This window comes from Myotis lucifugus, unplaced genomic scaffold (assembly GCF_000147115.1).
Source record: "Myotis lucifugus unplaced genomic scaffold, Myoluc2.0 scaffold_683, whole genome shotgun sequence".
Lineage (NCBI taxonomy): Eukaryota > Metazoa > Chordata > Mammalia > Chiroptera > Vespertilionidae > Myotis > Myotis lucifugus.
The window spans coordinates 87,645-143,335 of record NW_005871731.1 but is presented as its reverse complement, the minus strand read 5'-3'; the positions used below and the strand labels follow the sequence as shown (position 1 = coordinate 143,335).

General features: G+C 47.4%; 2 protein-coding genes across 2 annotated transcripts; both read right to left on the bottom strand.

The window, feature by feature from the left end:
• Positions 1 to 25,019: 25,019 nt before the first annotated feature.
• On the bottom strand, positions 25,020 to 29,520 carry LOC102424371 (60 kDa heat shock protein, mitochondrial-like). Its single transcript, XM_014447590.2, is given in 2 exon segments — positions 25,020 to 26,007; positions 28,264 to 29,520. Coding segments are annotated over 2 exon segments (1,716 nt in total). The 5' UTR covers positions 29,380 to 29,520; the 3' UTR covers positions 25,020 to 25,407.
• Positions 29,521 to 40,051: 10,531 nt separating this feature from the next.
• On the bottom strand, positions 40,052 to 44,460 carry LOC102424992 (zinc finger protein 501-like). Its single transcript, XM_023746467.1, has 2 exons — positions 44,410 to 44,460; positions 40,052 to 42,806 (listed from the first exon to the last, which is right to left on the bottom strand). The coding sequence occupies exons 1-2, from the start codon at positions 44,441 to 44,443 to the stop codon at positions 41,551 to 41,553; spliced, it is 1,290 nt and encodes a 429-aa protein (XP_023602235.1). The 5' UTR covers positions 44,444 to 44,460; the 3' UTR covers positions 40,052 to 41,550.
• Positions 44,461 to 55,691: the final 11,231 nt, after the last annotated feature.

Here is a 55,691-nt window from a genome sequence, read left to right as displayed (position 1 = left end):
ATTCTCCTTGCGGCTTGATATCCAGCAGGAGGCGTGCAGGGGAGCCAATCAGTGATTCTTTGTCATCATTGACATTTCTATCCCTCTCCCTCTCCCTTACCCTCTGAAATCAATAAAAATATATTAAAAACATGTATATACATATATTCATAGCCCATGGACACAGACAATAATGTGGTAAGCTCCTACAAGCAATGGGGGCAGGATAGAGGGAGGCAAAGGGGAAGCGGGCAGAGAGAACATGGGGACATCTGTAATTGATTCAAAAATTAAAAACAATAGTGCACCCGGCAGGTGTGGCTCAATCAATGGGTTTGGACCCATGAAGCAAGAGATCACTGGTTCGAGTCCTGGTAGGGCACATGCCCAGTTGGGGGCTTGATTCCAGTAGGGGGTATGCAGGAGGCAGCTGATCAATGATTCTCATCTTTGATGTTTCTCCCTCTTCCTCTCCAAGAAACAATTAAAAATATTTTTTTTAAAAAGGAATAGTGTTAAGATTGAATTGACTCACCCTAGCTAGTTTGGCTCAGTGGATAGAGCACCAGCCTGTGGACCGAAGGGTCCTGAGTTTGATTCTGGTCAAGGGCATGTGTGTGGGTATCAGGTTAGATCCCAGGCCCTGGTTAGCACAACTGTGGGAGTCAACCAGTTAATGTGTCTCTCTCACATGGATTTTTTTAAAGTATATTTTTATTGATTTCAGAGAGGAAGGGTGAGGGAGATACAAACATCCTTGATGAGAGAAAATCATTAAATTGGATCCCTCCCTCACACCCCCTACTGGGAATGGATCCCACAACCAGGGCATGTGCCCTCCACAGGAATTGAACCCGGGACCCTTCAATCTACAGGCCAATGCTCTACCCACTGAGCCAAACCAGTTAAGGCTCATGGATGTTTTACAAAGAGAAAAAGAAAAACAAGATTGAATTGACTCAACAACACCAAAGTGAGTGTGGGCCATCAGGTTTTCTCCCAAACCATGTAAGCAAAACCATGCCTTGGTCTGTCTTTATAGAGGGTGTCCCAGGCATAACTGTGGGAAAAGGAAACAGCCTGGAGGGGTTGGCCTCAGGTTGCCCTGTAGTGTTTGATTTTTGACTTCATGAAGAAAAGATTGCACAGCATGAGTTCAGAAGATTTTGAGAGTATGTTTATTGAAGCTGGGGATAGTGAAAACAGGTAGGTATCAGGATGGAATGAGCAAAAGCAAAGCAGGGCTCCTATGGCTCTAGGAACATTGTGGGAAATAAGGGAGCCAAAGCGGGGCTGCGGTTAGCTCACTGGACATTCAGAGAAAAGGTGGCCTTGAGTGCAGTTTCAGGGGCTCAGGGATGAGCTGCTGCTGCTCATTGCTGCTCTGGTTGCAGGTCAGGTGGGGACCCTTAAAAGTTTAGGTGACCCAGCTGGCGTGGCTCAGTGGTTGAGCACTGACCTATGAACCAGGAGGTCATGGTTCAATTCCCTTTCAGGACACATGCCTAGGTTGCATGGTCAATTCCCAGTGGGGTAGGGGGAAATAGAAGATGCAGTTAATCAGTGATTCTCTCTCATCATCAATGTTTCTATCTCTTCCTCTCCTTTCCCCTCTGAAGTCAATAAAAATATATTTTTAAAAATAAAGTATTTTTGAAATATACAGCTTTACTTTGTTCATTTTTTTATAGATTGCACACTAATGTTCTATCAAATTGTTTGTTTTTTAGGCAGTTGACTGGTGGAGTTCAGGTGTTCTAATGTATGAACTATTCACAGTCGATGGGGAGAAGAATTCCTGATCTGAGCTCTCTAGTTGAGTCTTCCCAAAATAAAATGAATGTGTTGTTACCTAAAAGGAATGAATCACATTTCTGTAATTAGGCTGATGGGGAAAAAAATTTAGAAATGTGGATAGACAATAATAGAATTAAGTGGTTAATTTTTTAAAAAATATATTTTATTGTTTTTTTACAGAGAGGAAGGAAGAGGGATAGAGAGCCAGAAACATCGATGAGAGAGAAACATCAATCGGCTGCCTCCTGCACACTCCCTACCGGGGATGTGCCCGCAACCAAGGTACATGTGCCCTTGAGTGGAATCGAACCCGGGACCCTTGAGTTCGCAGGCCAATGCTCTATCCACTGAGCCAAACTGGCCAAGGCTAAGTGGTTACTTTTCATTTATAATCATATAGGAACTGTGTGTTGAACAAAAGCTCACCTAAACAGACATTTATTTCCAGGACCCACATCAGTGGAGCGACTGTGGAACTGAGAGGAATAGACTCAGCTCTCAAACCCAGTACAGACTCTTAGCCCCATCCCTTCCATCCAAGTCCCATACCTGTCAACAGGTGCACTCCTCCCACCAGACCAGACTGTACCATCAGACACTGACAAAACGTGTACAAGATTGGGGCAGTTTGCGGTTTATGTTGTGTTCTCCTCTGATTTTCCACTATGGGGTTGGTGGTTCTGCCAATACAGTGACCTGCTGATGACAGTCACTTGCTTAGCTCAGCGGCTTGAGTGGGCACCACTTAAAGCCCTCAAAACAGACAGGGCCTGCCCAGCCAGTGCTGATGCCAGGTTGTGGGCTCCATCCCCAGGTGTTGCCTGTGGGAGGCAGCGAATCCATGATTCTCTCTCATTGATGTTTCTATCTCTCCCTCTTCCTTCTACTCTGAGAAAAATAAAATTTTATGTGTGTGTGTGTGTGTGTGTGTGTGTGTGTGTGTATTTATTTAGAAAAATAGATAGGCGTGACTGCTGTGTTGCTTTTCTCTGAGGAGGGATGTAGGTGGATGTCTGTTGCAAAAAGGGTCTCTGCTGGTGTTTAGGGTGTCAGTTGAGCTGAGATTTGGGAGTCCATACGGGCTTTCTGAGGCAAGTTAAACCTGATGAGGGGCCACAGAGCTGCCTGGCATAATATCACTTGCTTTACAGCCCTGTGCTATGGGTCACTTTGCTCACACACCACTCAGAGTCCTCAGGTGTCTTCATCACATTCTAGGTCACTGGGTCAGCATGTCTTTTAGTGGCTGTAGATCTCCCGGCTGGGCCATGTGTTGGAGTCATTTCTGTGAAGCTGTGTTTTTAGAAGTGAGCAGTGCACGGGGGTCCTTCATCTTAAGGGAATGAGGGTAGATGCATAGGAACAGAGCCTGCCCAGAGGGTGCCCTGGGGCGCATCCTCACCCCTCCCCTCTTCCTGAACTAGGACCATGAACACCTCCCAGAAGTGCCTGGAGGAACTGCTAGGGGAGAACATGGCCCTTGAGGTTTCACAGGTCCAGAGGATGAACCAGCCCCACAATCTGAGCTGGGAGCTGGAGCAGCTGCCAGATTGTAGGCAGCAGCCCCTGGTGCCTGGGAGCCAGCCTGGCTGCAGCTTCTCCCTCAACAAGGGAGCTGAGCCCTTCGCTCTGTATCTCCTGGGTCAGCCCATCCTCACCCAAGTCAATAGGGTTTTATTAAGGGGCCATTTGGGACTGTTCCATTGCCATTCTCCCCAAGGAGAACATGAATGGTCTGGCAGCCTTGAAGTCAAGACGTGAACTACAAAGTTAGTGTTGCCAGTTTTCTCAGCTCCCATGTAGATAGTCCCAGGAGCTTCCAGATGACAGCACGCTGGCACTCAGAGGATGTCTTAGATCCGTCCACAGGGGATTGAAAGCTCTGCATGGCAGGAGCCTTCCCCAGTGGTCACTGACCTCCATTATAACAGTAGCCTGGGCATGATTTCCTCCATTCCTGTCATAATCGGCCAGATGGGTGGAGTCTGCTCTCTGTCTCCCTGGGCAGGGGTTGCTAACTATCTGCTTCTCGGGCCTCTCCTTCTCCCTCTCATGTTTGGGACCCTACTAGCACCCAGTCAAGGTGTGCAGTTGGCCAGGGGAATGTGGGTGGAGTGGCAGGTGGTGTAGCAGGGAGCCTGGGCACCCAGCAAACAGGAAGCCAGGTCCTGTGCTCAGCACCAGCAGGCGTGCACCTGAGAGTGCAGGGAGGTGTTCTTAGAGCTCTGCAGAGCACAGGAGGGCCTTGGGCTGGTTTGGGGAGGGGCTGCATTTCCAATTCTGATCAGCATTCCTAAGCATCATGGAGAGGCTGCTGAAAGCAGTTGGATATTTCTTCTCTTCAAGGGATCCCATCAGCTTCAAACCTAGTCAGTTCATTGAACTGTGAATCTGGGTGAGAAGTTAGTTCTTTCTGTGGTTGGGTGTCCTGGCACTCCTGGGACTAGGGATGGGTAAAACGGGAATCCCTGCTATGGGAGTTCAGCGTCATGGGCAGGACACTGCCCCCTGGTGGAGTACATGAGTGGTGCGGTGGCAGGGACCCTCTCAGACCAAATGTTTGTCAGAGACCAGGGTGGCTGGTGGGGTTGGAAAGCCCCCCCTGATGCGGACACTCCATGTAGTTTGTGAGCCCTTGCAGGCCAGTGCACGGGACTTCTTGGTGTTCCCACGCCTGGTGCTTAGCTGGCAGCCCAGGAACAAAGTGTGCAGGAACTTTTGGGTGGATGGTGTGGTGGGTTCTTGATTTATAAAGACTCGGCTTTGAGTCCTAGTTCCTCCACCTGCTGTCCAGGCGGCCTCGTTTAAAACTCAGTTTTCTTGCCCTAACCGGTTTGGCTCAGTGGATGGAGCGTCGGCCTGCGGACTGAGGGGTCCCAGGTTCGATTGCAGCCAAGGGAATGTACCTTGGTTGCCGGCACATCCCCAGTGGGGAGTGTGCAGGAGGCAGCTGATGGATGTTTCTCTCTCATTGATGCTTCTAACTCTCTATTCCTCTCCCTTCCTCTCTGTAAAATATCAATAAAATATATTTAAAAAATATTAAAACTCAGTTTTCTTATTTGCAAAATGGGGGCAATGAAGCTGCCTCGCAGGATTGCTGTGTGTGTCTCATGAGAGGAGACAATGAAGCTCTACGCTGCCCTGGCCCACAGGGCGCCAGCATAGGATGGCTGTCCTCGCGCCTTGGTCTATTAAAAACATTCGCCCTAACCAGTTTGGCTCAGTGGATAGGGCATCAGCCTGCGGACTGAAGGGTCCCAGGTTTGATTCCGGTCAAGGGCATGTACCTTGGTTGCGGGCACATCCCCAGTGGGGGGTGTGCAGGAGGCAGCTGATGGATGTTTCTCTTCTCATCGATGTTTCTAACTCTCTATTCCTCTCCCTTCCTCTCTGTAAAAAATCAATAAAAAAATATATTTTAAAAAAGTATCTCAGTTAGTGATGTTTAAAAAAAAAAACAAAACAAAAACAAACATTCATTGCTCTGGCTCTGGGGTTCTCATATGCATAGTACCCAGGAGAGAACCATTGGCTGTTTTCCCCATAAATGGTTGTATCATCATGAGAGCCTGTGGGACGCTGGCCTTTAGGGTAAAGATGCTGGTCATCGGGTCCGCTGCTGCCCTTGAAGGTCCCTCACCATTATTTCCCAGGAGTGCAGTGCCCTGGTGTGAGGTATTGAGAGTCAGGAGGTGGGCGGTGGTGAGTGCAGGTCAGTGGGAACATATCAAATGCTGGAAACTCAGTTTTCTTATTTGCAAAATGGGGGCAATGAAGCTGCCTCGCAGGATTGCTGTGTGTGTCTCATGAGAGGAGACAATGAAGCTCTACGCTGCCCTGGCCCACAGGGCGCCAGCATAGGATGGCTGTCCTCTTGCCTTGGTCTATTAAAAACATTCGCCCTAACCAGTTTGGCTCAGTGGATAGAGCATCAGCCTGCGGACTGAGGGGTCCCAGGTTCGATTGCAGCCAAGGGAATGTACCTTGGTTGTGGGCACATTGAACTGTAAGCTGGAAAATGGTTAAAACGGTGAACTCTGTGTTGTATATATTTCACCCCAATTTTCTCCAAATATATATTTTTATTGATTTCAGAGAGGAAGAGGGAGGGACAGAGAGAGAAGCATCAGTGATGAGAATCATTGATTGGCTGCCTCCTGCATTCCCCCTACTAGGGATAAAGCCTGCAACCTGGGCATTGCACCATGACTTCCTGACTCATGGGTCAATGCTCAACCACTGAGCCTCACTGATCAGGTTCACCCCAATTTTTAAAAGTATTATTTTGAAAGCGAAGGCTACAAAGGTACCATTTGAATGAGCACAGGTTGTGACTTAGTGGAGTTGTAGGCGGTTAGTGTCCTTTGTAGCCTTGTCAGGATGCTTCTTTGGCATGATTTCATGTGTTAAGAGCATGCGTGTTTGTGTGTGGTAAGCCCTGTGCTGGAGTTGGGGCCACAACAGTTCATTTGATCTGCTGCTGAGCTCCCTGTTGCTTAGGGTTTTCAGTCTGTTCCAGCTTCTGGGTCTGTGCCACTGTCCTTGGTGGGTGATGAGAAGGTCCAGTGTGACGTGTTGTCATGAAAGGCTGCATCCCCTCCAGGTCCTTCCAGCCCCGAGGGGGTGAAAAGGAAGCAGGTGGGGTGCAGCCCTCGGAGCAGTGCAGTGTGAGGAGGCTCCCAGGGCTGAGGATGTGGCCCTCGAGGGACAGGTGAGGGAGCACCCTGACCCCTCATACATTCCTTTACCTACAGTCACGCCCCTGCTGGTAGCAGAAAGGGCCGGGAACTCCCATTCATTTCGGGTCTGTGCTCCCCTTTCTGTTCTGCATTCAAGCTGCTTAAAACCAAGGGAAGAAATCTGCCTTTTTCTGTGTTTACTTTATGTTTTTATCTTGATTAGACTTTTTCAAGGAATTTAGATGTCTCATTCTTTCTTCAATGCAATTGGGAAACTGCAAAATGAAATCTCCACCCGAAGGACCTTGCCTGGGGATTGCAGTACTGGGCACAGGCACCCCAGAGTCTCTCACACCTGCAGACATACTGGTCAATGATCATGCCTGCCACACCCCCAGCTGAGCCCCATGGACACCACCCTCCCCCACTCTGAGGGCTGGCACAGACCACGCCATCACTTTGCCATCTATGTGAGTCTCTGAAATCCTTGAATAGACAGTCAGGTTAGAATTAGTAAAAAGTGGTCCCACCGTTTTGCATTGGCACCTCCACAGAAACCTGCTTTCTTCTGAAGCTCTGGGTGGCTCCCCTAACAGACCCAGCTGAGCCAGCAGAGGGGCCACAATGGCCGAAGGAATCCTCAGGAGCTGACAAGCAACAGCACCCTGGGAAAAAGGGAGGGCACCCAGCTGCCCATCCCCAGCCCCTCAGAACTAGAGCTCACCGGGATGGCCTTCTCGGGTCCGGGGGCAGAGAGGGAAAGCAGAGGCCCTGGAATCTGAGTTCTGACTTCTCTTTGGATCCAGCCGGATCCTGGCTTTTGGAGGAAGAAAACCAGTTCCTCCAGGGCACAGTCCAGGAGCTGTGGAGCGCCTCCCTGGCCCTGCAGGGGAGCAGCTTCAAGTGAACCAGCAGCTTCGGAAGCAGGGAATGGTGGGTGGTGTCTGGAACATTCAGGCAAGCCGGTGACCAGGTGTCTGGTGGGGTGACAGTTGTGGGGTTTGCTTTATAATAACACTCTTTTCTTTTCAAATATATTTTGATTTTTTACAGAGAGGAAGGGAGAGGGATAGAGATTTAGAAACATCAATGAGAAAGAAACACCGATCAGCTGCCTCCTGCACACTCCCCACTGGGTATGTGCCCACAACCAAGGTACATGCCCTTGACCGGAATCGAACCTGGGACCCTGGAGTTCACAGGCTGACGCTCTATCCACTGAGCCAAACTGGTCAGGGCTGTGGGGTTTGCTTTAAAGCCAAGTTCACTTTGTGACCTGACTGTGGGCTGGGTCGTTTGGCTCTGGAGGTGGAAGAGTTAGGGATCCAACTGCAGCAGGAAAAGGCCAACAGCCAGCACTTGGAGACCCTCAATGAAGAGCTGAAGGGAGACTTCGAGCAGCTGCTCAACATGGTACACGGCCTCAGGGTGTACAGGGCCACGCAGGTAGGCTCTCCAGAGTGCATCACCCCCCGCCCCCCCCTCCCCCGCGCCCTGCCTGCGAGAGGTAGCGTCCAGGGTCACAGTTGTGTCCTGGGCATTGACCAGTGATTCCTGGGTGACCAGTTCCCTTGCTCAGCTGCAGCTCAGAACAACAGTTCTCAGCCGCTGCAGGGCCTGGGGGCATGTATTGCCTCTCAGAGACACTGGGTGTCTTGTTGATTGACGACTGAGGGGAGGAGAAGGGAGGGCTGCCTGCTGTGCTGGGTAGATGCTTGTTCCATAAATATCAGATTAAAGTGGTTGGTAGTGTTCTTCAGGATTCTGTGTCCTTACTGATTTCCTATGTACTTTCTTTTTAACCAGCTTTTATTTTACTTTAAAAAATTTTTTTCAAATACATTTGTATTGATTTCAGAGAGGAAGGGAGGGGAAGAGAGAAATAGAAACAGCGATGAGAGGCATTGATTGGATATGTCATGCATGCCCCACACTGGGGATTGAGCAGGCAACCTGGGCATGTGCCCTTGCCTGGAATCAAACCCGGGACCCTTCAGTTAACAGGCTAACGCTCTATCCAGTGAGCCAAACCAGCTAGGGCTACTTCCCCTTTTTCTTTTCAACAGGCTTTTAAAAGTAGTCAAAGAGTATAACCAAGTGATCCAGAGAACGGGCATCATTTGTCCATAAAGGTCCCGTGTGGAGAGGGCACAGGACACAGTGTAGCATGTGATGGTCCATTCATGCCGTGGGCCCGGCCCAGTGCAGTTCCTTAATTCCTAGTAGAACCGCACTCAACATGGCTGGGTGTTGCCTGCCCTGAGGGTGCCTGCTCTTTTGGGGCCTGTAAATGCCCTGCTCTTGGTCGCTCACTGCCTGTGGGGGTGCAGGGATGCGGAGTCTCTGGCTCCCCGGAGCCTGCACCCAGTGAGGCATTCTCACCTTTTCCCTCTGGTGCAGGAGGAACCTTCCATTCTAGGCCCTGAGAACCAGTAGTGGGTCGAGAAGCGAGAGCCTGAGGAGCTGGGGGAACTGGGGGAGCAGGAAATGTAGCTGACTGCAGTCCAGGAGGCACTTCTGCAGGACTCCACATGCCTGGGGGCGCCCCATAACCACGTCGGGACAGGAAAGGCCCTCATGGACCAGCACAGCCACCCGAGATGCTGCTGCATGGGTCCCTGGAGATGGAAAGCCAGACAGTCACGCTGAGGTGAGTGCTGGCCACTGGCAGAGTGACTGATGGGTTCCCCAGGGCTCCTGTCCCGACCCTTCACTGTGGCCCGTTGTGATTCCCTTGGACCCAATGCTTCAGTGACTGGAAGGGACCCTGGGGGGAGGTGAGGGACTTGGGTCTGGGGCTGGAGGAGACCCCTGCCCATCCCCGCCTCCCTCAGATCTGCAGAGAAGCTGCTCACAGAGGCTGTGCAGGCTCCTGTGAGTCTGGGCCTAGCAGGTGGGTTTCTCTCCTCAGGCAGCAGGATCAGCTCCAATAGGAGGTGGCACTGCAGGAGCTAAGAAAGCTCTTGACCACAAGCCAGAAGGCCCTGCTGCAGGACCCCGTGTGCCTTGGGGCACCCTATAACCACCTGACTGGGCAGGACGAGGCCTTCATGTACCAGCACAGCCACCCGAGACACTGCTGCGTGGGTCCCTGGAGATGGAGAACCAGGTGGTCAAGCTGAAGTGAGTGTCGGCCACTGGCGGGCTCCCCAGGGCTCCTGTCCCCCCTTCGCTGTGGCCCCTCATGTTTCCCTTGGATCCACTGCTTCCAGAGGGACGGGAAGGGACCCTGGGGACACATAAGGGGGGGAGGAGAGGGATTGGGCTCTGGGGCTGGAGGAGACCCCTGCCTATCCCCGCCTCCCTCAGCTCTGCAGACATAAGCAGCTCACTGAGGCTGTGCTGGCTCCTGAGAGTCTGTGTCTAGTGGGTGGGTTTCCTCCTCAGGCAACAGGACCAGCTCCAACAGGAGGCAGAGCTGCAGGAGCAAGAGGCCAAGGCCCTGGCAGCCCAGGAGAATGAGAGGCTGCCATAGGAGGTAGACAGGTAACTGCCTCCGCCCCTGCAGGGCAGCTTGTTAATGACATAGTTTACATTGTTTAAGTCCTCAGAATCTGTTGTATATGTTGCACTGATGGTGCGTTTCACCTCAGACTGGCTGTGCGTTCAGTGCTCAGTGGCCACACGTGGTAGTGGCTGCCTGATCGCAAAGTGCACTTGGCCATCCCCATGTCATTGGCTGTGTTGGTCCTTCCAACTGGTGTACATCACACCGAAATGGCCATCTTTGTGATGTGGTCTTTTTCTTCTTTTAGGAGCAGATTCCCAGCAGTGGAGTCACAGGGCATGTGGTGTGTGAGACATTGCTGATCTGGGTTTTAGGTGCTCACCCGTGTGAGGCAGACCTTGGAGGAAGAAAAATATAAGTTCAGGAGCCATATCAAGATGTTGGCCAAGCAGAACTGGAGACTTCTAGAAGAGAGTGTGGAGAACAAGGCTCGGTGCATATAAGTTGCGGGAGCTGACTGATGCCTGTCCACACAGGGCTCCTGGCTTCCAGCTCCACGCCCAAGCCTCGACATTCTGGGCAGAGAACCCCCTGGTGCACTCGTGTCCCAAGGGAAAGGGACAGACCATCGCCTATCGCATCCTTCTCTTGTTTCATGGAATGGTTCTAGCTTTCTGCAAGGAGGGGTGTTTGGCTTTTGTTGGCTTTTCAAAGACACTGCCCATTGCCAGACAATTCTTAATCTGCTTTTGGAATTAAGTTCAATTTAAAAACATGTCAGAGATACCTGGGGAAGGAATTCAGATCCCAGGCTCAGCCCTTTCTGTGTCTGATTTTCCCTTAATGGGCTGGAGAGAGTTGTGGGTGCGCCGTGGTTGTCCTCCCTCTGCCGACAGGACACAGACCTGGCTGTGGTGTAGGCCCTGTGAGGCACGCAGAACCAGTGACCCGATGGCCAGGAACCAGGTGGTGTGATGGGATGTGAGCAGAGCTGTGTGCACACCAGATAAGTGTTGAGGAGCTCCATGAAGGCATAGAAGGCAGCATGGTGGTGGGAGTTAGAATTCTGCTGCTGACAAGGCTAGCCAGTGGGGCAGGTGGTGGGGGGACGTGAAGTTGGAGCATGGTGTGGTGTGCATGCAAGGAAGTGCAGGCAGTGGAAGGGAAGGATGGAGCAGGCGGCACTCACCTGTGGAAGGCATCCATGCCTCACTAATGATTTGAATTCACTGGGAGTGAGTGTTTAAGAGATGCTGGTCAACAAGTCTGAGGGAGCTGCCAGAAATGAGGCAGCAGGAAGAGGCTTGGTGCTGGAAACCTTGTGGTTTGGATGTCAAGTAATCAGAGATGCATCTGGTGGGTCCAGGGTGGTCTTCACCCCTCAGTGCTATGCTGCTGGACTGTCCTTTCTTGTGATTGGGAATGGCTGGCCATGAGAGACAGAGATTCATGGTCACATTGACCACACGGGCACAGGCCCAGCCCTCTGGGGTCACAGTGATGCTTCACTGTTCTGTATTCTTCTGCTCTGTCTACATTAGGGGGCATGGCGATTGTAGCGAGTTAGAAATAACGATGTTTCTCTCTCATCGTTATTTCTAACTCGCTATCCCTCTCCCTTCCTCTCTGCAAAAAATCAATGAAACATTTTTTTAAAAAAAAAGGAAGATAAACAATCAAGTCAAAAATGGGCAAAGGACCTAAATTGATACTTTTCAAGAGTGGACACACAGAAGACCAAGAGTTATATGAAAACAAGCTCAAAGTCACTAATCATCCGAGAGATGCAAATCAAAATGACAATGAGGTATCATTTCACACCTGTCAGAATGGCTATCATCAACAAATCAACAAAGGACAAGTGCTGACGAGGATATGGAGAAAAGGAACCCTAGTATACTGCTGGTGGGAATGCAGACTTGTGCAGCCACTGTGGAAAACTGTATGGAGTTTCCACAAAGATTAAAAATGGAAATTACTTGCACTTGAGCCAGTAATCCCACTTCTAGGAATATATCCCCCAAAAATCAGAAACATCAATGAGAAAGAATACAGTAGGTCCTCAACTTACGTTGGCGATCTGCGACATAACAAGATTTTCGCCATAAGTTGAAACCCACCTACATAAGCATCTATGTTACTCACATGGAGCACATACACAGCAGTAATGAAGTGAAACTGTAAAAAAAATTTTAAAAGATAACAATTCCTGACCTTTACTTGTGGCAAAAAATAATAAAAAACATAAAGCACATATTTACATACATCGAAATGATGGAACTTTTTGTTTTATAAATAAGTGGGAGATGGTGATGTAACCACAAAACGATGTACGTCAGACTCAATGTAACCTGAGGACTGCCTGTATATGCACCCCTATGTTCACAGCAGCACAATTTACCATAGCTAAGATTTGGAAACAGCCTAAGTGCCCATCAGCAGATGAGTGGATTAAAAAACTGTGGTACATCTACACAATGGAATACTATGCTGCTATAAAAAAAAGAAAGCACTCTTACCATTTGCAACAGCACAGATGGACCTAAACCAAATAAGCCAATCAGAGAAAGATAAATATTACATGTTCTCACTCATTTGTAGAATATAACGAACAACATAAACAGATGAACAAAAATAGGTCCAGAGACATGGAAGCATTGAACAGTCAACCTCAGACGTAAGGCAGGGGAGGGGTGGGGGGTGGGTGTGTAAGAGGTCAACCAAAGTACTTGCATAGATGCATATAAGCATAACCAATGGGCACAAACAGGAGGGGGTTGAGGCCTGTGCTGGATGGTGAGAGTGGGCGGGGGAGGTCAATAGGAAAAAGGAGACATATAATACTTTCAACAATAAAGAATTTTTAAAAACATACAAAAGAACCACAATCAGATCTCATATATCCAGAGTCTACCTCCACTGGTGCTAGACTTGATGTCCCTTCAGCAGTCACAGCCAACATCTCTCCACTTACCTGTCACTCAAGTCCCAGTCCTGATGGCCCTCTGCACCAAGCCCAGTGAGTCTAACAGGTGACCACTCAAGCCTCTAAGCAAATCCACAAGATTGACTGCAACCCCCCAGGTCATACCAAGGGTCACAGCAAAACCCTAGTGAGTGTTTAGAGAATATGTACCAACCCTCATCTCCTCTTGTTGGAATTACTATTCAGCCTCCAATTCATCTCACGTCCACTCATCTTTTAAAGGCCTTGGCCACTGGGAAACCATTCTCTCTCCCCAACACTCTACATGACAACTCTGTCTCTGTCATGCTGTGCTGTGACACCCACCTCCCACAAACAAGGGCCCCAGCAGGAAAGCCAGTCCTTAGGCCCACACTGTCCCATCTGAGCTACTACTACCATTATCATCCTGATCATGGTTCCCTATATATTGTTTTTTTATTTTTATTGATTTCAGAGAGGAAGGGAGAGAGATAGAAACATCTATGATGAGAATCATTTATTGGCTACTTCTTGCATGCCCCCTAATGGGGATCGAGCCCACAACTGGGACATGTGCCCTTCACCAGAATCGAACCTGGGACCCTTCAGTTCACAGGTCAACGCTCTATCCACTGAGCAAAACCAGCTAGGGCCCCTATATATCCTATCTAATAAAAGACAAAAAGGGTAATTAACCGTACCTCTGCTACGCTTCCCATGGGATAATCAGGGCGATATGCAAATTATCTTCTAACAAAGATGGCGGCCGGCAGCCATGCAGCTGAAGGGAGCAGGAGGCTTGATTGCTCCAGTGATGGAGGAAGCCAAGGTTCCCCGCCTGCAGTGGCCCGGCTCTGAGCTCCGGAAGCAACAATGTTTTAATTATAGAAGCTAAACAAACCCCAGATACCTGCTTTCAGCTGGTCGCAGCCTCAGAGCTGGGAACACCAGTGACGGCAACAATGTTTCAATTATAGAAGGTAAATAAATCCCAGAATAAAAAAAGAAAAAGAAAAATAGGAGAGGCTGGGAGCTTCAGTCGCAGGCCAGCCTGAAAACGGCCCTCAGCCCCTCACCCAGACTGGCCAGGCACCCCAGTGGGGACCCCCACCCTAAAGGGGGTGTGGCCAGCCTGAAAACAGCCATCAGCCCCTCATCCAGGCTGGCAAGCCATCCTAGTAGGGACTCCCACCCTGAAGGGGGTGTGACCAGCTGCAAACAGCCATTAGCCCCTCACCCAGGCTGGCCAGGCACCCAAGCGGGACCTCCACCCTGATCCAGGACACCCTTCAAGGCAAACTAGCCGGCCCCCACCCATGCACCAGGCCTCTATCCTATATAGCAAAAGGGTAATATGCAAACTGACCCTAACAGCAGAAAGACTGGGAATGACTGGTCACTATAACACACACTGACCACCAGGGGGCAGACGCTCAATGCAGGAGCTGCCCCCTGGTGGTCAGTGCACTCTCACATGGGGGAGCTCTGCTCAGCCACAAGCCAGGCTGATGGCTGCCAGTACAGCGGTGGTGGTGGGAGCCTCTCCTGCCTCCTCAGCAGTGCTAAGGATGTCTGACTGGAGCTTAGGTCTGCTCCCTGCTGGCAAGTGGACATCCCCTGAGGGCTGCCAGGCTGCCAGAGGGATGTATGATTGCCATCTTAGACCCAATCCCTGGGGAGCAGGCCTAAGCCAGCAAGTGGTCATCCCCCAAGGGGTCCCAGACTGTGAGAGGGCACAGGCTGGGCTGAGGAACCACCCCCCCCCCCCCAACGAGTGCACAAATTTTTGTGTACCGGGCCTCTAGTTTTCTAATAAATTTTTATTGATTTCAGAAAGGGAGAGGGAGATAGAAACAGCAATGAGAATCATTAATTGGCTGCCTCCTGCACGCCTCCTACTGGGGATTGAGTCCACAACCCAGTCATATGCCCTTGACTAGAATCAAACCTGGGATCTTTCAGTCCACAGGTCGAGCTCTATCCACTGAGCAAAACCAGCTAGGGCCCATGATTCCCTATACTGACGTCATCTACAGCCTTGGCTGATGTGTCTCATTTCTTTGAGCACCGACCTACGATGCACTGCGAGGTCGCAAGCACTGGTCCTGGTCAGCTCACAAGCCTGCAACCATTGTTTCTTGCTCATGGATGTTTCTCTGTCTCTCTCCCACTCCCTTTCTATGTCTAAAATCAATAAAAGTATATATTTTTAAAAGGATACCAGCCCGTTCCTGAACCAGCTCAGTCTTCACTTGGAGCCTTTGCACATTCCGGTCCCTGTGTCTCATTCCGGTCCCACATCTCATTCTACTCGTTGCCAAAACCAAGGTCCACGTCATAAAGCCCTAGCCATGGCCTTAGGATTCTGGGCTGAGGGTCCCCAGGTCCCAGGGCAGGAAGAGTGGCCGGACAGCCCCACAGACCCCACGACCTCAGAGGCCACAAGAGTGTGAGGCCCTGAAATCACCTCCACAGCCCAGTCCCCTTAGTGGCTCTGCACCTGCAGGAACCTGTGGGAACTAAAGAGCTGCTGAGGGCCTGGCACCCACCGCCAGGACCCAGGGACTCAGGCTGCTCAGGGCCCTGTCCCAGCCCCGGGCCGGGTGATGCCCACATCCCTCAGGGCACAATGTCCCTCTTTTTTTCACAACCACCCACGCCCTGTCGCCCTGAGAATGAAAGTAAAACTCCTCCCGGGAACCTGCCTCTCATCCTCTTTGTCTCCTTTAGACACAAACCAGGCCTGGGTGTCCCCACCTCCTGGCTCAGTCCCCCCCACAGCCTCACCCTGCGGAACCGCAGCCCGTCGCCCTCCTCCCCCAAACACCTCAGGTCCCCCACGAGGACTCACTGTTCTGGACGCTGCGACCTGGGCTGTAGGACCTGAGAGGCGCTGGCACCAGAGACTGGAGGGTTCAATGGGGTGAGGCTGAGTGAACTCTGTCAACAGAGAGGAGTCGGGGAGGCACAGACGCCCCAATCCCACTGGTTGTGATTCAACCAGCCTCAGACACACCCTGCACAACAGGGACTCTGCCTCCCGCACCTCCTCCTACTCCAGACCGCCTCGCGACTGGTGCCTGAACAAAAGTCAAAATGTCCGCCAGGAGGAGGATGCCGGGAGTCCCGGCCTAACAGGATGTGCAGGCACCAAAATGTACTTTTCCTCCACCTATGTGAGCACATTGCTTTCTGGGTAATGTAGTTTTCTCAATCCCCCAAAGGGAGGGCTAGCATCTCAGAGAATGACCTTGGTGAATAAAGGTTTTGTGTTAGCACAAGTAGCACTGGGGAAGGCCAAGATAGGAACAGAGGCTTAGTTAACTGGACCAGACTGACAGATCTCCAGGGAAGGAGAGTGGGGAGAGTTGGAAGAGACCCACCAAAGAACACATATACAGCGGGGAAAATGGGAGACATGTGTAATACTATCAACAATAGAAATAGATATATATACTTTTTTTCTCAAAAGAATGTAGCCAGTTGTTGTGGCTGAATGGTTGAGTGCCAAATTATGACCCAACAGGTCATAGTTCTATTCCTGGTGAGGGAACTTGCCTGGGTTGTGCCCTTGATTACCATTTGAGGGGGTTCAGGAGGAAGCTAATCAGTGGTTCTCTCTAATCATTGATGTTTCTGTCTCTCCCTCTCCCTTCCACTCTGAAAACTATAAAAGTATATAGTTAAATCAATTATAGTTAAATCAAAGTTTAAAAAATGTTTCAGACTTGCTACTTCTCAATTATTTTCCTATTTTATTATGAATGTTCTTGAGCATGTTTGGTCCTACTGTATCAGTATGTTGGAAATAAAATATAATTATTTGCTACTGAAGTATCTTATCATGCCATTACTTTGGCAGTTTGAAACTGATGATGATGAGAGTATTTCCATCAGGGAAATGGACAAATACTACAAACTGTGACTTCATTTAATGTACTATTTCAATGCTTAGATTTAGAAAAGAATAGAGAAGAATGTGGGCAATGCAGATTAACTTATAAGTATAACATACAAGTGGGAATTAAATTGCATTTAGGATTAAATTTGTGAAAAACAGTTTTGCTTCCTGCATTGAAAATATATAGTTTCACATTGCAAAGAAGTCAATTGAGTCACTGAGGAATGTGTGAAATGAAAACATGTGTCTTAGATGCTGCACTAATGTCCTATTGGTTAAAATGATTAAGTCATTTTAAAAATTGGCAAAAGATTCTGACCAGACATTTCAACAGAGGAGCTAAAGACAGTGTAAATAAATGCATGGAAAAAAATGTTCACCCTCAAAACTTCTTAAGGCAATGGAATTAAAACAAAGCAAGTTAAGACTGTACTCATTTCCAGGCCTACAATTTAAAAAGATTAAACATCAGATGTGCTGGTAGGGTTGTGAAAAAAACTAGAATTTTCACTACTGTGTGTAGGTGGGAAGGCAAAGGGAATGACTATTTTAGATCACAGTTTCACATATCTTAAAATGTAAAACATTCACCAAACACTGCAACAGTTTGGTAAGTAAAACATATGTCCATATAAAAAACTGAATGCATATATACACATTAGATTTATTTATAATACCGTTAGCCTGCAAATAACAAAATCCATACACAGAAAAATAAAGTTTAGTGCTGAATCTCAAAAGAATGTGTAGTGTGAAGGAAACCAGTATTTGTTAAAGAATATACACCATATAGTGCAGATAAGATTATGAAAATATGAACAATATTGTAAAGGAAGGAAAATCAATGACCGCTTTAAGAGCAGGGGAAGGTAGAAAGAGAGATTATACAAGGGCAGGAGGGAAATACAGGGTGTAGGAAAAGTAGGTTTAGAGCTGCTGGTATGGAAATTAGTATAATAACAAATAAATAATAAATCTGAGGAAACTCTTCTCTGGCCAGTGAATCTCAGTGGGTTGGGCACCATCCCTTTCCCAGATAGGTCACTAGTTTCATTCCAGGTCAGGACACATGCCTGCCTGGATGCCCTGTAGGTGTCGTGCAGGAGGCAGCAGTTCAGTTTCTTTCTCATAACACCATTTCTCTCCCTCTCTCTCCCTCCCTCTCTTTCTAAAAAGTCAATAAAATATTTCTAAGATATATAAAATATGTATTTAAGAAAAGAGAATAAACTCTGAATTTTGCATACTCATAGCTATAAGCCTATTTTGTCCAAACGTGTATATGGATGACAGATAAGTTGTATTACATGTGATGGTTTTACAGCTTGACCCATACATCCAAGCTCACCAAATAGTACACATGAGAATAGTACATTTTGTTCCATTTCCGTTATAAAGATACCGAAATAAAGCTTTAAAAAGTACTTTCAAATACAGACCTAGATTTTAATGTCTTGTTAGAAAATTAAAATGGAAACCCTATATGGGCTCTACTATCTCTTTCCTAATTTTCTGAGAGGACAAGCCATAACTCAGTGGAAGCAAATATTGTCAAGCAATGAAGACTATTGCCATCGGAATCAACAGGAATGCTGACTGGTCACAAAAGACACATCCTGGGACTGATTACAGGCTTATCCTGCCTCTCGCTTTGAGGTCTTGCCTGCTGAGCAAGCCTTGAGGTGAACACCCTAAATGGGCGAGTGAAATCCAAGAAACTATGACACTATTTTTTCTGCCAATTATTTCAGCCACAGGAGACAGTGATGGAGGTCCTGAGAATGTCTGTACACAAAGATCACACAAGCCATAGCCCACTGACCATTTGTGGATAATATTCTAAAGAGGTGCTTTTCATCTAATTTACTCCAGTCTTTCCCACTCATTATTAACACAGTGTTTCTGTACTAATTGTGGTTCAATCTAAACCTCAGTATCTTCAGAGGCAGAGCTGCCTCAAACTGATTGTCAAACTGCAGTGGGAAGACCAGGGAGGGTTGGGGGGCAGGAGGGAGGGGGGTAAGAGATCAACTGAAGGACTTGTATACATGCATATAAGTGTAACTAATGGACATAAGACACTGGGGGGTAAGGGAGGGCAGGGGATTGATTGTCAAGGGCGGGGGGGAAAAAGGACACATATGTAATACCCTTTGTAATACTTTTAGCAAAAAATAAAAATTAAAAAAAAAAAGAAATTAAGATTCAGATTTCTCACACAAAAAAATAATAATAAAAAAAATAAACCTCAGTATCTTACAACAAATGACACCAGGCTATAAAATTTTGCACATGGTGGCACATGACTGCTTTAAAAAATGTGGAGAAGTGCCCTAAACACTGCTGTGAATTATGTAATACATACAGTGTACAAAGCATACAACTTATATTGTTCACAGAAGCAATACAAAGGCCTCCTTTTCTGGGTGACCATGACATCACCAATAATAGAGGAACCAGACAGCAAATTAAAACCACAAAGTCATGCACACTTTCTCTCAAGGCCTTGGTCAGCAACACAAAATTAGTCAATATTGGACAAAGAGTAGTTTTTGCCATCAGGCAGTGCCGTCCAAAAAACAGAAAGTTTGGCATCCCACCACATGCTTACCTCTCCATGCTGACAGATCACTACTTTCCTTTCAATCATCCCAGGCATTAAAAGCACCTTTACAAAAAGAGAGCATAAAAAGAACAGAAGACAGCAAGAGGATTGCAGGTTGGTGAATTGGAACGTGAAACAATTCATCACGGCCTAATGTGAGACTCACAATGTCCCTGAAAGTGGTAGCACTTCTTTGCTGAGGATGGAGGCTCTGGACGAAACCTGGGTCAGGTCAATTCTCACGTCAGAGAGAAAGAATGAAGATCCAGCCAAGACCTTGGATTCTTCATAAATTTCTCAAGCACAAGGGAGAACATAGAGTTCCTTTTCCCTAAGCACGCAGGGGTGGTGACTGATGCACACTGTTCAGGTGATCCAGGTGGTAGAGGAGGTCACTTCAGCCACAAATACTCACAGTGACATCAATGAGGTAGGAGTCCTCGGCAAGTTAGCAAGTGCAATGCAGCCCCTTCAAGCCTCACTTGTACCTCAAACTTATGAGGAATTCTGTACAGTGTATGTTCAGATAAAAGGGGTTTATATTCAGGCAAATGGATTTAAGTCTCCTGCAGTGTTGTAGAGTGAGAAAGATAAAACTTCCCCTGCACATTTAAGGCTTTGCTCCAATGTGAACTCAGATGTCTAACAAGGCTAGGCTTTCTGCTAAAACATTTCTCACATTTACTACACTCATGAGGCCTTTCACCAGTGTGACTTCTGTGGTGGTCCATGAGCGAACGCCTTTGCCTAAAGGACTTTCCACAATCACTACACTCATACAGCTTTTCTGCTATATGAACTCTATGGTGTAGAATGAGGTTAACCTTTCATCTAAAGAACTTCCCACAATCACTACATTCAAAAGGTTTTTTGACAGTGTGAATTCTCTTGTGTTTAGAGAGGTCACTGTTTCTCCTGAAGGACTTGCCACAATCAGCACACTCATATGGCTTTTCTCCAGTGTGAACACGGTGGTGTTCAGTGAGAAGGGAGTTTTGCCTGAAGTACTTTCCACAATCAGTACACTCATAGGGCTTTTCTCTAGTGTGAATTTTTCCATGTTGAATGAGGTGAAAGATTCGTTTAAAAACTTTCCCACATTTGTCACACTCATATTTCACTTCTCCAGAGCAGGCACCCTGATGATGAACAACTTCTGGTTGTGGCTGAAAAATTTCCCACAGTTGCAATTCTGGGGAAGACTTTTTCCACCAACATAGTCCTGTGAAATCTCACTTCCACTGTGTGGCTCCTCAGTGTTGAGAGGGGCCTGGTGCTGGAGAAGCCCTGACATGGCTGGGAAGACTATCCCAACCTCCCTATTAGTTGAAGGCACCCAAGGTAAGTAGAAGCTGCACCTGGTCACAAACGAGGCCCTGTACATGCCTTCTTTCCAGGGCTTCTCTCTACGGGAATCCCTCTGTTGCTGGTGAGGGTTTGCATTTAAACAGAAGTCTCTCACACACGTGTCAATGAAGAAGGCTTTCTGCTCAAAGTCTGCTGCTCGTGACTCACTCAGGTGCAGAATATCTTTTAAAACAGACACACCGCTTACACAGATGGGTCCTCTGGGATGCTGGAGCTGTCTCAGAAGCCCTGAATGGTGACTCTCCTTGTACACATACACTCTGCTCAGAACAGACCTCCTCCTCATCTGTTTTATGCCAGCAACCTGAAAAGAGAGAAATGAGCAGAAACTGAATGTTGACTGTGGTGACAGGGGAAGTTCCATTGGCAAAGTGTTTTGCACATAATATATGGGTTCTATGCAATTGTCTGAAAATAAGAGATGTGCAGGAAGGATTAATAAGCAGCTGCTGTAAAGGTCTGGGCCTTTGATGGTCACAAAACAGGGAAGACCTCACCACAAACATGACACACACATGACAAGGACCACGTGGAAGAGAAGATGCATCTCCAGCTCAGTCCTCTGCTAACAGTGCTCAGCAAGGCTGTTCTGCTGATGAGAGGGGCAAGCTGTGCAAAATGTTAGTTATGTCTTCTTCCAAGTAAAATTCAATAAACCAGTATCAGGGATTCAAGGACTACTTAATCATGTGTACCTCATAACACATGTGCAAGTACATGTAGGAGACTACTGCACAGGGAGCAAGGCAGAGGGACAGGTAATGCAAAAAAGTGACAAAGGTGATAGTAGCCATAAGCCAGGAAGTCACAGATGAAATGCAAGTCAGCAAAGTGTCAAGTATGGAAAAGAGGAGGTAGAAATGGGGTGTAGCCATGGCACTTGCCCCTAAACACTTTTGGAAATTAAATTAGCTGGTCCCTGGTACCATCTGACCACCACCATTATGTGATACCTTCCCCCCAGTTGTCACTCAGCATGGCCAGACCTCCTCTGAGACCATCTTGCATGTTCACTCTGTAGGGAACCAGGTTTCTCCCTGATCTTCTACTCTACCAATGAATAAACCCTAACTATTCCAAGTATTAATCAAAGACAATGGAGGAGAGCAGCCAGCTCTGGCCCAGAGCAATTTGGCCCGCAACAATACTCAGTTAAGATAATAGAGCGGGGCCTTGACTTACGAGTTCAATTCATTCCGTGACGGAGCTCGTAACTCAAATTACTCGTATGTCAAATCATTAAAGTGAACGAGTGAGATATGTGATGCTGGGCTGATGTTGTGGTGTTCACTGTGACGTTCGCTGCGCCAACTAGCGGTGGGGTATCTGAAGCTGGCTTGTAACCCGAATTTTAGCTCGCAACTCAAAGCAAAAAATCGGCTGAGAGACAGTTTGTATCTCGAAAAACTCGTTAATCGGGACACTCGTAAGTCAAGGCTCCAGTGTATTACAAACAACAACTGGAGAAGGGTCTTAAAAGAATAGCCGATGGCTCATGTAAGTGAAGAACATAACCTGGCACAGGCTGTCATAAAGCACCTTTCCCTATAGGAAGGGGGAAGAAGTGAATAAATGTCCATATTGTCACCCTCCCAGGGAGAGGAAGAGGAAGATGGAACCCATTAAGCTGCCTGTAAGACTCCCACTTTCCATAGACTTTTGGCACTTTTTGAGGAAATGGGTGTCAGGGATGTTCCTAGGTCCATTGGTCAGGGCTCTCCACACAGCTCAGCACCAGCAGCCACAGCACATTTGACAAGACAGTGATGGAAATTAGCAAAACCCATGGTCTGGCTGTGGGAGAGAGAACGCTATGTTTTGAGAATAAAGGAAGAAAAGGCATCACCTCACAAAACTGGTACAATGTGAACATCTTACCTACAGATGAGACAAGTGCAAACACTTCCAGCATCACATCATGAAGTCTCTGAGCCTCATCAAGGAGCCCTCACTCCTCCTGAAAGAAGGCAATGGCCACGTCCTCAAAGTCCATATCCTGTCATAATGGAGACAGTTCAGTCTAAGATCAGCTTCTCTCCTAGGTTTTCTTTCATCATAGTCCCCACTCTCCATATCCATCTGCTCCCTCTAATCCCACATCACAGAAAACAGCAGGCCTTGCATCCACCAGTCACTCTCTCCTTATATTCTTACTGATAATGTGTCTTCCCACAGCAATAAAGCAGATGCCCAGATTGATTATACCTGACCTCAGGGCCTCACATTTAGGATCAAAGCAATGGGTGTCAGCAACATAGGGAAGATAAATGTTGGCCATGAAGAGAGATGTGAGTGATTTGACACTGGTCTTGTGGGGCAATATCCTTGTTGTCCAACAAAGTCTCCCTCCAAGACTCCAAAAACATGGCGTCACTTGTCACCTTTTCGATTCCAATCCTAAGGTGCTAAAGCCAACACTTTGCACTACCTGTTCCACATAATTCTTTGTATCCCACTTCTCTCATACACGTTCATTCCCAGAGTCACAACTTCAAAGGAGAGAGAAACACATATACACAATGAAGAGGAGGGGATGTTCCTAATCACCTTCCTTTCAACATTCTAACTCTCCTCCTCTGCAATGTATTTCTCTCTTACCTTTCACCCTTCCCCAAGCCAGTAGAGATTTTCAAGCCCAGGTGACATTGATGTATCCTATCCGATTCCTATTGATCACTGCATTAGCCAAACAACAACAGGCAGGTGTGCACCTATATGACACCTAAATACTGGAACTGGCATGTAGCACCACAACACCCGTCGTTTCAGGAATTACCCTAAAATTCTACATATTTTATCATCCAGTTATCACCAGAAATAGACTCAACCTTCAATCCCTCTATGTCAATATCAGGGATCAGTGGCTATGAATTCACCCTTGCCGGGGTTCTTGTCCCAGCATCAAGAAGGATTCAGGAATCTGGAAAAGGCGCTGTGTGTAGTTGACATAGGAATCCAGAGACTAATAAAGAGTCTGGAGATGAGATATAATTTTGAAAGGCATTGGGGGTCAGAGGACCTTCAGCTAAAGGAACTGAAGACTCCCTCCTTGTCTAGGACCCTTGCTTTTATTAACACAATTTGTCCTAAGGAAGGTGGAGATAATGCACTTCAAAGGGTACAGAAGCATTGTCAGTTTGGGGAATAGCCTACGGCTGTACAGGTGTTTGGCCAGTAGGAGGCAATAACATGTAGATTGAGATGCCTTTTAGCTGTTTGGCAGCCACAATCAGTTTCCTATTCAGGTTTGGGGAAATGCCTTTAGCCATTCCCAGATGCAGGTGACTACATGTGTGACTCAACCCAGTTGAGTCCCCAAGTTTCATCAATCTTTTGATGAAACTCTTGAAATTATGACATGCTGGAATTGGTTTATGGCACACATTCCCTCTCCAACAGCACATTACTCCTTCTCCCACATCTGCACTCCCGTAGCCCCAGCTCCCATAGACATCTCCTTGGTCTTAGTCATTACTCAGCATGTGTGTTCCAGAGACTGCATGGTAAGTTCAAACAGCAGAATGTACTAACCTGACTCTCCTTGCTCCACAGCCAAGGCACAGCCTTCAGTTCTGCTATCAAGGCCTCCCTCCCAAATTGCTTTTTCCTTCAACCTCACCTATTGAGAATCACAACAGATCTCAGTTATCCAGAGCCCAACTCTACTGGTGCTGCACTTGATGTCCTTTCTCCACTCACAGCCTTCAGTACTCAAGCCTCACTGCCTATGGTCCTCTATCCCATGCCCAGTGATTCTCACCGATGCCCACTCATGCCCATCAGCAAATCAACCAAACTGGATGCAACAAACCAGGCCACACAAAGGGTCACAAGAAATCCTGATGAGTGTTTAAGAAGTAAATATGCACCAGCCACAGTCTCACCTTTTTTGAATTACTCTTCCACCTCCAATTAATAAAAGAAAAGGTGATCTACAACTGTACCCTGCCCCATGGTCTTTACTATTTTTTTAAGTAGTCGTCATCTTTTTTTAAAAATATATTTTATTGACTTTTTACAGAGAGGAAGGGAGAGGGATAGAGAGCTAGAAACATCGATCAGCTGCCTCCTGCACACTCCCCACTGGGGATGTGCCCGCAACCCAGGTACATGCCCTTGACTGGAATCGAACCTGGGACCCTTCAGTCCGCAGGCCGACGCTCTATCCACTGAGCCAAACCGGTCAGGGCAGTAGTAGTCATCTTGAACTACTCCTCAGAGTTCCAGATGGTCATGAACTGGTCTCCGATACCAGTTCTCTGATACCATATCTCATATCCTAATAGGAAAAAATAAAAGATTTTATATTTCTCATGAACATTACTTTTCCCACTATGACTTTCTACATCTCATTTGATGGTGCTTTCATACCTTCAGGTGCTAAATCCAAACCTTTACATCATCGCTGATTCTCCAATTCTTTTTTTTTTTTAATCAGGAACGTACAAATGTATTTTTATTCAAAAATACAAAATAAATTATCTCTAGGCATGGACAATGACAGCAGTAAATCATTGTATGTTGTCAACTGAAACCAGTTGGTTAGAGTGATTTTCTTGAACATCAGCCAGCCTTTTCTTCAGTCACTTCCTTCAACTGACTTCTCTGAAGTTATAGGTGAGGAGATGCCCTGAGCTTCCTCTCAGTCCTCAGTAATGATGGTAAAGCACTATTACAGGGCTAGAACATGCTGCCTCCCATCCCTCCTCCCATGCCACCCATCCCACCCATCCCAAGGTCCTTCTCCTCTTTGGGAATTTCTGTGACCACAACTTCAGCTGTTGTTAACAGAGAGGCCATGCCACCAGCATCCAGTAAAGCAGTTCTTACAACCTTAGTTGGATCAATGATTCCTTTTTCCACCATATTCACAAAATCTCCAAGCATGGCATCATAACCAATTTCTGAGGAACTTTGCATAATTTTCTCAACTATCAACAATCCCTCAACACTGGCATTCTTAGCAATGGTCATTGCAGGAATTTTTAGTGCTTTCTTAATAATTTCTATACCAATTTTTTGATTTTCATTAGTTGGAGTTAATGAGTCCAAGGCTGGAATGCACCGAAGCAGGGCACAGCCCCCTCCCAGAACAATGCCTTTCTCCACAGCAGTTCGGATAGCACTGAGGCCATCTGTGACTCTGTCTTTTTCATTCACTTCGATATCACTTGTCCCACCAACCTTCAGCACAGCTACCCCATCTGAGAGTTTGGCCAGGCGTTAATTTAGTTTTTCCTTTTCATATTCACTAGTTGTGGTATCTAACTGCTCGATGATTTCTTTTTTTAAAATTAAATCTTTATTGTTCAGATTATTACAGTTGTTCCTCTTTTTCCCCCAATAGCTCCCCTCCACCCGTTTCCCACACCCCCTCTGCCCTTACCCCCCCATTGTCCTCATCCATAGGTGCACGATTTTTGTTCAGTCTCTTCCTGCATCCCCCACACCCCTTTCTCACCCAAGAATAGTCAGTCCACTCCCTTTCTATGCCCCTGATTCTATTATAATCACCAGTTTATTCTGTTCATCAGATTATTTATTCACTTGATTTTTAGATTTACTTGTTGATAGATATGTATTTGTTGTTCATAGTTTGTATCTTTACCATTTTTTTCTTCTTCCTCTTCTTAAAGGATACCTTTCAGCATTTCATATAATACTGGTTTGGTGGTGATGAACTCCTTTAGCTTTTTCTTACCTGTGAAGCTCTTTATCTGACCTTCAATTCTGAATGATAGCTTTGCTGGATAAAGTAGTCTTGGTTGTAGGTTCTTGGCATTCACCACTTTGAATATTTCTTGCCACTCCCTTCTGGCCTGCAAAATTTCTGTTGAGAAATCAGCTGACAGTCGTATGGGTACTCCCTTGTAGGTAACTGACTGTCTTTCTCTTGCTGCTTTTAAGATTCTCCCTTTGTCTTTTGCTCTTGGCATTTTAATTATGATGTGTCTTGGTGTGGTCCTCTTTGGATTCCTTTTGTTTGGGGTTCTCTGCGCTTCCTGCACTTGTAAGTCTATTTCTTTCACCAGGTAGGGGAAGTTTTCTGTCATTATTTCTTCAAATAGGTTTTCATTATCTTGCTCTCTCTCATCTTCTGGTACCCCTATAATTCTGATGTTGGTGCGTTTGAAGCTGTCCCAGAGGCTCCTTAAACTATCTTCGTATTTTTGGATTCTTTTTTCATTTTGCTTTTCCGGTTGGGTGTTTTTTGCTTCTTCGTATTTCAAATCTTTGACTTGATTTTTGCGATCCTCTAGTCTGCTGTTGGGGGTCTGTATAATATTCTTTATTTCAGTCAGTGTATGCTTAATTTCTAGTTGGTCCTTTACCACAACCTCGAGGATCTCATTAGATTTCTTGAGGGTCTCATTAAGTTTATCAGCGGTTTCTAGAAAATTCTTGAAAAGCCTTAAGTGTGGTTTTGAACTCTATATCCAGTAGTTTGCTTTCCTCCATTTCTGTCATTTGTGTCCTGTTCTTTGTCTCCGCATTTTTTTATGCTTCACTGTGTCGATAGAGTGTCTTTCTGTACTAGGTGTCCTATAGGGCCAAGTGGTTCAGCCTCCCCAATTACCTGAGGTAGACACTCTTGGTGCACCCCCTTGTGGGCTTTGTGCCCAGTCTTGTTGTAGTTAAGCTTTGATTGTTTTAGGTGTCACTGGGAGGAATTGACCTCCAGACCAATTGGCTGTGAGAATCAGCTGTGTCTGCAGTGGGAGAACTTCTGTGCTGGAGACACCCCTCCGGGCAAGACTTGCTTCAATGGGGCTTTGGTGCTCTCTGAGTCTGCCTCCTGAGTGTGTCCTTTATGAATCCGAGGAGCTGAAATCTGGATGGTCCCACTCTGACCACCGGGCACAGTGGCTCCTGGATCTCTAAGGAGGTGCTAATCTAGCCTCTGCCTGAGGCTATCCAGCAGGAGCCAGCTGTAATGCAATGCAAGTTGTCCTGGAGCCTTGGGCCAGCTGCAGTTTGTTAGGTAATTATCAGATTGCAAAGGGCCAGGCCTTTCATATGCAAAAGCCTCCGTGGCTTGGGCAGGGCAGGGTCCCAGGGGATCAACAGGGCGGAGCGAGCAGTTATGGCTGCTCTCAGTCCTGCCCTCAGAGGCCCTGCTTCTCAGTGTTCTGGCAATCACTGCAAGCACCCCCGACAGAATGCTGCCCTCGAGTTCTGACCGATGCCAGACAGTCCAGTTTCTCCCGTATGAGTCTGGGTCCCCAGAGACTCGCCCGGAACTGGAGCTCAGAGCTTGAGACTCCCTCCCGATTGAAAAAGACAACCATGTCCTCAGACGCCAACCCTCTCCGCATGCGCCTCTGTACCTCTGTATTTTACTTCCGCACCGCACCTCCTCTGAGTCTCAGTATGCTTTTCTCTTTCCTTCTAGTTGTAGAATTTCCACTCAGCCAGCCTTCCTGTGGTTCTGGATGATGTCCGTTCCGTCTTTTAGTTGTATTTTTGAAGTGGTTGTGCGAGGCAGCAATCTCCAGGGTTTACCTATGCCACCATCTTGGTTTCTCCCTTGATGATTTCTTGAATACGTTTTTCAATCTGAGCCTTGTCACCTTTTCCCTTCAAGAGCATGGCGTTGTCATCTTTGGTCACAACGAACTCTCCAACTTTTCCTAAGTCATGAGGCTGAATGTCTTCTAGGTTGAGAGTCAATCCTTCTTCTCCCAACATAGCACCAACAGTAGCAATAGTCATATCTTTAAGCTGGTTCTTCCTATTGTCCCCAAAACCTGGAGCTTTGACTGCTACAACCTGAAGACCATCTTTTAGCCTATTCAAAACCAGTGTACTGAGAGCGTCTCCATCAACATCTTCAGCAATTATGACCAGTAGCTTGTGGTGAGCATTGGCAATTTCAAGAGCAGGTACGAAGGACTGAACACTAGAAATTTTCTTTTCAATCAACAGAACGTATACATCTTGGAATTCCCATTTCTGACCTTTTGCTGTATTAATAAAGTATTGAGAAATATAACCTTGATCAAACTTCATGCCTTCAGTAATTTCTAATTCATCATTCAGTGTTTTTCCATCCTTTACAGTGATGACGCCTTTCCTTCCAACCTTTTTCATTGCATCAGAAATTATGTTGCCAATTTCTTTGTCTCCATTTGCAGAAATTGTAGCAACCTGAGCTATTTCTTCAGGGGTTGTCACAGATTGCTTCTTAAGTTCAGAAATTACAGCATCAACAGCTAACATCACACCTCTCCTGATTTCCACTGGATTGGCACCTTTGCTGATCTTCTCAAAGCCTTCCTTGGCAATGGAGCATGCCAGCACAGTAGCTGTGGTGGTGTCATCCCCAGCCTCTTCATTTATATTATTGGCAACAACCTGAACAAGTTTAGCGCCAATATTTTTATATTTATCTTTTAAGTCGATGGACTTTACAAGGGTCACACCATCTTTTGTTACTTTGGGACTTCCCCAGCTCTGTTCAATAATCACTGTTCTTCCCTTTGGCCCCATAGTAATGGCTACAGGATCAGCTAAAAGGTCGACACTTTGAAGCATTAAGGCTCCAGCCTCTGCACGGAATTTTAAATCTTTGGCATAAGCCCGAGTGAGATGAGGAGCCAGTGCCCTGGACACAGGCCTTATCTGGCGAAGGACTGTGTGTAAGCGAAGCATTTCTGCTGGGCAGCGGCAGGGCGTGCGGGTGGCAAGGTGGATGTAGGCGGCAAGTGAGGGCTAATCGCTGATTCTTACCTCTCTCTCCAATGCTGAAAATAAGAAAATCCAAGTTGCTACACCTAAATCATTAATCCATAACGCAACTGCTTTTTCCACATCCATAACCACCACTGTGCTCCAGTTACCATCACACTCACCAACACTATCAGAGCAGCTTCCGTCCTGGGCTTCCTACCACCGTCCTCACACCCATATTGTGCATCATGCTGCAGTCACAAGGCGTCTAATGAGACCTGGGACAGGTCACCTGCTCTACTGCTCCAATTACCCCAATGATCCCATCACCAGCAGAACAGAAACTCAAGTGATCACAAAGCTCCTCTGGACTTGATTCCTGTCCCACTGTTTGCAGTTCCTAGTTTTAAAAAATGGACACCTGTTCTTCCCTGAATCAGCTTAGTCTTCACTTCAAGCCTTTGCACATTCTGGAACCTATGCATGGAAGGACCTGCCACACACAATTCCACTGGTTGCCAAAATCAGGTGCCACTGTTATGACCCTTGACCTGGACTTAGGGTTCTGGGTGTAATGCCCAGATTTCAGGATCCCCAAGAAACCACACCAGGGAGCCAGCCATGTCCGATGCAAAACCATAAGAGTCTTTATTCAAGCCTGGGCTTGGCTCCCCTACCCTCCTTACTGACGCAGCAGCAAGTGGTAGAGAGAGAGAACTCTGTGTGGAGAGAGGTTTTATAGGGGGGTTGGAGTAAGGGGAGGAGAAAGGACTGTGGGCACTGCCAATTGGGCAGGCACAAGTCGGTGTTTTGTTACACAGGATGTGGTCATATCTATGGCAACTTCCCTTGATTGTCATTGGTTAGTTTAAAGAAGTCCTGGGTGTGGCTAGCAGAGGTTTGGGCTTCCGGGAAGAAGCCTTGCCGAGCACATGGCCAACGTAAGATGGAGGGCGTAGCCCTAACCCTGGGGCAAGATGGAGGGCGTAGCCCTTACCCTGGGGCAAGATGGAGGGCGTAGTCCTCGCCCTTTCATTCCCCCCTTTGTCTTGGAACTTCCGGCTCAATCATGAGACGGACTGCATTTGTATTCCACCATAGCTAGAGGCCCCTACTGGGCACACAGAACTATCAACTGAACTATCCCTATATGCTTAACAAATGGTCCGGTGGAAGGGAAAGAAACCATTTTAGCTTTAACAACTTCTATTGAAATAGGATTTTTCTTCTTAAAATTCCTCCATGGCTATCAAAAAACCAAATTAAGATTAATTTATCTACTGTATTCAATTTGGCCTGATGTTTGCAAAAACACAACAAGAATGGTAACCGACCACCTTTGCTGGAATCTCATGGTTGAATCTTAATGTGCCCTGTAGGGCCAGGAAGCCAAGCCATCCAGCTGCCATCAGCCTGCCTGCAGTATCTGCTGAGTTAGGTGAATCCCTCACCTGTAGCAACTCCACCTGAGCCCACGCTCTAAGCTTTAAGGCCCATCTCAGTAGCCCTCCTACTCGTTGCGGTCCAGAGTGTGTGGGGGTTCCGCAGGGAAGCAGAGGCATCCTTATTGCTCCCCTTCTACTCTTACCAACCGCCAGTGATGGTAGGGCATGGGCCTGACGCTCCAGCGCCAGCCATCTTCAGGGCTCCCAAGCAGGATACCAGGCTTTCTTCATGGCATTTTTACTGGCTTTAGGTCTTTAGAGCTCAGACAGGGCTCTTTAAAACATGATACTCCAGTCAAAGTTTTCTGTTAATAAAACCACTATTAGGAACCAGTCTTATTGAATCTATGCAAAGAAATGTATTGCCATGACTTATTTAGCATTGCCAATATTTCAGAGGAATTATATAAGGAGAAAAACATACTGATCTGCTCTAAGATTTTCTGACTTTCCTTGCCAATTCCTTTTCATGGATTCTTCAGAATTATAACAAAAACAGTAACTGTTGGCATTAAACCTTCTTTCTATGCATAACCATGCCTCAGACCTTCTATTCCAACTACCCCTGACATGGGCATGGTTACGCAGGCCTGCAAGACAGTATACAGGCTGCCAACCGTCAACTGTCTCTCAACAGAGACCAAAACCTGATGGGCACTCTTCCCTGCCCAGTTGGGTACATACCCTCTTGGCAGCTAGAAACCCTTTACTTTTGGGGTTCACCCCACACAGTCCCCTTCCAGGATAGCCAACATACATTCAAACCTGCAAGAGAATCAAAGGTCAATATAACATATCAATACAATGACTAAAGTCTATTCTTGACCTTCCTATAAATTATCCTTGTCTCTTTGGAGCCATGTCCATGAGGATGCAGGCATTATCTAAGTCCATTATACGGTATTGTGGGGGCTCCCGGTAGCAGGAGTGATCGCGAGCAATGTTACCAGCATCAGGCAGGTCGAGCACGCCATAGCTTGAGCTTGAGTGGGTGGCGTTGATTTCGATCGACGCTCCATTTGGTGACGAAGTCTTCCTGGATCACGGATGGGTCCACTGGCCGGACGTGAGTGTGATGGACCCAGGTCGCAACGCCGTCTACCTTGAGAGTGGTGGGGGTCGTCAGCACCACAGTGGTTTCCCGGTGGTGCCTTCTGACGTAGACCCAATCTCCTGGTCTGTGCTGATCTCTTCGAGAGGTGGGAGTAGGGATTTTCAAAACAGTCTCTTTTCTGGCATTTGATAACCGCCGCTGCCTGCCCTTTAAAATGTATCCCAGGTCTTACTGGACCATCTCAAGGCTTTAGTTCTACCAGGACTGGGGCCCTGGGGGCGGCCAGCCCCACTCCCCCGTCTCTGCCCAAGCTGTTGGGAATTCTTGTAGCCATTTTTCCATACTGCCCTTTACTGGGGAAGCCTTCTGGTGGAGGCGATACTCATCCTCTAGCCCAGGGGTGGGCAAACTTTTTGACTCGAGGGCCACAATGGGTTCTTAAACTGGACCGGAGGGCCAGAACAAAAGCATGGATGGATTGTTTGTGTGAACTAATATAAATTCAAAGTAAACATCATTACATAAAAGGGTACGGTCTTTTTTTTTTTTTTTTAGTTTTATTCATTTCAAATGGGCCGGATCCGGCCCGCGGGCCGTAGTTTGCCCACGGCTGCTCTAACCTCATGGTCAGGACCTGAATGGGGTGGCCCCTCCCATCGGTGGCCTGAGGCCCCCCTTGTCTGAAAGTTATTTGAGCTCCAATTTTGGTCAGTAGGTCCCGCCCCAATAGTGGGTAGGGGCATTCCAGTATCACCATGAAAGAGTGGGGATACCAGCCCATTCCTAAATCTACTGTTCTTCGGGTAGTCCATGAATACTGGCTCATACCAGTTGCCCCTTGCACCCAGGACTTTTTGTTCGCCAGTTTTCCTTGCAGGGTGCGGAGGACCGAATGTTGTGCCCCAGTGTCGACAAGGAAGTCAATGGGGGTCCCCTCCACTTTAAGAGTTATCCTGGGCTCGGGTAGGGGATCCGAACCCCGACTCCCCTAGTCACTCAGTTCATCCAGCTTTATTCCCAGCCATTTTTACAGATCCTAGGGCCCGTTACCTTCCTTTAACCAGCAAGCCAAATGACAGTGGCCTGTATTATTTAATTCAGCACAGGCAGGGGGCCCATAAAATCTCTGCCCCGAGGAACTGTGAGCCCCACCCCTAAATGTCCCAATCAGACTAGAAAAGTCACAAATACCTTTTAGCTAATCAAAGTCCCTAGCAAACAAACAGCCTTAGATTAGCAATACATTCATATTTTTAAGAGACATAAACAGAAATTTCATTAGTTAAACAATTTTAAACAACAAAGATACATATTTAAGCAATACAGATCAATTTACAGAAGCAGAGACAGCATGCAATCCAAACCACAGTTTTGGGTAAACACATTATCTAGAGTCCCTGGGTCTCCAGAACACTGAGTTGACAAGTTAACTGGAACCCTCCGACCCTGGGACAGCTGTGCTGTCCCTCCCAGGCAAAGGAAAAATGTGCCCTCTAAGATCAGTATGAAACCACAGTTTCTACCTGAAATAATCGTACTTTAGAAATTGGATTACTGCTATCAGTCCCTTTTAAGACTTTGACATAAGCTATTTAACTTTTGTTTAGGGAGGGAACATATAACCTTTAATTGCCCTTAGTTTAAGGAAAGCAGGGTTTTCTAGATTTAAGAGATTAGCTTAAAAATAGTATTAAATAAATCCGAGAGGCAAGCACACTTTCTGTCCCATCCACATTTCTGCAGCAAAACTCCGCCTTAAAGCTCCACCCCTGACTAAATCAGAGGGAGGGGCCTTTGCTGTTTCAAGATGGCGGCCCCCAGGGGAGTGGCAAGTCATGTGGCTGTATTGCAGACAAACAGAAATCTCATTAGAATCAGACCGATAAGCAAAGGCATTTAGTTAACACAATTACACAATTTTTCCCAATAGCTGGCAAGTTAAATATTCAGCATTTCTCAATACTCAACCAACAGATTTAATTCTGTCCTCTAGACTTTTCATGAGGCAAATTAGAGTAAACTTTACTTTTTACTTTCAAGCGGCTCTGGAAAACCACATTTGAGCCTTGCAAAACAGGTTCTGGCCTACCTGGTCTTTTCAGATGTAAATTGACCACATTCTTTCTTTTAAGATTTTGCTACAGGTGGGAAGCGACTAGCCCAGCCGTGGGCAAACTACGGCCCGTGGGCCGTATCCGGCCCATTTGAAATGAATAAAACTAAAAAAAAAAAAAAAAAAGACCATACCCTTTTATGTAATGATGTTTACTTTGAATTTATATTCGTTCACACAAACACTCCATCCATGCTTTTGTTCCGGCCCTCCAGTCCAGTTTAAGAACCCATTTTGCCCACCCCTGGACTAGCCCCTTCCTTCACTAGAAATTGCCTTGGGAAGCCAGGCTTAGCAATCTTCATTAGCATTTAAAAACTGTTCTTTATTATGGAAATGCCAATCTTTCTGCTAGAATCTAGCTAGCATCTTTTTTTTTTCCCTTTGGGTAAATAATCAGTCTTGGGCTCCATCCTGCACATTTGCAAAGAGACTCCAGCTCAAAACTCTATCCAAAATCGGACTATGCGCACATTCGTTTTAAGCCAGCTTTTCTCTTTACACATGCACAGAAATCCCAGACGCATTTATTTGGGGAGGGGGTGACCTGTTTTTACAGATCCTCACTCAGACGCCCGACCGACTGACGTCGTGGAGCCACACAAAGGAGGGGAGAGGGCAGGCCCCCTCCCTCCACACTCGCACACTTTCACCAGACATTCATTCAGAGTTTAAACAATAACAACTTCCCAACTCCTGAGGGAGCTCTACAGCCTCCCCCAATCTCCTTGAAATGATCAATCACAATACCCAAAGGAGCATTCTGAGTCCGTCCCATAACGTCCATCCAGTAAGTCCACAGAAAACAGAAAAACACAGACATAAACAGAGGGCCCCAAAGAACAGCCTTACAACTCCATGGAAGCAACTAGACAATAGCCTTACGCCAAACTGGCGGAAGCGACCCGCCTCGTCTCAGATCCTGGAGGGGGATACACATCCCTCCGTGAGAGGAATACACGTCCCTTGTGAGGGGAATACACATCCCTCAAATCCGTGAGGGGAATACACATCCCTCGTGAGGGGTATACGCATCCCTCCTGGGGAGTGGAACGTCTTCCAACTCTCCCAGCCCGTGGTCCTTCAGCAGTGTGCCCACCTAGACCACTTCGGGCACTACAGAATTTCAGAAATGACCTCACACAGGACAGAACATATAACACACAGAACAGAATACACAACACACAGACACTTACCGCGGTCAGTCAGACTTTCCAGATCGGGGGTCCCTCGAGGGTCTTGGGGATCCCGGACGAGACCCCAAATCTGGGCTTGGTGTCTCTTCAAGGTCCCCAGGTCCAAGGTCCTGGGGACAGTCCCAGGAACCCAGAAGCCATGATAGTGTGAGGCCCTGACATAAGCCCCACAGCCCAGTCCCCTCAGCGGCTCTGCATCCACAGGAACCTGTGGGAACTAAAGGGCTATTGAGGGCCCTACCCCAGCCTCGGGGCCCAGTGATGCCCGCATTCCTCAGGGCTCAATGTCCCTCTTTTGTTCACAACCACCCACAGCCCCTTCGCCCTGAGAATGAAAGTAAAACTCCTCAGGGGAACCCTCCTCTCATCCTCTTTGTCGTCTTTAGACACAAACCAGGCCTGGGTGTCCCCACCTCCTGGCTTAGTCCCACCCACGGCCTTACCCAGCGGCACCGCAGCCCGTCTCCCTCCTCCCCCCTCACACCCTGTGCCACCCACGAGGACTCACTGTTCTGGACGCTGCGACCTGGGCTTCGGGACCTGAGTGGCGAGGGCACCCGAGGCTGGAGGGTCCGATGGGGTAAGGCTGAGTGGACTCTGTCAGTGGAGCGGAGTCGGGGAGGCAAGAAGACCCCAATCCCGCGGGTTGAGGATCAACAAGCCTCAGAGACACCCTGCCCAGTGGTGACGCTGCCTCCAACACCTCCTCCTACTCACTACCAGAGCGCTGAAGCTTGTGAGTCCGTGAACCCACAGGAACCTTCAAAATGACAGGCAGAGGAGTACGCAGGAAGTCCCGCCCTAACCGGGTGTGCAGGCACCAAAATGCTCCTAACCAGTCAGACTTGCGCACAGTGCTTTCTGGGTAATGTAGTTTTTCCAATCCCAAAGGAGGGCTAATCCCAGTCAATGACTTTGGTGTGTATTGGTGTTGAGGCACCACATCTGGTGCTGAAGGACGACATGGGACTGGAGGTGTGCTCAACTGGTCCAAACTGACAGATCTCACAGGGGAGGGGGAAGAAGAGCCATGAAATAGATCCACCAAAGAGGGAGAAAAGGGAGACATCTGTAATACTATCAACAATGAAAAATACATATATTTAAAAAATGTTTTTAAATACTATAGCCCAGCTGGTGGATCTCAGTGGTTGAGCACCAACCTATGAACCAGGAGATCATGGTTCTATTCATGGTCAAGCACATATATGGGTTGCAGGCTCAATTCCCAGGGAGAAGGGAGGTACAGGAAGCAGCCTTTTAGTGATTTTCTCTCATCATTTATGTTTCTATATCTCTCTCCCTGATATCAATAAAATATATTTTTGAATGTACATTTTAAAATCAATTATACTTAAAACAAAATTTTAAATAAGGTTTAAAACTTGCCCCTTCCAAATTGTTTTACTAGTTTATAATGAATGTTCTTGAGTATATTTGTTTCTACTCTATCCGTGTGTTGGAAATAAAGCATCATGATATACTACTGTAGTATCTTATCATGCCCATATTCAGTGCCTTAAAGTTGGCACTTTGAAGCTGACAATGAGAGTATTTACACCAGGGAAATTGACAAATACCTTGACTTCACTTATTGTATTATTGAATGCTTAAACTTAGAAAAGAATGGAGAAGAATGTTAGCAATGCAGATTAACTTAAAAGTGTATCTTACAAGTGGGATTTAATGGCCTTTAGGATTAAATTTATGGAAGAACATGCCCAGCCAGTGTGGCTCAGCTGTTGAACATCAAACCAGGAACCAAGTGGTCGTTGGTTCTAAACCCAGTCAGGGCACATGCCTGGGTTGTGAGCTCGATCTGCAGTGTGTGTTGTGCTGGAGGCAGCCAATGGGTCATGTTTCTCTTGCTCTTTGATGTTTCTATCTCTTTATTAATCTTCCTTCCTCTCTCTAAAAGCAATAAAAACAGATTTGAAGATAAATAAATAGGGAGCCACTGTGGAAGCTTGCAGCTCTGTGGTGCAGCTAGGCCACAGTGATGACCCTGCCGCCAGGAGGCACTCAGTGGCTTGTCTTTGTCCTGCTCTTCCCTCTGCTCACTGACAGCGCAGCCTCACTCATCTGGGATCTCAGGGAGCCCCACAGCCAGGCTGGCAACATCCACATGCACCCGTGGAGCTACCTCTGAACTACGGGTCACTTCATGGGCAAGAAGAGTCTGGAGGCCCCTGGCTCATCCCTGCTAGAGACAGCTCCCCACATCTCTCTGGGGGACCAGAGACTGCAGATGAGTCATGATCTGCTCAGGATTTTCCTGCTGAAGCAGCTCTGGGCATGAGCTCCAGCAGCCCAGCACCTCACACCCAGTATAGGAGGCCGCTGGTGTAAATGCTGAAGAAACGGTGTCATTAATGAGGAAGACATAACTATGTGGCTTAGAATGTGTACACCCTGGGAAGGTGCTGAAAGGGACCCAGCAGTGGCCCCATCTGGATGTAAATTATGGGCTCAAATCTCTGTTACTGCACTAGTATGATATCTGTTAGGGTCACCATGAATATCGTCAGTGCATACACCAATTATGTCTCTGCTGTAGTTTTTGCTTCCCTGTTGAAGTGAATAAAACCCTGCTCTTTACAAAATAAATAAATGAATGAATAAATTAATTAATTAATGTGTGGAAAACAATTTTGCTTCCAATATTCAAAACCTATGATTGCATATGGCAAAGAATTCATGGAATCACTGAGGAATGAGTGAAATTCAAACATACATGTTAGATGCTACACAGGACCCCTTTACCTGAAAATAATAAATTTATTTAAACAATTAGAAAAGATTTTAAGCTGACATTTTAACAAAAGAGATATAGACAGTGTAAATAAACCCATGAGAAAACACTCACTATAAAAATTTCTTATCTAAATGTAATTAAAAGGAAAGTGAGTTAACACTATTCATTTCCGGGGCTACTATTTGAAAAGGTTAACCACTGCATGTGCTGGCAGGGTAGCAGAAAAACTAGAATTTTTATATACTGTGGGTTAGTGGGAAGGCAAAGAGAATAACTCTGCTGGGTCAGTTCCGCATATCTTAAATGTAAAACATTCACCTACATGAAAACAGTTTGAGAAGTAAAACAAACATTTATATAGAGAACTAAAGGAAATATTCTCAGCGGATTTATTTATAATACCACAAACCTGGAAATAACCAAAACCATAGACAGACCAATAGATAAAGTGGTACCCATAGAACACAGTTCTTCTCAGCAATAAAATAAAAAACTTTAACTATCCACATGAACATTATTGTTGAATCACAAACTGTGTAGCATGGAGGAAACCAGTGTTTGTTAAAGACTACACACCTTCTAGTGCTTATAAAATTATGAAAATTGCCCTAACCAGTTTGGCTCAGTGGGTAGAGCGTCAGCCTGTGGATTAAAGGATCCCAGGTTCGATTCCTGTCAAGGGCATGTACCTTGGTTGTAGACACATCCCCAGTAAGGGGTGTGCAGAAAGCAGCGGATCGATGTTTCTCTCTCATCGATGTGTCTAACTCTCTATCCCTATCCCTTCCTCTCTGTAGAAAAATCAATAAAATAAAATAAAAATTATGAAAATTACGAACTATTCTATTATAAAGGGAGGAAAATGCATGACTGCATGGAGAGCTAAGAAAGGCAGCAAGCAAGATTATAAAAGGGCAGTAAGAATATACAGGATGTGGCAAGAGTAGGGGTAGAGTTGTTGGTATGGAAATTAATACAATAATTAATAAGTAATACAGCAATATTCTTCCCTGCCAGTGAGCCTCAGTTGGTTGGGCACCATCCCTTGCCCTGAAAAGCCTGGGGTTCCATTCCTGCCTGGAAGACCTGTAGGTGGCGTGAGGGAGGCAGCAGTTAGCTGTATCTTTTTCATATCGCCATTTCTTTCTTTCAAAAAAAAATATATTTTATTGCTTTTTTACAGAGAGAAAGGGAGAGGTACAGAGTTAGAAACATTGATAAAAGGAAAAAATGGATCAGCTGCCTCCTGCACACTCCCTACTGGGGATGTGCCCGCAACCAAGGTACATGCCCTTGACCGGAATCGAACCAGGGACCCTTGAGTCCGCAGGCCGATGCTCTATCCACTGAGCCAAACCGGTTAGGTCCCTATCGCCATTTCTCATTCTCTGTCACCCTCCCTTCAAAAAAAGTCAATAAGTTATTTTAAAGATATATAAAATACTTATTTTGTCCTAACCCAGCGGTTCTCAACCTGTGAGTCGCGACCCCTTTGGCGGTCGAACGACTCTTTCACAGGGGTCGTCTAAGACCATCCTGCATATCAGATATTTACATTACGATTCATAACAGTAACAACATTATAGTTATGAAGTAGCAACGAAAATAATTTTAGGGTTGGATCACAACATGAGGAACTGTATTTAAAGGGTCAGAAGGTTGAGAACCACTGCACCTCTATGGGGGTAAGAGATAAGTTTATTTCACAAGTGATGGTTTTACATCTTGATCCATATGTCCAAGCTCACCAAATAGTACACATGAGAAAAGCACATTTTGTTACATTTCAGTTATAAAGGTACCTAAATAAAGTCTTTAAAGTACTTTCAAATAAAGACCTAGATATTCCTATCTTGTTAGAAAATTAAAATGGCAATCCTATATGGGCTCTACCATCTCTTTCCTAATTTCCTGAGGACTGGCCATGTCTCAGTGGCAGCAAATATTGTCAAGCAGTGAAGACTACTGCCATCGGAATCAAAAGGAATCACAAAAGACACATCCTGGGACTGATTACAGGCTTATCCTTCCTCTAGCTTTGAGGTGTTGCCTGCTGAGCAAACCCTGAGGTGAACACCCTAGATGGGCGAAGGGAATCCAAAAAACTATCACATTATTTTTTCTGCCACTTATTTCAGCCACAGGAGACAGTGATGAAGGTCTTGAGAATGTCTGTACACAAAGATCACACAAGCCACAACCCACTGACCATTTGGGGATAACGTTGAGAAGAGGCACTTTTCATCTAATTTACTCCAGTGTTTCCCACTCACTATGAACACAGTGTTCCTGTCTAATTGTGGTTCAATCTAAATCTCAGTGTCTTACAACAAATGACACCAGTCTATGAAATTTTGTACATTATGGCACATGGCTCCTCTACTGTAGATGGGTAAGAATCCCCCAAAACACTGCTGAGAATTATGTAATAAATGCTGAGAACAGAGAAAGTGACTAAGCACAACAAAGGCCTCCTTTTCTGGGTGACCATGACATCACCAATAATAGAGGCACCAGGCTTCAAATTAGAACCACAAAGTCATGCACACTTTCTCTCAGTGCCTTGGTCAGCAACACAAAAGAAGCCAATATTGGACAAAGAGTGTTGTTCTGAAATCATGCTGTGCCTTCCATAGCACAAGTCTGGGACTCCACCGTATCTGTTCACCTCTCCATGCTGACAGAGGACTATTTTTTTTTTTTCAATCATTCCGGGGAATTAAAAGAATCAAAACAATTAAAGGTAGAAAAGAAAAAAACCCTTTACAAAAAGATCATAAACCAGAGCAGAGGACAGCAAGAGGTTTGCAGGATGGTGAATAGGAACCTGAAACAATTCATCACAGCATAAAGTGAGAACCACAATGTCCCTGGAAGAGGCAGCACTTCTTAGTTAAGATTGGGGGCTCTGGACAAAACCTGGGTCAGGTCAATTTTCTAGTCAGAGAGTAAGGAATGAAGATATAGCTAAGAGCTGAAAGTATTCATAAATTTCTCAAGCACAAGGGACAACACAGAATTCCTCTTCACTGAGCACACAGGGGTGGTGACTGATGCACACTGTTCAGGTGAGCCAGGTGGTGAGATTATTTCATCCACAAATACTCGCAGTGACATCAATGAGGTACGAGTTCACAGAAGTTAGCAAGTGCAATGCAGCTCCTTCAAGCCTCACTTGTACCTCAAACTTATGAGGAATTTCGCACGGTGTACGTTCAGATAAAAGCGGTTTATACTCAGGTAAATGGATTTAACTCTCCTGCAGTGTTGTAGAGAAAGATAAAACGTGCCCTCCACATTTAAGCCTTTTCTCCAATGTGAACTCTCAGATGTCTAACAAGGCTAAGTTTGCTGTTAAAACATTTCCTACATTTACTACACTCATGAGGCCTTTCTTCAGTGTGACTTCATTCTCTAAAGAACTTCCCACAATCACTACACTCCTACGGCTTTTCTCCAGTATGAACTATGTGGTGTTGAATAAGGTTAGACTTTCGTCTAAAGAACTTCCCACAATCACTACACTCATATGTGTTTTCTCCAGTATGAACTCTGTGGTGTGAAATGAGGTAGGATCTTTGTCCAAAGGACTACCCACAATCAGTATACTCATAGGGCTTTTCTCTATTATGAGTTCTGTGGTGGTCCATGAGCGTAGGTCTATGTCTAAAGGACTTTCCACAATAACTGCACTCAAAAGGCTTTTCTCCAGTATGAACTCTGTGGTGTCGAGTAAGGGTAGACTTCAGTCTAAAGAACTTCCCACAATCACTACATTCAAAAGGTTTTTCACCAGTGTGAATTCTCTTGTGTTCAGAGAGGTCACTGCTTGTCCTGAAAGACTTACCACAATCAGTACACTCATAGGGTTTTTCTCCAGTGTGAATTCTCTTGTGGTTAACGAGCGTATTGTTGCTCCTAAAAGATTTCCCACAATCAATACACTCATAGGGCTTTTCTCCTGTGTGAATTCTCTTGTGGTTAAGCAGCTTACTATTTCTCCTAAAAGATTTCCCACAATCAGTACACTCATAGGGTTTTTCTCCAGTGTGAACACGGTGGTGCTCAGTGAGCTGAGAGCTTTGCCTAAAGGACTTTCTGCAATCACTACACTCATAGGGTTTTTCTCCAGTGTGAACTCTGTGGTGTGAAATGAGGTCGGACCTTTGTCCAAAGGACTTCCCACAATCAGTACACTCATAGGGCTTTTCCCTAGTGTGGATTCTTCCATGTCGAACGAGGTGAAAGATTCGTTTAAAAACTTTCCCACATTTGTCACACTCATATTTCACTTCTCCAGAGCAGGCACCCTGATGCTGAACAACTTTCTGGTTTTGGCTGCCAAATTTCTCACAGTTGCAAGTCTGCTGAAAACTTTTTCCACCAAGATACTCCTGTGAAATCTCACTTCCACTGTGTGGCTTTTCAGTGTTTAGAGGGGCTTGGTGCTGGGGAAGCCCTGAGGTGACTGGGAAGACTTTCCCAACCTCCCTATTAGTTGAAGGCACCCAAGATAAATAGAAGCTGCACCTGGTCACAAAGGAGGCCCTGTCCATGTCTTCTTTCCAGATCTTCTCTACACTGGAATCCCTCTGTTGCTGGTGAGGGTTTGCACTGAAACAGAAGTCTCTCACACAAGCATCACTGAAGAAGGCTTTCTGCTCAAAGTCTGCTGCTTGGGACTCAGTCAGGTGCAGAATGTCTTTGAACAATGAGAAACACCGCTTACACAGATGGGTCCTCTGGGTTGCTGGAGCTGTCTTAGAAGCTCTGACCTGTGACTCTCCTTGTATAGATACGAAAGGTACCGGACCGACCTCCTCATCATCCATTTTATGCCAACAATCTGAAACGAGAGAATTGAGGAGGAACTGAATGTTGACTGTGGTGACAGGGGAAATCCCATTGCTAAAGTGTTTTGCACATAATACATCGATTCTATGCAATTGTCTGAAAATAAGAGATATGCAGGAAGGATATAAGAAGCTTCTGGGAAGGTCTGGGCCTCTGAAGGTCAAATATCAGTGAAGGCCTCACCAGAAACTTGGCACACACATGGCAAGACCACGTGGAAGAGAAGATACATCCCAAGCTCATTCTTCTGCTCAGCAGGGCTGGTCTGCTGATGACAGGGGCAAGCTGTGCAGAAGGTTGGTTATGTCTTATTCCAAGTGAAATTTAATAAAAGACTAGTAGGTGTTCGAGGACTACGTAAGCAGGTAGGGGCATCTCATAACACATGTGCAGGTCAATGTAGGAGAATATGGCACAGGGAGCAGTGCAGAGGGACAGGTGATGCAAAAAAATGACAAAGGTGACAGTAACAACACCAGGAAGTCACAGATGAAATGCAAGTCAGGAAAGTGTCAACTATGGGGAGAGAAGACAGAAATGGGGTGTAGCCAATGGCACCTGCCCCTAAACACTGTTGAAAATTAGCTGGTTCCTGCCCTAGCTGGTTTTGCTCAGGAGATAGAGTTTCGGCCTGTGCACTGAAAGTTCCCAGGTTCGATTCTGGTCAAGGCACATGCCCGGGTTGTGGGCTCAATCCCCAGTGGGGGACTTGCAGGAGGCAGCCGATCCACGATCCTCTCTCATCATGGATGTTTCCATCTCTCTCTCTCTCTCTTCCTTCCACTCTGAAATCAATAAAAATGTATTTAAAAAGTAAAAAATAAAAATATAAATTAGCTGGTTCCTGGTATCATCTGACCATCACCAGTATGTCATACCTTCCCCCCAGTTGTCATTTAGCATGGCCAGATCTCCTCTGAGACCATCTTGCATGTTCACCCTGTGAGGAAACCAGATTTTCCCTGAATCTTCTACTCTACTGATGCATAAACCCTAAAAATTCCACATATTAATGAAAGACAATGGAGGAGAGCAGCCAGCTCTGTCCCAGAGCAATTAGGCCCACAATAGTACTCAGCTAAGGTAATATTACAAACAACAATTGAAGAAGGGTCTAACAAGCATAGCCTATGGTTTATGTAAGTGAAGAACATAACTTGGCACAGGCTGTCATAAAGCACCTTTCCCTAGAGCAGTGGTCGGCAAACTGCGGTTTGCGAGCCACATGTGTCTCCCGAGCCTCGATTTACCGACCACTGCCCTAGAGAAAGGGGGAAGAAGGGAATGAATGTGGGTATTGTCACCCTCCCAGGGAGAGGAAGAGTAATAGGGGACCCATTAAGCTGCCTGTAATACTCCCGATTCCCAGACACTTTCTGCACTTTTTGAGGCAATGTGTGTCACGGATGTTCCTAGAGTCCATTGGTCAGGGCTGTCCACACAGCTCAGCACCAGCAGCCACAGCACATTTGACAAGACAGGGGCAGAAATTAGCAGAACGCTAGGTCTGGCTGTGGGAGAGAGAAAGCTATGTTTTTAGAATAAAGGAAGAAAGAGCATCACCTCAGGACACTGGGACAATGTGAAGCTCTTACCTGCACATGAGACAAGTGCAAACACTTCCAGCATCACATCGCAGTACAGAAGTCTCTGAGCCTCATCAAGGAGACCCCACTCCTCCTGAGAGAAGGCTATGGCCACGTCCTCAAAGTCCATATCCTGTCATAATAGGGAGAGTTCAGTCCATGATCAGCTTCTCTCCTAGGCTTTACTTTCGTCATACTTCTCACTCTCCATATCCATCTACTCCCTCTACTCCCACATCACAGAAAATAGCAGGTCTTGCATTCAACAGAGTCACTCGCTTCTTATATTCCTACTGATACTGTGTCATCCCAGAGCAATAGAGCAGATACCCAGATTGATTATACCTGACCTCAGGGCATCACATTTAGGGTCAATGCAATGGGTGTCACCAACATAGGGTACAGATAAATGTTGGCCTTAAAGCAAGATGTGAGTGATTTGACTCTGGTCTTGTGGGGCAATATCCTTGTTGTCTAACAGATTCTCCTTCCAAGACCCCGAAAAACAAGCATCACTCGTCAACCTTTCTACTCCAGTCCTAGGGTGTTGAGGCCAACACTTTGTGCTACCTGTTCCACATAATTCTTCCTATCCCACTTCTCTCATGCAGCTTCATTCCCAGAGTCACAACTTCAAAGAAAACACATATATGCCATGAAGAGGAGGGGATGTTTTCTAACCACCTTCTTTTCAACATTCTAACTCACCTCCTCTGTAATGTATTCCTCTCTTACCCTTCTCCCTTCCCCATGTCAGTAGAGATATTCAAACCCAGGTGACACTGATGTATGCTATCCCATTCCTATTGATCAGAGTATCAGCCCAACAACAACAGGCAGATGTGCACCTATGACACCTAAATACTGGACCTGGCATGTAGCGCCACAACACCTGTCTTTTCAGGAGTTACCCTAAAATTGCCCATGTTGTGTCATCCAGTTATCACCAGAAGTGGACTCAACCTTCATTCCCTCTATGTCAATATAAGGGATCCGTGGCCATCAATTCACATTTGCTCTCCAAAAGCACATCACTCCTTCTCCCACACCTCTCTCACACCTGCACTCCCATAGCCCCAGCTCCCATAGTCATCTCCTTGGTCTTAGTCATTACTCAGCATGTGTGTTCCAGAGTTGCATGGCAAGTTCAAACAGTATCATGTACTAACCTGACTCTGAATGCCCACACCCAAGACACAGCCTTCAGTTAAGGTATTAGGCCTCCCTCCCAACTTGTTTTTTCCTTCAACCTCACCTATTGAGAACCACATCAGATCTCAGTTATCCAGAGCCCAATTCTACTGGTACTGCACTTGATGTCCTTTCTCCACTCACAGCCTTCAGTATTCAAGTCCCACTGCCTATGGTCCTCTACCCCATGCCCAGTGATTCTCACCGATGCCCACTCATGCCCATCAGCAAATCAACCAAACTGGATGCAATAAACCAGGCCACACAAAGGGTCACAAGAAATCCTGATGAGTGTTTAAGAAGTAAATATGCACCAGCCACAGTCTCACCTTTTTTGAATTACTCTTCCACCTCCAACAAAAAAAAAAGAAAAAAAAAAGGTGATCTACAAATCCTCCCTGGTCCATACTCTTTTACTATTTTTTTAAGTAGTCTTCATCTTGAACTACTACTCAGAGTTCCAGATGGTCATGAACTGGTCTCTGAAAATTCTCATATCCTAATAAGAAAAAATAAAAGATTTTATATTTCTCATGAACATTACGTTTCCCACTATGACTTTCTCCATCTCAGTTGATGGTGCTTTCATACCTTCAGGTGCTAAATCCAAACCTTTACATCATCTCTGATTCTTACCTCTCTCTCCAATCCGCAAAATTAGAAAATCTTTGTGACCACACCTAAATCACTGAACCAAAATGCAACTGCTTCTTCCACATCCAAAACCACCATTGTGCTCCAGTTACCCTCACGCTCACCAACACTATCACAGCAGCTTCCATCCTCGGCTTCCTACCGTCCTCACACCCATACTGTGCAGCATGCTGCAGTCACAGGGAGTCTAATGAAACCTGGGTCAGATCACCTGTTCTACTGCTCCAATTACCCCAATGACCCCATCACCAGCAGAACAGAAACCCAAGTGGTCACAAAGCTCCTCTGGACTTGATTCCAGTCCTACTGATTCCAGTTCCTCTTTTTAAAAAATGGGCCCCTGCTCGTCCCTGAATCAGCTTAGTCTTCACTTCAAGCCTTTGCATATCCTGGAACCCATGCATGGAAGGACCTGTCACACACAATTCCACTGGCTGCCAAAATCAGGTGCCACTCATATGACCCTTGACCTGGACTTAGGGTTCTGGGCTCGGTGTCTCTTCAAGGTCCCCAAGTCCAAGGTCCCCCGAGAAGAGGGGCTGGACAGCCCCAGGACCCCACTGTCTCAGAGGCCACGATAGTGTGAGGCCCTGACATAGCCCCACAGCCCAGTCCCCTCAGCGGCTCTCACCTGCAGGCCGAGGGCCTGGCACCCACCCCAGGACCCAGGGGCTCAGGCCCGAGGTCCAGCGCCTCGGAGATGCCGCCTCCCTCAGAGCTGGTCCTCAGGGCGCCTCCTGCTGGGTCGCTGTGTTCACAGCCCCTCCTCCCGCCCTCACTGCCGCCCTCTCTCCTGGAGGCCGCTCCTCCTCTGGGCGTTTGGGGAACGTTTAGACCCGCATTTCAGCCTCATCCCTCTGCTGTTCACAACCACCCGCAGCCCCGTGGCCCTGAGCATGAAAGTAAAACTTCTCCCGGGAACCGGCTCTCACCCTCTTTGTCGCCTTTAGACACAAACCAGGACTGGATGTCCCCACCTCCCGGCTCAGTCCCCCCACGGCCTCCCCTGGCTGTCCTGCAGCCCGTCGCCCTCCTGCCCCCTCTCACCCCGGGTCCCCCATGAGGACTCACTGTGCTGGACGCTGCGCCCTGGGCTGCGGGACCTGAGCGGCGCCGGGAACAGAGGCTGGAGGGTTCAATGGGGTGACGCTGAGTGGACTCTGTCGAGGAGGCACTGTCGCCCCAATATCGTAGGTTGCGGCTCAACAGGCTCAGACACACCCTGCACAGCGGGGCGCTGCCTCCCTCGTCTCCTCCTTGTCCCGATGAGCGCGCTGAAACCCGGGAGCCGGTGAATAACCGGCGAAGAAGTAAAAATGTCCGCCGGGAAGAAGACTGCGGAAGTTCCGCCCTAACCGGATGCGCTGGCACCAAAATGCCCGGCGTGTTCGCATTGCTTTCTGGGTAATGTAGTTTTGTCAACCGCCCAGGAGCGGACTAGCTTTCCAGCCTAGGATCCTGAAGAACAAGGTGTTGTAGAGCTGCCAGGGGCGCTGGGGAAGGAGAAGATGGGACCAGAGGCCTGGTTCACTGGGACAGACTGACAGACCTCCCAGGGTGAGGGGTTGGGAGAAGAATTCCTGATCTGCGCTCTCTAGGTGAGACTCCACAAAATAAAATGAATGTGTTGTTACCTAACAGGAACGGATCAAATTTCTGTAATTAGGTTGATGGGAACAAAATAATTTTAGAAGTGTGGATAGACAATAATAAAACTAAGTGGTTAATTTTCATTTATAATCATATAGAAACTGTGTGTTGAACAAAAGCTGGCCCGAATAGCCATTTATTTCCAGGAGCCACATCAGTGTAGCGACTGTGGAACTGAGAGGCCTAGACTCAGCTCTCAAACCCAGTACAGACTCTCAGACCCACCCCTTTCTTGTTAAGAAATTGGGCTCAGCCAAGTTGCACACCTGTCACCAGGTGCACTCCTCTCACCAGGCGAGGGTGTACCATCAGACACTCTCACACCACGTGTACAACAGATGGGGGCAGTTTTAGGTTTATGTTGTGTACTTCTCTGATTTTCCGCTACTGGGTTGGTGCTGCTGCCAATACAGTGACCTGCTGATAGCTAAGAGTCACTTGCTTAGCTCAGCGGCTTGAGTGGGCACCACTTAAAACCCTCCAAACAGGCCTGCCTGGCCAGTGCTGATGCCCAAGTTGTGGGCTCCATCCCCAGGGGTGGCCTGTGGGAGGCAGCCAATCCATGATTCTCTCTCATTGATGTTTCTATCTCTCCCTCTTCCTTCTACTCTGAGAGAAAAAAAAAAATGTATGTATGTATATATATATATATATATTAGAAAAAGATAGGCCTCAATGTTGTGTTGCTTTTCTCTAAGGATGCATATAGGTGGGTGTCTGTTGCAAAAAGGGTCTCTGCTGGTGTTTATGGTGTGAGTTGAGCTGCGATGTGGGAATCCCTACGGCCTTTCCAAGACATGTTAAACCTGCTGAGGGGCCACAGAGCTGCCGGGCACCCCATCACTTGCTTTACATCCCTGTGCTGTGCCTCACTTTGCTCAGACTCCAGAGTCCTCAGGTGTCTTCATCACCTAGGCCACTGGGTCAGCATGTCTTTTAGTGGCTATAGGTCTCACAGCTGGGCCCTTTGTTGGAGTCACTTCTGTGCAGCTATGTTTTTGGAAGTGAGCAGTGCATGGGGGCCCTTCATCCTGGGGGAATGAGGGTACATGCATGGGGGCGGGGCCTGCCCAGAGGGTGCCCCAGGACACATCCTCTCCCTCCCCTCTTCCTGTACTAGGAACTTGGACACCTCCCAGAAGTACCTGGAGGAGCTGGTGGGGGAGAACATGGCTCTTGAGGCTTCACAGGTCCAGAGGATGAACCAGCCCGCCCACCTGAGCTGGGAGCTGGAGCAGCTGTGAGAAGGTAGGCAGCAGCCCCTGGCACCAGGGAGCCAGCCTAGCTACGGTTTCTCCCTCACCCAGGGAGCTCAGCCCTGGGCTCTGAATCTCCTGGGTCAGCCCATCCTCACCCAAGTCAATAGGGTTTTATTCAGGGGCCATTTGGAACTGTTCCATTGCCATTCTTTCCACAGAGAACATGAATGGTCTGGCAGCCTGGAAGTCAGGACATAAACCACAAAGTGTTGCCATATTTCTCAGCTCCCGTGTGGACAGTCCCAGGAGCTTCCAGATGACAGCACGCTGGCACTCAGAGGATGCCTTAGATCCGTCCACAGGGGATTGAAAGCTCTGAATGGCAGGAGCCTTCCCCAGTGGTCACTGACCTCCATTATAACAGTAGCCTGGGCATGATTTCCTCCATTCCTGTCATAATCGGCCAGATGGTGGAGTCTGCTCTCTGTCTCCCTGGGCAGGGGTTGCTAACTGTCTGCTTTTGGGGCCTCTCCCTCTCCCTCTCATGTCTGGGACCCTCCTAGCACCCAGTCAAGGTGTGCAGTTGGCCAGGGGAATGTGGGTGGAGTGGCAGGTGGTGCAGCAGGGGAGCCTGGGCACCCAGCAAACAGGAAGCCAGACCCTGTGCTCAGCACCAGCAGGCGTGCACCTGAGAGTGCAGGGAAGGTGTTCTTAGAGCTCTGCAGAGCACAGGAGGGCTTTGGGCTGGTTTGGGGAGGGGCTGCTTTTCCAATTCTGACCAACATTCCTAAGCATCATGGAGAGGCTGTTGAAAGCAGCTGGATATTTCTTCTCTTCAAGGGATCCCATCAGCTTCAAACCTAGTCAGTTCATTGAACTGTGAATCTGGGTGAGAAATTAGTACTTTCTGTGGTTGGGTGTCCTGGCACTCCTGGGGCTCGGAATGGGTAAAACGGGAATCCCTGCTCTGGGAGTTTAGGGTCATGGGCAGGACACTGCCCCCTGATGCTGGTGGCAGGGACCCTCTCAGACCAAATGTTTGTCATAGACCAGGGTGGCTGGTGGGGTTGGAAAGCCCCCCCTGATGCGGACACTCCATGTAGTTTGTGAGCCCTTGCAGGCCAGTGCCCGGGACATCTTGGTGTTTCCACGCCTGGTGCTTAGCTGGCAGCCCAGGAACAAAGTGTGCAGGAACTTTTGCATGGATGGTGTGGTGGGTTCTTGATTTACAAAGACTCGTCTTTGAGTCCTAGTTCCTCCACCTGCTGGCCAGGTGGCCTCTTTTAAAACTCAGTTTTCTTGCCCTAACCGGTTTGGCTCAGTGGATAGAGTGTCAGCCTGTGGACTCAAGGGTACCAGGTTCAATTCCAGTCAAGGGCATGTACCTTGGTTGCAGGGACATCCCCAGTAGGGAGTGTACAGGAGGCAGCTGATCGATGTTTCTAACTCTCTATCCCTCTCCCTTCCTCTCTGTAAAAAAAATCAATAAAATATATTTTTAAAAAAACAAACTCAGTTTTCTTATCTGCAAAATGGGGGCAATGAAGCTGCCTCACAGGATTGCTGTGCGTGTCTCATGAGAGGAGACAATGAAGCTCTACGCCAGCCTGGCCCACAGGGTGCCAGCATAGGATGGCTGTCCTCGCGCCCTGGTTGATTAAAAACATTCATTGCTCTGGCTCTGGGGGTGCTCGTAAGCATAGCACCCAGGAGAGAACCATTGCCTGTTTTCTCCATAAACAGTTGTATCATCATGAGAGCCTGTGGGGCGCTGGCCTTTAGGGTAAAGATGCTGGTCATCGGGTCCGCTGCTGCCCTTGGAGGTCCCTCACCATTACTTCCCAGGAGTGCAGCGCCCTGGTGTGAGGTATTGAGAGTCAGGAGGTGGGCGGTGGTGAGTGCAGGTCAGTGGGAACGTATCAAATGCCATAGAACTGTAAGCTGGAAAATGGTTAAAACGGTGAACTCTGTGTTGTATATATTTCACCCCAATTTTCTCCAAATATATATTTTTATTGATTTCAGAGAGGAAGAGGGAGGGACAGAGAGAGAAGCATCAGTGATGAGAATCATTGATTGGCTGCCTCCTGCATTCCCCCTACTAGGGATAAAGCCTGCAACCTGGGCATTGCACCATGACTTCCTGACTCATGGGTCAATGCTCAACCACTGAGCCTCGCTGATCAGGGTCACCCCAATTTTTAAAAGTATTATTTTGAAAGTGAAGGCTACAAAGGTACCATTTGAATGAGCACAGGTTGTGACTTAGTGGAGTTGTAGGCGGTTAGTGTCCTTTATAGCCTTGTCAGGACGCAGCCTTTGGCGTGTTTTCATATGTTGTGAAGCATGCGTGTGTGTGTGTGTGTGTGTGTGTGTGTTTGTGGTGAGCGCTGAGCTGGAGTTGGGGCCAAGACAGTTTGTTTGCTCCCCTCCTGAGCTCCCTGTTGCTCCAGGTCTTCAATTCCTGCTTCTGGGTCTGTGCCGCTGTCCTTGGTGGGTGATGAGGTCCAGCATGACGTGCCTTGGTGAAAGCCGGTGTCCCCTCTAGGTCCTTCCAGCCCCGAGGGGGTGAATAGGAAGCAGGTGGGGTGCAGCCCTAGAAGCAGTGCACTATGAGGAGGCTCCCAAGGCTGAGGATGTGGCCTTGGAGGGACAGGTGAGGGAACGCCTGACCCCTCACACATTCATTTACCTACAACCACACCCATGCTGGTGGCAGAAAAGGGCCGGGAACTCCCATTCATTTCGGTTGTGTGCTCCCCTTTCTGTTCTGCGTTCAAGCTGCTTAAAACCAAGGGAGAAAATCTGTTCTTTTCTGTGTTTACCTTATGTTTTTATCTCATTTAGACTTTTTCAAGCAATTTAGATCTCCTGTCTCATTCTTTCTTCAATGCAATTGTGAAACTGCAAAATGAAATCTCCACCCGAAGGACCTTGCCTGGGGATGGCAGTACTGGGCACAGGCACCCCAGAGTCTCTCACACCCGCAGACATACTGGTCAATGATCATGCCTGCCACACCCCCAGCTGAGCCCCATGGACACCACCCTCCCCCACTCTGAGGGCTGGCACAGACCATGCCATCACTTTGCCATCTCTGTAAGTCTCTGAAATCCTTGAATAGTCAGTCAGCACCCTGGGAAAAAGGGAGGGCACTCAGCTGCCCATCCCCAGACCCTCAGACATAGGGTTCAGGTGGATGGCCATCTCAGAACGGGGGCAGAGAGGGAAAGCAGAGGCCCTGTAATCTGGGCTGTGACTCCACTTTGCTCTTTAGCCTCCAGGCGGATCCTGGCATTAGAGGGAGGAAACCAGACCCTCCAGGGCACAGTCCAGGAGCTAAGGGGTGCCTCCCTGACCCTGCAGGAAAGCAACATCAAATAAACAGAGCTGTGGGAGGAGAACCAGCAGCTCTGGAAGCAGGTAATGGTTGGCGGTGTCCAGAATACACGGGTAAGCCGGTGACCAGGTGGCCCATGGAGTGACAGCTGTGGGGTTTGCTTTAAAGCCAAGTTCACTTGGGACTTGACTGTGTTGGCTGGGTCACTGGCTCAGCAGATGGAAGAGTTGGAGACCTGACTGCAGCAGGAAAAGGCCAGCAGCCAGCACTTGGAGACCCTCAATGAAGAGCTGGAGGGAGACCTCGAGCAGCTGCTCAATATCGTACACGCCCTCAGGGCTTACAGGGCCGCATAGGTAGGCCCTCTAGAGCGCATGCCCCCATGGCACCCTGCCTGCCAGAGGGAGTGTCCAGGATCACAGCCGTGTCCTGGTAATTGATCAGTGACTCCTAGGTGACCAGTTCCCTCACTCAGCTGCGGCTCAGACCAGCAGTTCTCAGCCTCTGCAGGGCCTGGAGGACAGTTGTTGCCTCCCAGGGACACTGGCTGTCTTGTTGATTGACAGGACTGGGGGGAGAAGGGAGGTGCTGCAGGCTGTGCTGGGTGGATGCTTGTTCTATAAATATCAGATTAAAGTGGTTGGTAGTGTTGTTCAGATATTCTGTATCCTTACCGATTTCCTATGTACTTTCTTTTTAACCGGCTTTTATTTTACTATTATTTTTTAATTTTTTTCAAATTAAGACTTTGAGTTTTCAAGAACATACTGTTAACTCTAGAGCAGGGGTGGGCAAACTTTTTGACTCGAGGGCCACAATGGGTTCTTAAACTGGACTGGAGGGCCGGAACAAAAGCATGGATGGAGTGTTTGTGTGAACTAATATAAATTCAAAGTAAACATCATTACATAAAAGGGTACGGTCTTTTTTTTTTTTTTTTAGTTTTATTCATTTCAAACGGGCCGGATTCGGCCCGCGGGCCGTAGTTTGCCCATGGCTGCTCTAGAGCCATCGCTCTAGAACAGTTATCAGAATACTCTGAACTCTGAAGTCTGTCTTCTTTCCCAAAACAGACTAAGAGAATCAAAAGTACAGATCTCAGAAAACCCCACACTCAGTGTCATAGTCATGATCCCCACCTTGCACTAAAATCCGATGATTTCTGAATAAAGTCATCTGTTTCTTTTTTGAACATAGGTTAGTCTTTCAGTGGTAAACATTAACTTTCCCATGGGAGCGGCTGTTTCTGAGAGATCCATCAGAGCTTGGGACACTGGTGTGGGTACAGCCTATGGTGAACTAGGACCTGTGCTACCCTAGGGAAACCACATTTCTAATGTCCAAAAACACAGCCAGGGAAGTGGGAAGCACGAGTCAGCGAACTTGCAGTCCTTCCTAAAGCAGAGATTCCCTTAGAGCCCATGTGGAAACTGATGTAGGATTTGTAAAGATGGTCTTTGGAGACAGATGTATTGCAAACGTCTAAGGCTCCTCATTATCTCAAATATTTCATCTATTGCATATTCTGTCGCATTATTGTGACGTTTGGAAAGAGTTTTTAAAAATATATTTTTACTGATTTCAGAGAGGAAGGGAGGGAGAGAGAGAAACATCAATGATAAGAGACAATCATTGATTGGCTGCCTCCTGTGTGCCCCCAACTGGGGATCAAGCTGCAACCCAGGCATGTGCCCTTGACTGGAATCAAACCAGGGTCCCTTCAGTCTGCAGGCTGACACTCTATCCATTGAGCCACACCAGCTAGTGCCCGCAAGATTTTTGCAGTTCTGTGGAAGTTTACCATCATTACTATCCTCTTGTAAATGTCTGTATTAGTCATTTTCCTTTTGGTGATAATACTGAAGTACCTTACAGATACACTTTTAATCATAAATAAACAAAAATATTTAAACCACTGGGCCCTTTGTTTGCAGTCAGTTTCCCTCTGGGCAGTGATTTTGCTGAAGGTTCCCCACATCAGCTCTTGCAAAGGCAGCCTGGAGCTCAAGGCAAACTGTGAGGCCTCCTGAGGAGAAGGTCAAGTCCTTTCACAGAGCCCACCACCCAGCCATGACCCTACTTTCTGATCCTGGTTGTCCAAAACCAGCCAAGGTGACCTCCCGAATGCTCAGGGCATGCTCCCCCCATGCTGCCATCTGGAGCCTGTCACCTGTCCCAGACTTCCACAGAGAGACCCCTGGCTTCACTTTCCCCCTGACCTCCTATCACCTGTCACAGCTACCCTTCCACCTTGGTTGTGGGGTGTCCTTCACTAGAACACCAGGTCCCAAGGGCAGGGGACTCTGTACCTCCAGACTCTGGAACATTTGAGGTCAACAGGATCTACACCCTTGGTCTTTACAGGTCTCAGCTGTGCCTGCCCTTGGCTGTGGCCCCTCCATCCAGCCTGACTCAAGTTCTCATCACTATAGCCTCCCCTCAGCCCTCCCACTCAAGGACCCTGTCCCATGTACTGACAGTAAACACCCTCACCAACCTGTGTGAGGCCCCCAACCTCTCAGCTCCATCAACCACACACCCCAGCATCACACTATCTCCCTGAGTCCAGGGTCCATCAACTGACTACAGGAGAAGGGGTCTGCTCTGCACAGGCCAGAATTAGCCAGGTGGGCACACCAACTAGAATGCATCCCCCAATGGGGTATCATGTTGAGATCAACCCTCTCCTGCTAGAAAAGCTTGGATTGCAGAATGTTCTCAGCATTGAAAATACACAGCACCATTTTCTGGAAAACCCATGCAATCTCCACAATTGCAGGGAAGAGGGGGTGAGGATGGTGCTTTATCCTATCTAATAATAGAGAAACATGGTAATTAACCGTAACTTCGCTACCCTTCCCATCGGCTAATCAGCACAATATGCAAATTAACCGCCAACAAAGATGGTGGCTAATTTGCATACGTAGGCTCCCAGTGGCAGAGTGAAGCCTGGTGATGACGCAGGCATTCTGCCCCAACCCGCTGGTGGAGGGCCTCTGGGCCTGCTTGGTCAGCGCTGCCGCGGGGATGGAGGAGCAGAAACACAGCCCTCAGGGGGGCCGGCATCCAGCAGCCCCAAGCCCCGCCTTGCGCTGGGGTCAGAGGAGCAGAGACACAGCCTGCAGGGGGGCCGGCACCCAGCAGCCCCAAGCCCCGTGCCAAGGAGGCTCTGGGGCCCCTGGGGCTGCTGGGGACACTGGGCCAGAGAGCAGAGACACAGCCTGCAGCTGGCCAGGCACCCAGCAGCCCCTTAACCC

What these genes read in the sequence shown, in the direction of transcription:
- LOC102424992 (XM_023746467.1), bottom strand. Translation starts at nt 44,443, where the DNA reads ATGCTGGAAGTGTTTGCACTTGTCTCATGTGCAG. An exon ending in TGCACTTGTCTCATGTGCAG is followed by an intron (nt 42,807 to 44,409) that starts GTAAGAGCTTCA and finishes CTCTCGTTTCAG; the next exon opens with ATTGTTGGCATAAAATGGAT.